General features: G+C 38.3%; 2 protein-coding genes across 3 annotated transcripts; one reads left to right on the forward strand and one right to left on the reverse strand.

Moving 5' to 3' along the window:
* The first annotated feature begins 1,724 nt into the window (after positions 1-1,724).
* LOC109179037 lies at positions 1,725-4,487 on the forward strand. The gene has a single exon (XM_019328608.1). It carries the CDS (start codon positions 1,725-1,727, stop codon positions 4,485-4,487), a length of 2,763 nt encoding a protein of 920 aa, XP_019184153.1.
* A 24,656-nt stretch (positions 4,488-29,143) lies between these two features.
* Positions 29,144-36,311, reverse strand: LOC109179028 (E3 ubiquitin-protein ligase CHFR). Of its 2 annotated transcripts, XM_019328597.1 has the most exons (15): positions 36,113-36,311; positions 35,109-35,253; positions 34,230-34,327; positions 33,123-33,181; positions 32,902-32,993; positions 32,693-32,816; positions 32,207-32,293; positions 31,880-31,970; positions 31,470-31,577; positions 30,841-30,941; positions 30,653-30,718; positions 30,471-30,558; positions 30,205-30,265; positions 30,045-30,108; positions 29,144-29,479 (listed from the first exon to the last, which is right to left on the reverse strand). In XM_019328597.1, exons 1-15 carry the CDS (start codon positions 36,174-36,176, stop codon positions 29,348-29,350), a joined length of 1,380 nt encoding a protein of 459 aa, XP_019184142.1. In that variant the 5' UTR covers positions 36,177-36,311; the 3' UTR covers positions 29,144-29,347. The 2 variants fall into 2 exon arrangements, with proteins under 2 accessions (XP_019184142.1, XP_019184143.1); XM_019328598.1 differs by lacking the exons at positions 32,902-32,993; positions 33,123-33,181; positions 34,230-34,327.
* Between the last annotated feature and the right edge of the window lie 35,778 nt (positions 36,312-72,089).

Consider the following 72,089-nt stretch of genomic DNA (forward strand, 5'->3'; position numbering starts at 1 on the left):
GGGACAAAACGAGTTGTTGGGTGTACTTTAAGTATGAGCGGTTGCACACGTATTATTACTTCTGCGGAATGCTTGGCCACTCTTACAAATTTTGTCGGGGTGCAAGGGATTCAGTGATGCCGGTGGAGGAGTACTTGTATGGCCCGGACTTGCGGGCGGGAGGAAGTCGGGGACCGAGACCGGTCGGGGGCAGCTGGTTGCTACCGCTGCCGACGGCAGTGAAGGGGAGTGGCTCGGGTGAGGGGAAAAATGGGCCGGCGCAACGTGGGGTTGGGTCGGGCAGGGAGGTTGAGGGTGAGACCGGTGTGGTTGCTGTGACTAAGCGCCGGCGAGAGGGGTTGGAGTGTGAGGATGTGGGGTGTGAGGTGGAGGGGAGTGATGTTGTGATGGCAGATCGTTCAAAAAACTTGCAACAGGCGGGTACTGGTTCCCAGGCCCGCCCAACCCAATGAGTACTCTTAGTTGGAACTGCCGTGGCTTAGGCAATCCACGGACGGTTCGAGAGATAGTGGACATGGTGTCCAGTAAGAAGCCGGATTTTGTATTTTTGATGGAAACGATGGTAGGACAGGATCATGCGGAACGACTTAGAATTAAAATTGGTTTTGAAGGGTTGTTCTATGTGGACAACGAGGGGAATGGGGGAGGCTTAGCGTTGCTGTGGAGGAAAAACAATACTGCTACCCTCCTAAGCTATTCTAAGAATCATGTGGATGTGGAGGTTCGATTGGCTGGGGATAGAGTTTGGAGAATGACTGGATTTTACGGCTTCCCAAAGCGGGAAGACAGGAGGGAATCGTGGGAGCTATTGGGGACGCTGAGTGGGAGATCCTCGCTTCCTTGGGTTGTAATAGGGGATTTCAATGATCTCCTATATCAGCACGAGAAAAGGAGGGGGGGGGGGGTACCCGCACCCAAATAGTCTCCTTCGCGGTTTCAGGGAGGTGATTGATGGTTGTGGTTTAGCGCAGATGGCTATGAGAGGCTATCAATTTACCTAGGAGAAAAGCAAAGGCACGAACAATTGGATTGAGGAGAGGTTAGATAAGGTGTTGGCAACGGCATCTTGGGGGGATATTAATCCCCATGCAGAGGTACATAATATCCTAACACGCAAATCAGATCACTCGGCCCTTTTTCTAAGGATTGCAGAATCATCCGGGCAGAGGAGAAGGGGTCACAGAGGGTTCAGGTTTGAGATGGCCTGGTTGCTGGATGAGGGATGCAGGGAGGTGGTTGAGACAGCCTGGCATGACCGGAGGACTGAGGGTTTGTTGAATTGTCAGCAATATTGTGGAAGCAGTCTGATGAGATGGGGAGGGGACCACTTCCATAAATTTGGGGACCGGATTAAGCGGATACGTACGAAACAGGAGGCCATTAGACATAGGCGTGATCCGGATGCCTTAGCTGAATTTCAGAACCTTGAAACTCAACTGACCCAGCTGGAGGCGCAGGAGGATACTTTCTGGAGACAGAGGGCGAAACAGCATTGATTGCGTGGTGCTGATGCTAACACAAAATTTTACCATAGGTATGCCTCTGCCCGGAAAAAGAAGAATTTAATTGCTAAATTAATGAATGATGATGGGGAGTGGGTGGAGGGAGAAAATATGAATTTACTTGTTATGAGATATTTTGAGGGGATTTTTGCAACGAATAATGTTACATGCAGTGATCTTTTATTTAACGATTTTACCCCACGTGTCACCCCGGCACAGAATATGGCCCTTTTGCACCCCTTTGATATTAATGAGGTTAGAACTGCAGTATTTTCTATGTTCTCGGATAAAGCCCCGGGGCCAGATGGTATGAACCCGGGTTTTTATCAACATTTTTGGGATGTGGTGGGAGTGGATGTATCTGAATTTATTCTTAATGCCCTCAATTCGTGGATCCTCCCAAATGGTTTGAATGATACGAATATAATTCTGATCCCTAAGAAAAATGTGCCTGAAACGGTTGGTGATATGCGGCCAATTGCTCTCAGTAATGTACTGTACAGGATTATGGCTAAAATGATGACCAATAGGATGAAACCGCTTATGGAAAATCTAATATCAGATTCCCAGAGTGCTTTCATTTCAGGGAGGTTGATCACAGATAATATCCTAGTGGCTTCAGAGGTGGGTCACTTTTTAAATGGGAAGCAATGTGGTAATGTGGGATGGGGTGCTTTAAAGTTAGATATGGCAAAGGCGTATGATAGGATGGAGTGGCCGTTTCTGAAGAAGATGTTGCAGGTGATGGGGTTTGAAAAGGGGTGGATTGATTTGGTTATGACATGTGTGACGACTGTGACATATCAGGTTGTGGTAAATGGTGTGCCTGGAGGAAAAATAATCCCAACACGAGGTCTCAGGCAAGGTGACCCTCTCTCACCGTATTTGTTTATTATATGTGCTGAAGGATTATCTTTGTTATTACAAAAAGCTGAGCTGGCAGGTTCAATTCATGGATGTAGAGTGGCTAGAGGGGCACCCCCAGTGTCACATCTTTTCTTTGCAGATGACAGCTTGTTGTTTTTCAAGGCAAATTTACAGGAGGCAAGTGTAATAAAACAATGTCTATTGAGGTATGAGAATTTATCTGGCCAGATGGTAAATTATCATAAATCAAATATTTGCTTCAGCAGAAATACCTCAAGGGAGGATAGGGATCTCGTGGCTATTTGTTTAGGAGTGGATCAGGCACCAAACTTTGGTAAATATTTAGGCCTTCCGTCATTCATTGGGAGAAATAAGAGAGCAGTCTTTTCTTATGTGGAGGATAAAATCAGACAGAGGATTGGATCATGGAACAAGAAGCTGTTGTCACAAGCAGGAAAAGAGGTACTTTTGAAAAGTGTGGCCCAATCTATGCCTACCTTTTCAATGAGTATTTTCTTACTGCCTGATACAGTCTGTTTATCTATTGAGAGGTTGATGAATAGGTACTGGTGGGGAAAAGAGGTGGACAGAGGGATTCACTGGAAGGCCTGGGATAAACTATGTGTTCCAAAGAAATATGGAGGTTTGGGATTTAAAGATCTCCGTTCTTTCAACCTGGCTATGTTAGGGAAGCAGGCATGGAGGTTTCTTACAAATCCAACCTCCCTTGCGGCGAGAATATATAAAGCCCGTTATTACCCGACGACTTCTTTTATCGATGCCAAGATAGGGAAATGTCCCAGTTATTGTTGGCGGAGTATAATGGCTGCCCATGGAATAGTTTGCGCTGGGGTAAGGAGAAGGATTGGAAATGGGGAAAAAACTCTAATCTGGGGACATCCCTGGTTACCTGATGATCCAAGTCCTTTAATACAGACAGAAATGCCTGAAGAACTGCGTGAGGCAAGGGTTGTAGGTTTGATTGACCATCAGACGAAAACATGGGATCCTCATATTTTAAGTGATTTATTTGAACCTGACGATGTGGCCCGGATATATAGGATCCCTATAAGCCCGGAGTATGAAGACTCGTGGTATTGGTATAAGGACCCAAGGGGTGAATATTCTGTTAAAAATGCATACAGACAGATTGTTGGAAATTATGAAAATAATTCCGGTACCTTTGATAAGTGGATCACATTGTGGAAGTTGAAAATCCCACCCAAGTGGAAAACCTTTTTGTGGAGAGCCTTATGTGATATCCTCCCAACCACAAACAACCTGATTATAAAGAGAGTGGAAGTTGTTCCTGCATGTCCAATGTGTGATACATCTCATGAGAATGTTATGCATGCACTAACTTCTTGTGATTATTCTAGAATTGTTTGGAATATTTCGGGTTTACCTATTACAAATATTATTGCTGCTACTTTTCCAGAATGGATAATGGGTGCCATGACCAACTTAACGGAGGAGCAATTTGCCACATTGGTAGGAGTTCTTTATCATTTATGGAATGCCCGAAACGAAGCTGTGTGGAAGAGAGCTTTACCGCCACCTTCCGCTACATGGAGACGTGCGGCCGCGGCAACAACGGCGTATACCCAGGCACACTGCCCGGGCAGTGTTCCATCGGCGCAGCAGCCTCCACTGGTGCTTCACGGACGGCCGCGGTGTTTCTTCGACGGTGGATATCGGCCGCAGACGGGAGACGCGGTATATGGCGTAGTATTACTTCATCTGGATGGTTCATTCAAGGCCGCAACGAATGGCAAACTCATGACTTGTTTGTCACCCCTTATGGCGGAGGCCCTGGCATGCAGAGAAGCGTTATCTTGGCTTAAGGAGCGGAACGAACTTGATGTGGATATGCTGACTGATTGCACACAACTACGACATCACTTACTATCTAGTCCTACGACCATCCTATCTTATGAAGGAGTGGTGGAGGATCAATTTCGGGCAATTATGGCCCAATTTACGTATTGCTCTATTAATATTGTCTCTAGACTAGTTAATGTTAGTGCTCATACTTTAGCTACACTAGCTTTTGATCAGGAACATTCTATGTATTGGGACTATGTCCCTCCTGACTGCTTGATTCCTTTCATTAATTAAAATATGCCAACGTCCTTGGCTTTCAAAAAAAAATAAAAAAAATAAGAGAAATAATTTTATTAGTTATATTGTCTTTATTTTTCTTCAATATAAAAATTCTTTATATTCAAATTTATTAATTGATTATATTCGCTACATTATCCTTACAATGTCTTTATTCACTGAAAAAAAATTATTAATTATCAATAAATTAATTAAAAGAAATATTTTCATTAGTTATATTGTCTTTATTTTTCTCAAATGTAAAAATTTTTACATTCAAATTCATCAATTGATTATATTCACTACATTATCTATTATCTTTTTTGTGCACTATTTTTCTAATTAAATATCAAAGTTATAATACAAAATAATGCTATATATTTATTTACCAAGTATTTTATTAATACCATGAAAAATTAAAAAAAAATAATTAATAAAGCCAACCATATTAACTACTTGAGAGATTTTGTGACAAAGAGAGTATTCAAATCACACAACAAATTGAAGTGAGAACTACCTCGCAATGTCCTTGTTTGACAATCAGCAGTTAGCGGTTAGCGTTAGCGGATTATACTAGCGGATTTGACCAGCGAATTTATTTAATTATTAACATTGGGTAGAAAAAATGACCGCCAAATTATTAAATCAAATGAATGGTTCATATTGTTCAGGTTTTAATTTTTTTCTTTTAAGATTTTATAATTTATCCTTAATTATATGATTATCCATTTAACTTTTCCGTTAATTTACCGTTAGTCTAATTCTAATATTAAAGTCTAATATAGAATTATAACTACACCATTAATCTAATTCTAATATTAAAGCTAAGTCTTAATAGAACTTAACCACAAATCCTAATGTCGGAATCTCCTCAAACAATATTAGTATATATTTAATATTTTATGCCCTAATTTTTATTTGTTTTCCCTTATGTCCCGTATTTGGTTTCAATCATACCTATACAATTATTTTATTGACAATTATAATCAATCTTGACTATATTATCTTGCATTTGTAAACTTAGAATTACCTATTTAACCTGCACGGGCTTAGCTCAATGGTTTAGTGGGTAGTATTTGGGAGAAGAGACCAAGATTTGAACCTCGGCAGCGGCAGTGCGGGAATTATGTCCAAAGTGGACAGATTCCTTGTGCGTATCAGCATTTGGCCCTGTCTGTTGAACCATTGAGTCACTGTGATTTACAACTTCCTACAATGCTCTGTCGGGTCAGAGTGTGGGAGGCCCTTGGGGTTGGGGACTCAACCTTTGGGAGAAGAATTACCTATTTAAATACGCAAATTCAACCTTCAATTATCTATGCATGAACAATTTCAATATAATCCTGCCTTAATATACTTTAAAGTACTTATTTAAAAAAAAATGCATTGGGCATTATCCCAATCGCGCAATGCGCGTAAAAAACTAGTTATAATATAAGATATGAAAAAGAGTATTTGGTGGGTACCCCATTTGGTGTTGTTCCTAACAACCATTTTCAATGGATATCGTACACCGGATATGATGTAGTGGGTGAAGAGAAGAGATGAACAAGTTTAGGGCGCCAATAAATATATGATAATTATTAGTGAAATTAATATTAGAGTTGGGTGTGAGGAATTGAAGTAATGAAAGGGATTATGCATGGTAGCAATTTGGTAGTGATGTCAGCAGTTGAGTACGTTGGAAGTTGGAAGGCTGTATAGATAATTAGTTTACCGGTTACCTACCTGCGTATGTACTGCCGCAGTCTCGTCATGAATGGGAAGTAGGTGAAGTTATTTGGTAATTAATCAAGTTAATTAATTAGAATCAACTTTGAGGGTTATTCTTCATAACTTTTACCACCTACAAATTGGCTCCATGCATCATTCGAGCAATGGAGTTAAAAAAATTTAATTTGGGGTCAAATTATATATTATCGGAAATGACCATACTAAAAACCTTATAATTATCACCCTCTATTAGTCACTTTTCATGTTCTATTTTTATTATATACGAACTTTCTTTATTAATTAAATGTAAGGTGACCAATTTACAAATAATCTATGAAAACAAATAATTTTAAAAAAAATTAGAGAGTGAAATATAAGAAGTGATAATTGTTTGAGATCATGTTCTATTTTTATTATATACGAACTTTCTTTATTAATTAAATGTAAGGTGACCAATTTACAAATAATCTATGAAAACAAATAATTTTAAAAAATTAGAGAGTGAAATATAAGAAGTGATAATTGTTTGAGATGGAAGCATTTTTTCTAGAGTAAATACCCAAAATGATCCTTCGACTATAGCTAAATTCACAAATTGGTCCTCGACTTTTAATTTCAACCAATTAAGTCTTTAACTTTGCAATGTTAACACAATTTGGTCCTTTGTCTATTTGAACGTTTGTTGACTGCGTTTTTTTTAGGATATATATGTAATATCATGGTCCATCGTCGGTTTTTTAAGGTTCCGCTTGCATTTCTAGACCGCACTATTACATTTGAATCCACTGCCGGCGCTGCACCCCATGCCGGAGAGATATAGCTTTTGATAGATAGATCGCCGAAGTCCCTGGAGTGGCTCTTCGAGAAAGTCGTGACTCCAAGCGATGGCAAGCTGAACCGGCTCGGGATCACCAAGCAGCAAGCGGAGAAGCACTTCCCCCATCCGAAACGGCGCTGTCACCTCCAAGAGCGTTCTCTAAGCTGAACCGGCTCGTGATCCCCAAGCAGCAAGGGGAGAAGCACTTCCCCCTTCGAAACAACGATGTCACCTCCAAGAGCGTTCTCTTGAGCTTTGCACGTGAAACTACATATATATCCTCAAAGATCGCGGTCAACAAACGGTCAAATAGATGGAGGACCAAATTGTGTCAAAATTGCAAAGTTAAGGACTTAATAGGTTGAAATTGAAAGTCGAGGACCATTTTGTGAATTTAGCTATAGTCGAGGGACCATTTTGGGCATTTACTCTTTTTTCTATTGAAAGTGTGAGATAAGTCTTGATGAGCATATCTACTATACTAATAAAAGCCCAAGAGAGTTAGGCTTACTATAAAGCTATCGTTATCCCTGCAAATTTCTCCCACTTCTAAAATGGGTCTCACTTCTACATCATCCCATTTGCAAATTATACTATTCACACTACATTCCTACAAAGTTAATCAACTTAAAAAAGTGAGTCCAACATATTAAAATAACATTATTAATTATATTAAAGTAGTAAAAAGTAAAGAAAACAAAAACAAAAAAATAAAAAGTACAAAAAGTTGCCGCGACAGCTTTTATCAAGGGTTTGCAAATTTGCAACTTCTGCAAATTTTCAAACCCTTTTAATAAAAAAAAATTAAAATGTTGATGTGGCATAAGCCACATCAGATTGCAAAGCCCATATTGGCTGAGATAATCCCAGCCTAATGGGTAAAAAAAATGACGGTCAAATTTTTTAATCAAATGAATGACTCAGATTGATCAAATTTTAATTTTCTTTGAGATTTCTTAATTTATCCTTCTGTTAATTTTTTCGTTAAATATTATCTTTTTCAAGAATTTCTGTTAGTTCATTATTAACTTACTCATTGATATTAATAAGAAAGGTCGTAGGTTCGAATCTCATCCAAATCAAAGTTGGCATAATTAATACTCTATTTTAATCTTATTAAATTATAAGTTCGAGCCTCAGTGGAGGCGTTATTGGTTCTTTGTTTCAGTAGGTTGAGAAAGTATATGAACAGATACTACAATGTAATAGAGCCAGTAACTTTCAAAAAAATAATAATAATAATAATAAAAATTTAGTAGCTACAATAAAAAAAATACATATGTATTTCTTTAATTTAGAATTATATGTCTACAATGCCTTTATTCAAAAAAAAATATATTCATTATCAATAAATTAAATAAGAGAAATAATTTCATTAGTTATATTATCTTTATTTTTTTTTCAATATAAAAATTCTTTACATTCAAATCATCAATTGATTATATTGCCTACAATGTCTTTATTCAAAAAAAATTATTCATTATCAATAAATTAATTAAGAGAAATAATTTCATTAGTTATATTGTCTTTATTTTTCTCCAATGTAAAAATTCTTTACATTCAAATTCATCAATTGATTATATTCAATTCACTACATTGTCTATTATCTTTTTTTGTGCACTATTTTTTAATTAAATATAAAAATTATAATATAAAATAATGCTATATATTTATTTACCAAGTATTTTATTAATACCATGAAAAAATTAAAAAAAAAAAAAAATATATATATATATATATATATATATATATATATATATATAAAAAACCCAATCATATTAACTACTTGAAGAATTTGTAGACAAAGAGAGTATTCAAAACACACAACAAATTGAAGTGGGAAACTACCATGCAATGTCCTTGTTTGACAATCAACAGCTAGTGGTTAGCGTTAGCGGATTTGACTAGCGAATTATATCAACGGTTGGTAAAACGATATTTGAAAAAAATCAGTTGTTTAGATTAACATATAAAATGACCTCAGGATATAACAACAACAACAACAACAACAACAACAATAATAATAATAATAATAATAATAATTAAAAAAAACAAAATAATAATAATAATAATAATAATAATAATAATAATAATAATTTTAATAAAGAAAATAAAATTAAAAATAATAATAATAATAATAATAATAATAATAATAATAATAATAATAATAATAATAATAATAATAATAATAATAATAATAATAATAAAATAACACATATGGGGAGCCGAATGCTTGGCTCCCCTTAGTTTTGCCAATTTTCCCACCTCGGTGGGACACTACTAGAAATTATGATATTTTCGACCACCTGAAAATGATCTTAAAAACCTGAGGACCTTAGACCGATTTCACTTTGCAACGTCGTCTACAAGGTGATTACAAAAGTGTTAGCCAATAGGCTCAAGCCTCTTCTAAACAACATCATCGCAGAGAACCAGAGTGCCTTCGTGCCCGGCAAGATGATCACAGATAATGTCATGCTTGCGTTCAAAGCACAACATTTTCTAAGGAAGAAGAGACAAGGAAAAGAAAGCTATGCGGCACTCAAGCTAGATATGAGCAAGGCGTAGGATCGAGTTGAATGGGCCACAATTAAAGCTATCCTAGGTAGATTTGGTTTCTGTAAAAAAAAATGGATCAATCTTGTTATGCATTGTGTCACCACAGTACAATACTCCATTTTTTCAGACGGGGAAGAAATTGGCCCTATCAATCCTCATCGAGAGCTCCGGTAAGATGATCCTTTGTCACCATACCTATTTATCATTCTTGCTGAAGGGCTCACTAGTCTAATTCGTAAGAAAGAAGATGATGTTTCTCTCCATGGAATAGCAATTGCTAAAAACGCCCGTAGAATCTCTCACCTACTGTTTGTGGATGATAGTTATTTGTTCTTCAAAGCTACTTCAAAGGAAATCCAGGTTTTCAAGGACATCCTAAACATCTGCGCCAATGCTACGGGACAAACTATAAATTATGACAAATCTGGGATAGTCTTTAGTAGCAATGTAGATGAAGGAGATCGGGAGCATCTTGGGAGTTAGGAGAGAGGGGAGCCAAGGGAAATACTTGGGTCTTCCTTCTATTATAGGTAGGAACAAGAGGGAGATCTTGGGTTTCATTAAGAATAGAGTGGTAAATAGGATCCGAAGTTGGAGTGCAAAAATTCTTATCCAAAGCCGGTCGGGAGGTCCTACTGAAAATTGTTCTGCAAACACTACCCTCTTACGCTATGAATGTATTTCTACTGCCTATTACCATTGTGGAGGAGATTGAGAGGGAAATGAATGGCTTCTGGTGAGGTTGGGAGAGTGGAGGGAGAAAAGGAATCCGGTGGAAAGCTTGAGACAGTTTATGCGTGCCAAAGAAATGGGGTGGGATGGGTTTCAGGAAGCTGAGAGCCTTTAATATCGCCATGTTATCCAAGCAGGCGTGGAGACTGATCAAACACACAGAGTTGCTGGTCTCAAAAATCTACAATGCAAAATACTATCCAAATGGCAATTTTCTGGAAGCTAAAAAGGGAAGCAATCCCTCCTTTATTTGGACCAGTTTGTTAGAGACGCAAGAAATTATAAGGAAAAACACAAGGTGGAGGATTGGAGATGGGGAATCAATTTTTATTTGGAGGGACGAATGGCTACCAGACAAAGCAAAGCCGACAATCTCAACTCCATTGTACCCTTTCCTCCACGATGCCAAGGTGTCCTCTATCATGAATGATCTAGGTACGAGGTGGGATGAGGAAATTCTCTACGACATTTTCAACCAAAGGGATGCCCAACTTATCATGTCAATACTTCTATCAACCCACAAGAGGAAAGACGAGCTGATATGGGCTACTAAAAAAACAGGATGTTACACGATTAAAAGTTGTTATCGTGCCATTATGTAGGAGCTGCCAATTACTGGGATCCCAAGTTGGTCATTGCTTTGGATTATTCATATCCCACTGAGAATGAAAGTTCTGTTATGGCAAGCATGTACCTCTTGTCTACCTACATCTTATCAACTAAGGCAGAGGAGAGTGGATTGTCCTGCAGAGTGCCAACTTTGCCACAAAGAGGTGGAAACAATTTTTCATGCATTGGTGAAATGTGAAGTGGTGAGTGAATGTCAGAGATACTCTTTGAATGTCAATCAGCAATATGGCCAAGATGACTTCGCAAACTGGATTGCCCAAAATCTAAACAAGTTGGATGAGGAGGGGAAAACTCTTATGGCAGCAATCTGTTGGTCCATTTGGATGGCAAGGAATGATAAAATATGGAATAACAAGTCAAACCCTCCCCCCCCCCCCCCCAAGAGTTATCGTGGAGAGGGCAAAAGTCAACCTCAGAAGCTGGAAAGATGAAAATATACCTGCCACTTCTTACCCAAATGATCATCCCAGGTTCATTGTTAAATGGGAGAGACCTCTATCAGGCTGGTGTAAATTAAATATAGATGCTGCTGTTGACAAAGTAGGAAGGAGAATGGGCTTGGGATGGAACCTGCGAGACGAGTTCAGAAGTTTTATAGGAGAAGTATCCATGCCATGGAAGGGTGTCTTCTCGCAATCGGAAGCTGAATCCATTGCCATTAGGGAAGCACTAAGTTGGCTAAAGGAGAAGCAGTTGGACAAAGTGAAAGTTGAATCGGATGCCAGGGTCCTAGTTAAAGGCTTAGATTCAAAGTTTGGAGTTTCTTCTCTTGATCTGTTATTGTTGGATATTAAAGATATGATGAGCATGTTTGCTAATATTGATATCTTGTTTGTTAAACGTTCAGCGAATCAGGCTGCCCATTTGTTAGTTAGGGAGTCTGTTTCTATGCCTGAACGTAAGGAGTGGAGTTTTCATCCTCCTCCCTTCCTCTGTAATGTTCTTGTTGGTGACCTGAGTTAATATATTCTGTTGTTTGGTTTTTAAAAAAAATAAAAAAAAAAAATAACCCAATTCCTCATTTCAAACTTTGTACCCCATTTGTCCAACCTTTACACCTCATCCCTTGAGCTTTAATTTACTCTTTCCCTATCTAGGTCTCCAAACCTTTTTTTCTTTTGCATTCTAGAAAGCCAAACTTTTTGCCTCTTACCACCTTGCACCCTGGAAAATTATACCATAGACTATGGTCTACCTTGCATTGTAGACCCTGATCTAATAATAATCTTTAGATTATATATCTATAGTTGACACATTTTGTACCTATCGTTGATATTTTTGTACTTGTAGCTATCATATTATGTGTTAGCAATTATCAAGTCATATTTTGTATCTATAGTTGACACATTATGTACCTGCAATTGATAGTTTCTGTACTTGTAGCTATCATATTATGTGTCAGCAATTATCAAGTTATTTGTTTACATATACAGAAACTGTTAACTGTAGATACAAAATGTGTTAATTGAAGGTACAGAAATTATCAAGTTATCTCGTAAAACAAAATCGATACAATATGATGATTTGTTGGGTGCTGAGTATAAAAAAGTTACATACTTTGTTTCTGCAATTAGGTATTAATCATAGACACTCTTGTGCATATACTCATTAACAGAATGGTCATGTAGAATGGAGACACAAAGACATTGTTGAGACTAGGCTAACCCTTATGGCTCATGCCTCTATTCCATCTCATTTTTGGGATTTTGCTTTTGAGTCAGCTATTTACCTCATTAATAAAATGTCTTCTAGTGTCTTGGGAAAATCTAGTCCTCACTATATGTTACACAAGTCTTAGCTATCTTATTCTTTTCTACGTGTCTTTGGTTATCTATGTTATCCTCACTTGAGACCATATAATCATCATAAAATGAGTTACAGGTCTTCCCCATGTGTTTTTTAGGTTATCTAGAGTCTTTTCAAGGGTATAGATGCATGGACTTACTTACAAATAAGATCTATGTTTGCAGGTATGTACGGTTTGATGAGACAGTTTTTTCTTTTTCTGCTAAGACTGTTTTGCAGGCACCTTCAATTCCACAGTCTCGTCCCTTCGATGTGTCTACTTTGCAGTCTTATTCTGTTCCTCCCACCACGGTGATGCCTGTATTTTCTTCTACTATGCAATCTGCTCCATAAGCTCCTACATTTCCACCATCACGGATTCGTACCTCAAAACCCACAATACGAACACGTGCCATGGTCACTAGGAGTATGACTCGTGCTGCTCGTGCAGTTCTGACTGCTCAGGTTTGTCCTTCTGAGCCCACTTGCTATACACAGGCTGTCAATTATCCCGAATAGCGTGTGACTATGGACCAGAAATTCAGTGCTCCTCTGCAAGTGGGTCTTTCGCACAAAAAGGAAAGCCGATGGTTAAATTGAGCGTCATAAGGCTCGTTTAGTGGCAAAGGGGTTCAATAAGGTTCCTGGTCAGGACTTCTTCGATACATTCAGTCCAATGGTTAAACCCACAACTTTCAGGTTACTTCTTTTCTTAGCTTTATCTTCTGGCTGTCAATTAGATGTGCACAATGCTTTTCTAAATGGTAACATGGCTGAGACTGTTTATATGCGTCAACCCCCAAGATATACTGATGAGCAGTTTCCTAATCATGTTTTCTTGTTAAAACGTTCTTTGTATGGTCTCAAACAGGCCCATAGAGCCTGGTTTCAATGTTTACATGCCTTTTTGTTGTTAGTGGGTTTCAAGGCGTCAAAGACAGATGTTTCTCTATTTTATTACTCACATGATTCAGCTTATGTTTATCTACTGGTGTATGTTGATGATATTCTTGTTATGGGTAGTGATCAGAATCTGGTGAATATGTTGTTATCTAAATTGTCTGCAGCCTTTAAGATTAGGGATCTTGGTGAACCTGGTTTTTTTTTTTTTTTTTTTTTTTTTTTTTTTTTTGGTATTGAAACGGTTAAGCATGATGGTGGATTGTTGCTTTCTCAACAAAGGTAATAGACTGATATACTAAAACGTGTTGCTATGTCAGACTGTAAACCTCTTGCCACTTATATCCCTGTTTCGAAATCTATACCTCCTTGCACAGATTTATATGAAGATCCTACTCAGTACAAAAGCTTAGCTGGGGCACTACAATATCTAACTATTACGCGTCCTGACTTATCCTTTGCTGTGAATAAGCTTTGTCAACACATGCATGCTCCCACGGTGTCACATTAGTCGCAACTGAAGCGTGTACTGAGGTATGTCAAGGGTACTATTACTTGGTCTGCATATAAGGAAGTCTGTGACAAATAATTTGCATGCCTTCTCTAATTCTGACTGGGCTGGATTCCCTGATGATCGTAAGTCAACTAGTGGTTATGTTGTTTTTCTTGGATCCAATCTTGTGTCTTGGATTTGTAAGAAACAAAGAACTGCGGCTAGATATTCTACTAAGGCTGAATATAAAGCTCTAGCGGATGCCTGTGCTGAGGTAATCTAGATTCTCTCTTTGTTATGTGAGATTGGTGTTGCTAATATTCATATGCCTAAGCTGTGGTGTGACGATAATCTTGGTGCTACGAATATGTGTGCAAATCCCATATTTCATGCTCGCACTAAACATGTGGAGATTGATTAGCTTTTTGTTAGAGACAGAGTTGTTGTTGGTGATATACAAGTTAACTTTATTTCGATCAAAGATCAACTTGTAGATATATTTACTAAAGCGCTTCATTGACCCAGATTTTTCTTTCTTAGAGATCAGACAAGCTACATGTTACTAGTCTACACTGTGTTTGAGGGGGAGTATTATGACTCTATGTATTCTAGTTAGATTAGGTCTATACATCATAGTCTTGTTGAGATTCCTATATTATATTTATTCTGCTATATTCTGTGACTCTTAGATTAATCATTAAGAATATTTAGTTCTTATCGTAAATTAACTTAGGGTGTTCAACGCTTTCCAACTAAAACCAACCCTAATCGACAAGAGACCATAAGGAGAAATTAACATATATTGTCATAACTAACCAATTCAAACCAACTGTATATGGAGAATATTCTTTAACCCTCAAAAGGAAGTAAATGCATAGCCAAGAACTAAATTTTGTCTAATGGAAAGTTAAAGATCAATGTTGATATTTAAAATTAGTTAAAGGACTATTGTTGGTATTAAATTATCAATTATATATATATATATATATATATATATATATATATATATATATATATATATATATATATATATATATATATATATATATATATATATATATATATATATAGATTTTGGATCCGGTGAGGTTATCTTTGGCAGGCGAGGTGGTGAGGCTTGATCTGGTACGTCTATTTGTTTTTTTTGGACGGATGAGATGTATTATATAAAATGGGCACGTGCGCTGTTATTAGTGTGCATGTGGGGGCTTTGAGGTCTTTTTGGTGGTGTCTTTATTAGGTTGTAATAATTTTTAGCAGATTTTATGGGCTTTTGCAGTGCTAATTATGGTTTTAATCGGAGTTTATGCTTTAAAGACTTCCTTTGCGGTCTCTTCGCATTCAACGTCTATCCGTTTTTCTTTTCTTCTCCGATAAGGTTGTATTGTCTCCACGGTCATCTGTTGCGCGATCCGTCTCCTTTTCCTAGCGTTCGACGGCGGTCCTCTTTCCAAGTCAGTCACCGTGTTCGTCATGGCGGGGTCAAAATTTAGACGGTGGATGGAATTAAACTGTTCGGCGTCGGCGAAACTCCACGACAGCAGCAAACAGCTAATGGCAATCCTTTCCTTTAGTCTTTAATTATTGTTAGTTTAATTTACTTTAATTTGAAGGATAGTGCTTTGTAATTTGGCCAGTTCTATTTACATAATGCATTGCTAATTCCTTTATTTAGGTACATGATGATATTGCCATGAAATAATTCCTTTCGTTTAATATTTAATTTTGTTCAATTTATCATATGTGTTTGAAATTGATATTGTGTGAACTGGAGAATGTTAATCCATGATGCACCGCTGGTTTTATATTAGTTAGGAAGGTGAAAATTTTATTATAAAAACTTTGCAGTAGTTTATGATTCAACTTTGCCAACTTAATTAAGTTTTATCTTATGTGTTGTGTTGAATGTGGACAATTCTAACATTAATTAGTCTTTTATGGGAATTATTATGTATACACCATGTTTGATAGTTCCAAGCTCTATAGTTCCTAGACTTTATTCCCTACTATATTTCGTTTCGTCAATTGTCTTTCCTACGTAGTTTTCTACTTGCTTTTTCATTCGGTTTAATTATTTTAGCAATTGAATTAGCCTTCGTTTTTATTCTGAGCATTTTCGTTAAGTTATTTTAACTTCAAGAATTCAAGTTATTAAATTGCTTAGTATCAATTCCTTGTGGGTTCGACCCTTGCTTTTGCACCTTGTTACTACACTGACTCGCGCACTTGCGAGGACTATATATTTAAAATTGTCCATCAGTTTACATTCTTTGCCAATCCTAATTATGCTTATCGTTACGGCTGGTTTTGATTGTTAACTATTTTGTGTTGTTATGTCATTTTTTTTGTCCTATTGTAAGCGTTTTTGAACTATATTGTTTTTTTATTTTTTTGGTTTCCTGTTGTTATCGTTTTTAGCTGTGTGCATATCAATTGTATGGTGTGTGCATATCAATTTTATGGTGTGCATATCAATTTTATGGTGTGTGCATATGCATTAATTCGGGCAGTCCCTGACGCTTTGCTGCTGAGTTTGGTTCATATTTTATTTTTTATGCCTTTTGAGTTTCCTTTTCGTTTCGTTGTTTTCCTTGTAGAGAATGTTTCTGAGGTCTTGGGTTCCCCTCTTGGTGTTGGTTTGTGTACTGTGCAAGTAGGTCCACAAGTTCACCCCGTCGCGGTTTCCACCCCTGTTCAAGTTCAGCCACCTGTTGGTGGTGTGCAAGTTGGGTTTCCACCCCGCTTACAACTTCTGCTTACATTTTAGATTTTAATGTCTGTTAACCTTGGATGTTTTACCACGGGTTTGGATTTTTGGTATTGTTGCAATAAACTTTTCAGTTTCAATTTTTTAAGATATTCCATTGTTTAAGGTGATGGTACATTTTACTATTCATGCACAAGCTAAATAAAGCAAATTGCACGCGTGCATTCAACCATGTGCGTGCATTGTAATTATATATGTTCTCTCACATTTATCTCGCTCTTTCGCACCAACTTTAGCATTCCCTCGCACGCAGCAGCAAACACATACAGATCTCATAAACTCTGTGTTTAAAAAGTCGGACTTTATTGTATATTCAAAATTTAACATCTTCGTCCTACTATATAAATGTCAAGAACAATTCTTCGGAGTGGCGCTATAAAAAACCAACTTCCTCGTTTCGCACACCCTCCATTTTTAAAATGCAACGTATTTGGCCTTAGCAATGGTCCCGAACCAGTGACGTAATTAGCTACTTTCAATAAGTTTTTCCATCATATTTCAGTGCAGTTTTGTCGCACAAACATAAAATTAACATGCACATACTATTACAAACCACCACCACTCTATTTTTTCCCAATGTCAAATGCCTTTTCACATTTCATATCAATACACAATGACTCGTTGCCTATTCAACATTTTCTGACCTGGTCGGTACATACTAAACGCAATGATTTTTAAACTAAACGCCATCCACATGCACTAAGTAAACACACGCCTACAAAATGCACACACCATGTCCTACAAATGCACAGACGCAAAATAATATATGCACAGACATAAGAACATCATAAAAGCAGGACTAGTACGGTTGCACATACCTCTTCCTGTATTCGCCATCTCTGTGGCCTTGAGAAACGACCGCTACCCTTGGTTTCTTATTTGCGAAAGCTTTAGTACAGGTCTCACCACAATATCAAAAATATTTATTACCGTTAATATATACTCTAATCACATAATCAGTTGATCCTTTACATGGTATATATTCCAATTTATTTGTAACCATAAATAGCTCCTATATTATAATTACTTATTCACCCTTATGCATTGACTATTACCTTAAATGCATATCAAATCTCTTTCAATCTCACCCATCTATATGTAATGATTTAATGGATGATATGAGATCTCTTGATCTCATCCATCTAAGTGACCTCATGGGATCCGGAGCCTATATATATATATATATATATATATATATATATATAGAATAAGATTCATATAAGAACCCATCTTTAGGTAGGAACATAGGAACTAATCTTAGCCATTTATCTTAATCAATCAATGGTTCATATTTTTAATAGCTTAATTAGTTTATTTTATGCTATAGGGATTTATTTTAAGCCAATTAGGGGTAGTTTAGTATTTTCAATTGCAGATCGGTGGGTGTGTTGGAGTAATAGTCAGATTCTCTTCTCACAATCAGACGATAATTTCGAATTTTCTTGGATTCCTTCACAAACTCGACTGCCGCACGCTATTTTTCATCATCCTCTCTCCCATTTTGCTGTTTCTGTTCTCATGTAGATGGCCGGCATGCATGGTAAGAATCCAAAGTGTCCTCGTCCGGCGACTGCCTGAGAGCGTCCGTTCAAGCTCGGGTTATTTATTTTTTATTTTTTATTTTTTATTTTTTTTTGTACTTTTTTTTTATCGTTCTATTTTTGGTGTTCGTCTATTATTGGGTGTGGGTGTGTAGTTGTGTGGAGTTTGCATTGTGTTTGTTCGGCGGCTGTGTTCGTTGTTTATCAACTTAAAATTATAATTATGTTAAATAAATATTTGTTGCAACCATCGAAAAAGACATACCCAATGGTCTGTTTTAGCTCTTGAATACTACCCCAAGTGAAGAAAAATGTTTAGATTGGATTGCAGGAAAAATATGAAATTCAAATGGCAAGGTTTCTTATTGTGTCCACTTCTAGCATGTAGTTTACTATTGCGCCCGACTCAACCAGCACCGTATGCAACTTTCTGGTTTCCGTAGCAATGCATTCCTTGTTAAATAAAGCATATATAACATCAATGCCTTTCAAATTTAAGATTCTTAATGCCATTACAGCCTCCATGTTTGAGATGCCAGTTCCGCCAATTGCCACCACTGGTAATCTTGAAGATAGACATACAGATTTCAATCCATCCAAACCGATTGTCCGGTTGTTTCCTAATGCATGGGATTGTGGCTTGCAAAAGGGTGATACTAGGGGCCTTGATTTGTTGAGGATGTCTTATATGCGTCAGATTTTGTCGGCAGATATTAACGTCCACCATTCCAACAACATTCGTAGCGCAGTTTAATATCATGCCGCCCTATAACAAATCTAGCTACGTGTGCTCATTCTAGCTAGTTGATCAGTAGTTTAATTTATTACTCTTGGGTACATTCATGAATTCTGATTATGGTATTTGATAACGAATCCTTGGTTGGTTTATACCCTTTTTTTGGCCCAATTTTTTTCTTAATAACGCTTTGTTGTAATGTTGCACACAACGTTAACACAATTCCAGTGCACAACTTAGGCTGTCATATTATCATGGATTATGATGTTGCAATTTTTCGGTATTCTAGCTCATGGTGACACACATAATGCGATCTCGCACACAGATCAATATAAGTGGGCATCATCTTCTGTATTCTCTATTTATCTGCGTACACGTTGTGGCATACACATTTTAAGCCGTGTCTATACCATACTCCTTAAAATAAAATAAAAAAGTATTCATGAATTCTTTTTTTGCAGTGTTATTGCACGAGATGACACACACTACGTAGTACAAGTGCTTACAAAAACGGATATTATTGCACAAATTGGCACACACAATGCAGTTTGGCACACACAGTATAACCACTCTACATAACAACTCGTGTTCCCTCTCTATTCATCCAAATACTCTTTCTGTACGTTATGGCACACACAGTTTTACCGATGTGCACAATGATATCTTTAATATGACCCTACGACACGCGGATTCAAAGTATCGATTTTATAGAACATTATGGCACTCACAATTCAACCTAAGAGCTACATTCTATTAATACTGTAAATCTGGATTCCACGGTTACATTCTATTAATACATTTCCACATTTTGGCTCACACAATGCATTTTGGCACACACCTTGCAATTACGCGCACACACAAACTCTACGTTATGGCACAAACATTTTAAGGATAGTGCACATAGAAGTGTATAACCTGAACCTGATTTTCGGTGATTCAACGTACTAGAATTTTAGCACACATTGGCACGCACAGATCAACCTAAGTGCACATCAATTCATGGACACAATAACGCTTCACAATATGACACAGATGGTGTAACTCAGGTGGACACCACCTTCTTGTACGCTTTATTGTCCATAAATTAATTATGGACATTATGGCACACACGTGAGCCCCCAGTGCACACCAACGACTACTATATATTGCTCGAATTGGCACACACAATGCAGTATGGCACACACGGTATAACCAATATACACAACACCTCTTTCACTATCTATTCATCCAAATTCTCTTTTTGTACGTTATGGCACACGCAGTTTTACCTATGTGCACAACGATATCTTTAACATCACCATAAGTTATGCGGAAATCACAACTTCAGAGAATGGATGTGTGCATCTACATACGGTTCGTATGGCCGTTGTGACACATTCATTACCCCGTGTGTGCACTTACTTGAAGTCATGGGTGCACACAACCCAGGTGGGTATAGTGTGTGCACTTGGGTAAGGTAGTATGTGTCATTGTATGATGAATTAGTGTGTGTATGACAAGACGGAAAACATTTGAGTGTGCACTTGAGTAACACAGTGTGCGCCCAAATATGTAGGATTAACTTGTGATGAATTAGTGATGTTTTTGTCGTACTGCCCACCAACCATATTGTCACAATGTATTTAGGAAACTCACAGGAAAATCAGATTCTAATAAGACAATGTTGTGCACTTGCGTGATTCGGTGTGTGCCGTAACGTTGCGTTTTCAAAAAATGACGGAACCATTATATGTACCCACCCAAATGTACAGAACACTCTTGTTCAACATTCCCAACCAACTAACAATGTCTACAGTAGGCTTCCATGGAGCAACACGAATGGATGTATTCAAATAAATCCAAATTGGACATACGCCCAGGTATATAAGGAAAATTTTTAATGTTGCCTGGGTTTTCGCCGCTTGCCATCGTTCTGTAGCAGCCACCGATGAACGGTGGCATGCGTTTCTCTCCGAGGTCGTACGGACGCCGAAAGTATGTGCTTCTTCCCCTGTCGTAAACAAATGGAATGCAGATCCAACCATGAGTCCTTCCTTATCTTGTCATCCTAAAATCAAGGAAATAATCCAAATATAATATTTTATTTTAATTGGTAGTTGAATTAAATTACACTAATATCCTTTTTATTTAATTATGTGTAAGAAGTAAATAAAATTGTTAAATTATCTAGACCATTGATTAAGCAAATTTATATGGCTAGGATTAGTTCCTAGGTTCCTATCTAACAAAGGGTTCCTACTTGAAGCTTCCCCTAGGGTGAGCTTCAGGTGAGAACCATCTTAAGGTAGGAACGTAAGAACTAATCCAGGCCTTTGAATCCCATCTAATCAATGGGTTAGATTGATTAAACATTAATAAGGAGACCATTAATAGAAATAATTAAAAAGGATATTAGGGTAATTTTCAACACCAAACAATTGATAATTAATATTAAATTCATATCATCCCAATAATGTAGGAGATGCAACGCTCAAGGACTCTAATTTGTCTACAAATCACGCCACAACAACACTGCTCCTGAAAACTCTCCGATAACTCTTTGCGAATTCCGGCCGGCCAAGTGCAGCGGGAAGCATCTAAAGCAGCGGACCAAGTGATATTCGACGGTAGGAAAGATGGCAACAGAATACAACAACAGTAAGTGCAATCTATGAATATGTACACATGATTTTGTATGCAACTTAAATTGGGGGGTGTGGAATGGTAATGGATTGTTTACGCATACACTCAGGCATCACATTAAATGCAATGGCACTGTGTGCGGTTGCAAGCGGAAACAGTGATGTGCATGTCTTGCCCTACTGGGTTTGAACACCTAATGGGCATCACCCGAACCGCTGTGGGGCACACACTGCCCTAGGCATACGCAGCTATGTGCACCCACAATTAAGAGGTAGTGCACAGACGAACCCACATGTAGCATTATGTGCACACCAATCCGCCCATAAGGGCACAGACTTAGCCACAATGTCAGAGTAGTGATAGTAACTTCTGCTCATGGCATAATCCCCGTAGTCGGGCCGCACGTGAGGCGGACGGTGCACCTACGGTCCCATTACTGTGCCAACAGGGTGGTCAAACCCAGTGACCGTGCACTTTGGTTATAACCTGAGTGCCACACAAGTCCAATACATATTGAACTAACAAATTTGCACCCCTTGACAGGTGAAGACGGCTTAACAGGGAAACCAACTGTGTGTTTGATGAACATCTCCCCCGGATCAACAAAGTACTGGACCCCACAGTGAGAAGCGGCCAAAACGCCTTTTGAGGGACAAGTGTTCACTACTTTGGAGGGAGGAATTGAGTTCTACAAAGCTTATGCCACTACTACTGGGTTTGATGTGCGGCGCGCTTCCGAAAAAAGGGATTGGCAAGGGCAAATCACGTGGAAGTATGTGTTGTGTTCACGTTCTGGCTTCAAACTCCCTACCGGCCAAGGGGACGGGGTAGGGGTGCTATCAGCCGAAGACAATGCCCCAACTAAAAGGCGCCGTGTCACGAATAGGGTGGGGTGCAACGCTAAAATAATATTTAAGAGAGTAAAGGACGGAAATGGTTATGAGGTATCGGCAATTGAGGAGCGCCACACCCACTTGTTGTGCACTGCAGTTTCTAGGCCCTTCATGAAGGCAAACCGGAAGCTAGACCTTGGGCACCAAAACTTCATCATCAATTGTGCCAAGGCAAATATCGGGTACACCAAATCATTTACACTATATGAAGAGATGGTTGGAGGGTTTGAGAATGTTGGAGCTACAGTAACAGACTTCGGGAATTACAGAAGAGATATAATGGCTTACATAGAAGGCGCAGATGCCCAATTAGTGATTGACAAGTACATGGCAAAGAAAGATGTGTCCACCGACTTCTATTTTGCCCACGATGTTAATGAGCTTGACCAACTGTGTCGAATATTTTGGGCAGACCCACAAGCTCGCCACAGTTTCAAACTATTCGGCGATTTCCTTCGACGCCACATACAGTACAAACAGGTACATACCACACCCTACACCTACATTTATGCTCTCATAGACCAATGTTCACGGATGATGTTACAAAGTGAGTGCACAGAATTAGTGCGAATGGTTGCCCCGGCACCACAAATGGTCTCCAATGTGGCAGGACTACTTGGGGTGCACTCCCATTTAGGGTGATTGCTGTCTGCACTACAATAGAACATGGAGACTGGGCATGACCCTGCTGAGTGGGGCACTCAGTCTGACCCCATCGGGCACAGAGTCGGGGCCAGATGTGCACACCCCCAGAGGCTAGAAGTGCACACAGCGACCCAGTAAGCTAACCAGCTAGTTTTGCTACGCCTTTCTGTTTAACACTGTGCGGAAACCTAAAAACCAAAGCAATGCACGTTCGTGCCATACTGTGACATACAACATGGTGGCTTAGTGAACCACTCAACTTACTATGCTTCTATATTTACATTTAACCCCAAAGGGTAACTAGTGCGACAGAATCCGTTTGCTGTTACAACCATTTGAGTGTGTACTGTGTGCACATATGCCCATAAACGTTCGTGCACCTGACCATTAAAGGCAGGTGCACACAGCTAATGCCCATAACGCACTACGTCTCACAGTACACGAATAAGAATGTTCTGTTGTGCCTATCAATTTCCTACGGGTCAGCATGAACACACTTTTTTTGCATAGTGGTTGTCCCCACCCCCACTTAGTAACTAACCATTAAATTTTTATACACCATGTGATGACTACAGGTACAAGCTGGTGTTTGTGCCATTCACCGGGGTGGATCACCACAAGAAGAGTGTGACATTCGCAGCGGGCTTAATTGCCAAAGAAGATATGGACTCCTACACCTGGCTGCTCGAACACTTCAAAAAGGCAATGGGTAAAGTACCCGCGTGCACAGTTACCGACCAAGATCCTGCAATGAGAGTGGCAATATCGCGTGTTTTTGATACAACACGCCACAGATACTGCATGTGGCACATCATGACAAAGGTTTGCGAAAAGGTAGGGCCTACATTAGCAAGGAACGAAGATTTCTTAAGAAGCCTAAATAGTGTGGTCTGGAATGAGACGCAAACAATTAGTGAGTTTGAAGCAGCATGGCAAACAGTAATGGAAAAACATGAACTGGTTGACCACAGATGGTTTACCCACTTGTTTGAGATACGTGAATATTGTATACCAGCATTCTTTAACGACATGTTCATGGGTGGCTTAATGAAAACAACCTCAAGGTCGGAGTCAGAGAACAACGTCTTCAACAGCTGCACTTCCGCACATCTAAGTTTAACGGACTTCTTCATAAAGTTTGAGAAAGCAATAGACAAACAACGCCACACCCAAACAAGGCTAAACGCAGATTGTGAGGACAAATTCCCAGAGTTGAAGACAACTTTATTGCTAGAGCGTCAAGCTGCTACAACATATACAATTGATGTGTTCTATGATGTCCAAAAAGAGATACTCGAAGCATGCTTCTCATCCCAAATCATTAACAAAACAGTTGAAGGAAGCCCAAGCATCGCCTCTACATCCTCCTCACGAATAGGCACCGACACACCATTCCCCAAACGCAAGGACATCGTACCAGGGTCGAAATTCTCCAGCAGCCAACGACCCATCCGTCCAGGAGTCTCCATAACCTCCAACTCTAACAACTTCCCAAACCCCAAATCACACACTGCGCTACGCTGCCGGCGTGAGAACTTTCTACGAGCCTTAACAAGTATGCGTGCAGAGCACCTAGTTTTCAAACTCGGGAACCGAGCAGCCTCCGCTGGAGTCAGCTCATACTCCGACACATCAACATCATCATCCTCCAGCACAGGTGCCTCAACCTCAGGCTGTTCCTCTGGGAAAAACAAAATACACCATATCAAACACTAAAAGGCACACATGTAAGAACACACCGGCACACTTACAAAATCCATTACCATTACACCAACCACTGCACACCAAGGACAAATAATCTAATAGACTAAATTCCATACAGTATAACTCAAAATGCACACAACAGAGACCACAAAGGCACAGAGCGGGAGCAGCCACCCTCCAAGACAACACAAGGGCACCCACAATAGTACTAAAATACACACACCCAAATCAAACACTGAAAGGCACACACGTAAGAACACACCGGCACACTTACAAAATCCATTAACAATACACCCACCACTACATGCCAAGGACAAATAATCTAATCGACTACATTCCATACAGTATTACTATAAATTCACACAACAGAGACCAAAAAAACACACAGCGGGAGCAGCCACCCTCCAAGACAACATAAAGGCACCCACGGTAGTACTAAAATACACACACCCAAATCAACCATTGAAATGCACACACGTAAGAACACACCGGCACACTTACAAAACCCATTAACAATACACCCACCACTGCACACCAAGGACAAATAATGTAATCGACTAAATTCCATACAATATTACTATAAATGCACACAACAGAGACCACAAGCCACACAGTAGGAGCAGCCAACCTCCAAGACAACATAAGGGCACCCACGATAGTACTAAAATACACACACCCAAATCAACCACTTAAATGCACACACGTAAGAACACACCGGCACACTTACAAAATCCATTAACAATACACACACCACTGCACACCAAGGACAAATAATGGAATCGACTTAATTCCATACAGTATTACTATAAATTCACACAATAGAGACAACAAAGGCACACAGCAGGAGCAGCCAACCTCCAACATAACATAAGGGCACCCACAGTAGTACTAAAATACACACACCCAAAAAACACATAAACAAAACCTGCCAGCACACAACCACAGAGATATATGATGTAAGAACCTCCCTGTGATATGTTATTTAACATTGTTTTATCTACTTGGACTCAAAACCGTTTAATTTTCTTCTACTTTCTATGTGTCTTGCAGGCATGACTTTCAGTTCTTTAAAACACAAACTACAGGGGGCTGTTTGAAAAGGAAGTTTACTACCTCATGGTGGGTCATGGCTCTCCTCTACATTTCAATTAACAACAAAAAAAAAAAAAAAAAAAAAAAAATCAAGGAGCAGACCATTCATCAATGGCATCCCCGCCCCACCAAAACACACCACAGTCTAACCAAAACCCTCAACCAACACACCACAGTATAGCCAAAACCCCCAACCAAGACCCCCCCCCCCCCACTGCCACCCCACCCATCGGCACAACCACCCAACCAACCCCCGAAACCCAAAAAAAAAAAAAAAAAAAAAAAAAAAAAAAAAAAACTACACCGGTAAAGCAACAACCCCAAAATCAAATAACAAAGAAGCCAAAACTCATATATATCAAAACAATGCAAACAAAGACCCAAATCATATATCCGAAATTTATATATAAAAAAAATGAAAAAAAGGGGCAAAAACCGACCTGGAACAGCGGCCGACTTGGCCGCCGGCCGTGGACGCTTGGGGTTCCGACCCACGGTGCCGGCAGTCTCAGCCGGGACTCCAACCGCCGCAGGCGACGTAGCAGCGGCCGACCTCGCCGCCGGCCGTGGGCGCATAGGGTTTCGAGTCACGGTGCGAGCCATCACAAACGGACTTCAATCGGAGCAGCGACGCTGTGGAGGAATACGGAGACCTTCGACCTTCTCTGGAGAGCTTCGAACGTCTCTGTAGAGCTGTCCAACTTCTGCGCTGTACGGACTCTCCAATGCGAAATAAAAGGGAAAAAATAATAAAACCCTTCACGCGCCTATGACATGACCATACTACCCTTACCCGCCCAAATTAAACCCAATCCACCGTAAAACACAATTTTAAAAATAATAAAACATACACCGTGGATTAATTTAAATAAACGGCTTAGATTAGTTCTTACGTTCCTATCTAACAATGGGTTCCTATATGATTGTTATTCTAAGAAGTAAATAAAATTGTTAAATTATCTAGACCATTGATTAAGCAAATTTATATGGCTAGGATTAGTTCCTAGGTTCCTATCTAACAAAGGGTTCCTACTTGAAGCTTCCCCTATATATATATATATATATATATATATATATATATATATATATATATATATATAATAAAAAAATTAAAAAAAAAAAAAAAAACCCCTAAAGATGAATTGATTATATGTACTACAGCAATTCATGGGCAGCTATGGGTAGGTAACCCAATTGCAAAAGGGTTGTTTTCACCATTATTAAAACCTTAAACCCAGACCTTCTAGAAGGCAGTATAACTTAGCAATGGTGACATGGGATGGGAGGCAAAGGTTGGGTTGGATTAATTAGGTTCAGTGTAAGTGTTAAGATGGGATTACATAGAGCGGCAGCATTATGGGATTCTAAGACTTTTGTGGATGTTAATAATATTAATAATTGAAATGGACATTTGAAAATGACTAGAGTTGACCACATCTTATTGTGGCAATTTAGGGTTCGATGCTTGCTTGATGACATGTACTTTGCCATGTGTTGTTAAGTTAACATAGAAATAATTTTAAAACATTTTTTTCATCAATTAGAGCATTGCATGTCATGTTAATATAGGAATAAGGTTCAAATTGGCCACTGAACGTAACCTGAAAATGCAATTAGGCCACTAGACGAAAAAAAAAGTGCAATTAGGCCATTGAACACTCAAAAAATGTGTAATTAGGCCACTGAACTCTCCAAACGTATGCAATTTTTACCGGATAACAGGTTACCATCAATTTTAGCCGGTTACCTGCTTACGTGGCAGCTTAGTTAGCATTTTTAATAATTTTTAAATAATTTTTAATAATTAATTTTAATAATAAATTTTATAAAAAATTGGAAAAAATTAAATAAAAAATAAAATAAAGTCGTTTTTATTTTTTTTTAATAAAAAGTTATTATTAAAATTTATTAAAAATTAATTAAAATTTATTAAAAATGCCAACTCAGCTGCCACGTAAGCAGATAACCTGCTAAAATTGAGGGTAACCTGCTATCATGTGAAATTGCACATTTTTGGAGTGTTCAGTGGCCTAATTGCACTTTTTTTTTTTCGTTCAGTGGCCTAATGGTATTTTCAGGTTACGTTCAGTGGCCAATTTGAACCTTATTCCGTTAATATAATGTAAAAGTAAGAATATATATAACGAGTAATCCACTCAAATTGGTTAAATAGTTGATTTGATAACTTTTTGGGTTTTAAGAAAATGGAGCAACGTACTCCAATTATCTATAAGCCTTTTTAATTTTTTTAAAAAAAGAGCAACTCTAAATGAGTACACTTGCTTAAGTAAAAAATAGTGTTTAATTTCATCCGTTGATTTATTCTAGATCAAGGGTAAAAAATTGAGATATTTTTTTTTTAAAAAAAAAAGTGGTGGCACTATGGTGTTTTGTGTAGATAAGTTATATTTTTTATTTTCTTTTTTTTTTTCTTTTTTTTGTCTTCCTTTTGCATTTTTTTCTTTCTTGCGGGGCACAATATTGAGTCTTCCATAGCACACTGATGCTATCCAGTGCACATAGATTTGCCTTAAAGAGCACAATTTTAAGCCTTCCATAGCACATTGTTGTTGTGTCTTCCTAAACACATTATTGTGTCTTCCCAAACACATTGTTGTGCCTTCAAAGTGCATATTGTTGAGCCTTCCAGAGCACATTGATAATTTTTGCATCTAGGTCAATTTTAAGTTACATGATTTTCCTTCTTAAAGTGCATAATTTTTGTACTTAAGGTACGTGATTTGTGTGCTTAATGTGAATAATTGTTGAAACTTAAGACGCGTAATTTTTTTGCTTAAAGTGCGTGATTTGCGTGCTTAATGTGAATAGTTATTAAAACTTAAGGTGTCAAATTTTTTTAAGGTGTTAATCTATGACTGAGATTCAACCGCATGTTTCACCTACAGCCCTCACCGCACTAGAGCCTAAGCGGCTAAGCCTAATTTATATATATATATATATATATATATATATATATATATATATATATATATATATATATATAACTTAACCACATCAAATAGTAAAGCTCAATGAAAAAAAAAATGGTACAAGTAACATTTTCACATATAAACCGAGCTGAACTAAAAAGGTTCCAAATCTAATTTCTAGTTGTTCTATCCGATGAGATCAGAAAGAGATGATAGCATTCCAAAACCCAAAAGATAATAAGGCGCATGACAAGATTATGTACAAATCAATTCCCTTTTCAATTCGGTAAAATCTTGAAACTAAAGGGAATCATCCATCCTACATCTGGCTGCCCCTTGTTGGACGACAGACATGGTTTCTCTTGCGAGCATGTTCTTCATTATGGTGCTGCGTCCTACACGCATAACCGTACCAGCAGTCTTCCCTCTGAGATCCTTCTGCCGGTAGACACTGAAAGTACATATATAGTTAGTGCAAACCAATGTTTGTTAAGTCCTAAACAAATGTACATTACCATAGGAAATTATGGCAACAATAACAGTTGATAGGTGAAAACTGTTGAATTTGGAAGATGGAATAGCCTGGCGGGGGGAGAATAACACCTAGTTAGGCAGAAGCAATGATGAAGAATCAAAGAATAGAAAATGTATTATAAGACTAAAATACATTAGTATTATCTGTGTTTCAAACAAAGAAACATAGTACATATATATATTCAAACACATAACTGTAAGTAACTACCCATAACTAACATCTATTCATAAACAAACACAACCCTAACCCTATAGATATACCTAACACTTTATTTTTCAACAAAAACACCAGGGTACAAGAATGGACGGACGCCATGACGAGAAGATATGGTCGAGGAGGAATTGAGTTGTTGACAAATACATGTTATACGCATCGGAAGAGATTAAATTTTGTCTATTTACCCTTCCGAATATATATGTAAGCAATGCTGGGATCAAATCAACAAGTATACAAGTCGGTCAACAATGAAAGAGAAACTTACGTGCTTTGGCATCGTGACCCTAAACCAGTACAAGAGAAACGAGACTATCTTGTCATAGCACTCACTGCAGTACAGAAAACCAACCAACCAGCAGAAGATCATTTTTATAATGAACAGCTTAGAATATAACGTTACAAGGTAAAGGGGTTAGTAAACTAACCTACAACAACGTGTACGAGCAGTTATCATCTCAGCATGATTCAGTGGCATCCTTGTTCGGTCTGTACAAAACAAAACAAAACAAAACAATATTTTACTAGGAACACATCATTTCAGTTCGCATAGCAAGTAATGAACGCTAGGTATACAGATCTGAATGGCACAGCTAGAAAAGGCATAGCAAAAATAGCAAATAAACGAATAAGATGAACACGAATATTAGACTAGTATAATAATATAATCAAGTTTTCAACAATAATGTATCACCTATTTCCCGATTATCCAACTTCAAAATCCAGTCAGAGACAACATCTTGCAATGACCTACCCATCTTTGTGATACATATTTCTGTGATCTATTATAGGAAGAAATGCACAAAGAGAGTGAGAAACCATTGAGTAGTCAGTCATAGGAATCCATCAATCAGACAATCAAAAAGAAGTCCTTGCCTCCTGTTCATGCCTATTCCTCTCATGTGCCAATAATGGGATTCTAGTGATTGTACGTTCTGTGATCTGCAAGAAGATAAATATATAAAGAAGCAAACATAAAATTTGATGCTAAAACAGAAACTGGGAGTATTTAGAAGCCAGAAAAGATCATTTAGAAGAAAATCAAATTAGTTCGGAAGTCTTACGGGTTTGAAAGTTTCAGGACTGCATATTGGGTGCAAGTCATTTCCATTAACTCCCTGAGCATGCCAATAAGCAGCACAGAATGCCCGATCACATCCTATACCTAAAAAAGAGGACAGTTTCAAAGAGTATAAATAAATAAATCATTCTAAAAATGCAAAGGAACAGTTCAAAACAATCGTGTCCAATATGATAAATTTAACTATCTTTGAATACATGACATGGTCCTGCACTAAAACTGCTTAATCTCTTCATAAATTAGGCCTTTCACAAGTTAAAAAAAAAAAAAAAAAAAAAAAAGAAGCATGACAACCACAATCGGTTCTAGTTATAAAATAAAAATGTACTACTACACCTATATTTTTCAAGAAAGTAGTTTTCTCAGTACTAACATGGAAAAGAGCTCAGATGTTAAATGAGAGAATTAAAGATTTCTAATAATCAATTAATCTTTAGGCGGGGCATGGTACATGAGGTCAGAAACTTATAATTTCAATTCTCTAAAACTAATTGTAAAGCCAAGAAGAACATTTATCCATCAAACAGTTATAGAGACCTAACATGTTGAAAAGAATGGAAAAGAAACTTGGCAGACAAAAATATAGCACAAATGAGGTCAAAATGGAATTACATTGTTGTGGAATGTTAATATTTGTTCTCAAAGGCATCATCCCTCCACATGCATGGCACTGTAAATGAACTGTGCTTTGGTTACATTGGAACCCTCCAAATTCAGTGCCTGAGAGTTGCAAACATACCACCGCATATTAAAATGAAAATGTAAAATATGCATTCTTAGTCATGGGGATATAGTTATTTAAATCCCTCACTAAGTTCCCCCAACGGCTCAGCCTTTAACTTGTCTCAGTCAAGGGATCGACATATTTATAAATCATTTTAGTTAAAACAAGTTTATACATGTCATGTTGTGTAAACATGTTCATGTATGAATTTTTAAGGGTTTTGATTCATTTCTTAAATGTGTCGTGTTTGTATCAAGGAATACTCCATTAGACTAGTGACACATGAAAACCCAATTACCACATTGACGGCATGGAAGCTCCCATCTACTGGCCTCATCTGATGGAGAGTGCGCCCTCTTCCTTTTAGACCGTTTTCCACTGTTAAGAACCTGCAAAATGAGGTTAGTAACTAATGATGAATGAACTTTATTAGTTACTAACATTTTGTTCTTGAATATGCCAAGTACTTTTGTTGTTAATGTATTATTTATTTATTTTTATTTATTTATTTTGATAACTAAACCTTATATAATTTTACTTCTTATATATTAATGATGGATATCAGATGGTCATAAAACATAAAAGTAGGATATTCAAGACATAAACAATAGTGAGTACTACTTACAAGTGGTGATTTTATTGAGGCATAAGAATCTATAAGTTTGATATCTTCACTAGGACGCTTCAGAGAGGGATCAGCTTCCAGTATATTCTGAAAAAGTATGGCATATTCTTTTTATTAAAAAAAAAAAAAAAAAAAAAAAAAAAACAAACAAACAAACAAAAAAAAAAAAAAAGGAAAGTCTAAATGAAGAGAAATCGTGCTAGAACAGGTAAAGTATTGAATGGTGCATGAAATGGATCGGAAAAATAAGAAGGCATCATTGGTTGGAAGAACTTTGTGAAGCATATAGATTGAAACATATACCACTCCCTAAAATATTACCGTTACAAAACAAACAATTAATATAACATGAACTTCAACTTGAGTCCACAATCTATGATGAACTACTAAATAGATATTACAGGAATCAAATGAGCACCAGACTACAAAACATAAAGGGGAAAGAAGAATTATGTCTAACCAGCATAATAACAGAAGAAAAATTACCTCCTCAATGTTATGCAAAAAGGGGTTCTTTCCCACAAATTGAACAACTGCTCTACATTCAGGACATTTTACACTTGAGTTTTTCTCTTGAGATCTCCTTAGCCACTCTGAAAAGCATCCATTGCTGAAGAACAGACAATTTTTTATCAAAATAATCATGCATAAAATTTGGATGGCATTATAAAGACTACAAAGATTGAAAAACCAACCAAAAATTATGAAGACAAGGCGCAACAGTGACAACATCATGCCAAATGTTTAAACAAATGCTGCATTTGGCATGCTCTACGTCAACAGAGACCTATAAAAACCAGCCACAAATTGGCATTCAACATTGATAGTGCACCAAAAATAAATAAATAAATAAACAAATAAAAGAAAATGTGTGGGGGCAAGTTTCTGATTTGTCTATATCACTGATGGTATTTACCTTTAGATGTTTGTAAGATTCCTCAACAGGCATTACCTCAAATTTGTACTTTAAAGAACCTAATGAGTAATGATAACAAAAAGAAGGGCAAGGTCAGCCATTTTGGCATTGATACAATCATAACAAAGTCAACATATCTGTGTCACAAGAAAGTTCATTCTTAGGGTTCAGGGTGTAGCTTAGGGGTAAGTTGCACCCTCTTCCAGGCTATAGATGTGGGTTCAAATCCCACTACCCCCATCCCCTATGACTTGTACCCAAAAAAATGTTCATTCTTAACTGCAAGTGAGGGGAGTGGGGGGTGGGGGGTTGACAAACCAGGAGATGCTTCAATTCACAAATAACTTTTTCTACTAAATGTTTTTTCCTTGTCTTCCTTTTCTACTCTTTCCATTTATAATTAAAGCCTGCTTAATGATTAATCCACTAAATATCTATACAACTTGTGAAGAAAAGTAATGTGAATTTAGGCTTTATGCTATTCATGTCTTTTGGTACCAAAACATAATGGAGTATCATAACCTTCAGCTAAGAGCCACAACAAAAAACAACAATAAGAGGCATAAAGATGGAACAAAAAATCTTTCTAGGATGCTCTTCACCAACACTGCTTAACACTAGTTGGCAGGCTAAATAGGCCAGATCATGGAGGTTGAGTGGCCAAGTGACACTTATCATCCACCCCAGAAGTCTAGTAAGTGTTATTTCTGCAATAACAGATTGATATATGCAAATATACAATGTAGAGCTCATTCCACTTTTGGTCCCTTGACTATAGTGGGTTTTTCACTTTTGGTCATGGACTTTGATTTGTTCCACTTTTAGTTCAAAATGACCAAAATACCCTCACTATATGAAAATTTCACCAAACTCCACCTTATTGTATGGAAGGGTGTTTGGGTTATTTTGGTTTAAAAGCGAAATGTTTTTAAAAGTTGACAACTAAAAATGGAACAAATGAAAGTTGAGGATCAAAACTGAAAATGCTAAATATGCCATTATAGTTGAGGGACCAAAAGTGGAAGAAACTCTACATTGTATGTCCAACTGCCTGTGAAGAGATTAGAATTTATAAAACAAAAAAAGATGACTTTGATAAATCGTTACCCTCAGTTTGAAGACAAGGCGAAATTTCACTGCCACACTTGACTATAGCAGTTTGATCATCCAGAACAACCTTCTCATCAACAAGAATTGTGTTTGAACTACATTAGAAGACATCATAAGTACATAGAAATCTTATAAAAAACTACATACATAAATCATGTGTGTGTGTGTGTGTGTGTGTGTGACTGTATGTCTGTTCATAAATGGATATATCTGGCAAACATTAAGTCAACTAACATACTGCTATGAGCCTATGAAATGAAGTTGCATTATTGAATTTGTTGAGCACTTAGCCTTTGTCAAATGGGAAAATTGAAGTTGCTTTATAGACACACCATACAAACCATAGAAAGAACTATTCATATTTTAAGATCTCTCATTATGTCAATTTTAAGGCAGGAGATATGTTTGAATTTAATTATAAATGCATGATCCTCGAAATCAAACATCAGTTCTTACATGCAAACCTGTAGGTTTACCTGAACTAATCATTTAAATGCATATTCAAAAGATCAATCTTAGCAGATGCAATATCAATCACTTGACCATTACTTCTAATGAGCTGCAATGCCCCCAAGGAAAGTACTCATTTTAATTGCTTTCAGAATCCACATTCAAGGGAAAGGAAAATACATATACTGCATGCTTCTTAAGTTTGCCACTGAATTTTAGGCAGTGAAATAACAAAAATCTTGAATAAAATAATTTTCAGTAGAATCCAACAGTGTTTAACAATTAGCAGACACTTATATTGATGAAATATGGCTTCTTCAGTCATCAGTTACATTAATTCAACAAAGCTGAATAGGACTTCATTCTCATCACCAATGTCAAGTTAGATAATGAATAGGACCAAAGAACTCAAAAACATAATGCTACCTCGTATTTTGTATTGTGGCAGAAACCAGATCCACCCCTCTTGTTATTTTGCACCATGCCTGTTTCTCCAAAGAGGTCACCTCTGAGCATATCACAGTCTCATTCAACTTCAGCTCAATCTCTGAATAACTTGAATCCATTGGTACTATAGAAAAGCCAACCGGGGCATTTACATCAGATAATTTCTTCCTTTTTTTCAATATATGCATAGACAGATTAACAACAAAAGATTGAATTTCATGACTACAATTCACTTGTCAGTATATGCATAGACAGATAAAGGACTAAGGATTGAATTTCACAACCAAAATTTACTTTTTGATTGCAACCAAAAACATATACAGAGTAATAGAAACACCAAGGATTTCACTTGTAAAGTTGTTACTTTTTATTTTCAAAATAATTGCAAGATGTGATTGTACACTTAAGTACATCCCTTTTCCTTTCCACCCAAGGATTTTTGTTTAGGTTTGCTTGATTGATTCAATGCTTACTCCAATTCCTCACAACCACACGCACACAAAGAATTTGTTAGAAATGGAGTACATGAAAATTTTGATGGAATAGTAATAACAATTTCGAAAATTATTTCTTGACGTATGAAGTTGAGATTCAAGCACGAAACTCCAATTGAGTAACCTATATTCATCCGATTACAACAATTGAATTACTTACCAATCATAATTTTGAGCATCATTCATGCTAGAATTCAATGTGGGTCAGTAAAAGATGATAACTTTTCATCAAACCCAGTAACACAGCAAGAAAATTACACCACAATTAATAAAAGCACTATCTAATCAAGAATCCTTGGCTCAATGGAATAACATTGGAATTCATTTTTCTCTTCCATCTCTTTACAAAGAAGGGCTCACTGCAACTGGATGAACCGAATAATGCTAGGCAGTAAGAGTTAAAGAAAACCCAGTTCTAGAAATCATAAAAGATACAAACGTTTTTATCTGTTTAGGTTCATGATACACAGAAAGACATAACGCGCTTACTGAGTTTGGCCCAGACTACGCCGTCGCCGGAGGGCTTAGAGCCAGAGCTTTGCCCCATTTCCATGGTTTCCTCTTGCGTTCGTGCGTAGCAACTGCAGGGGTTAATAACGTACTAGAGACAATCTACGTAAATTCCACGTATATACATATAAAAATAAGGAAATGGAACAATGAAAGATTGTCTTGGAAGGAAAAAAGAACGGCAACGTAAGGAATCGTCGGGGGATTCAGCGGGGCCCGTACTGTCGAAATGGGCCGAGAAGCGGATCTAAAAGAGTTTTATTATATGGATTTTTTTTTTTTTTTGAAAGAGTTTTAAAAGTCCATATAATAAAACCAGGCAAATTAAGGCAAATTATTGCATGGACACAATTGTGTGGACTATGAATATAGGTACATTTTTAATATATTAAGATTACATTATTTGTGTACTGAAGGTACATTATTTTTGTATTGAAGGTACATTATATAAAATAGTGTACCCCTAATATATTAGAAATGTACTTTAAAAAAATGTACTTTATGTACATAAATAATGTACCCTTAATATACTAAAAATGTACTTTTTATTTATGGTCCACACAATTGTATGACCATGATCCATGCAATAATGATTGACAAATTATTGTGTGGACCATAACAAAAAGTACAATTTTAATATACTAAATGTACATTATTTGTGTACTGAATATACATTATATAATATAATGTACACTCAGTACACAAATAATGTACATACCTTGAATATAATGTACATTTTTAATATACTAAAAGTACATTATTTTTGTACTGAATGTACATTATTTTACAGTATACAAAATATGGTCCAAACAACTTGTGTGGACCAATAATGATTGAACCAGGCAAATTATTGTGTGGACCATAGATAAGATATTGACTATCTTATATGGACTTTAAAATTTTATTTCTTCAATTTTATTCTTTGATGTAAATATCATGGATAAGATATTTTCATTCTGTATGTCCATAGAAAGTTGTTTATATTAAAGACTAGTTTTACACCCGCATTGTGCGAATGACTTAATGCCGAATGTTTATAATTAAATAAATATTTGAAAGTATATGAATGCAAGATTATATATGAGAAGTTCATATATAAGTAATTTAAATGTTGAATTTGTTTATTTAAATATGTAACTCGTATATGAATACAATGTAATACATGAGATTCATTATAATTGTTATTAAACTTTTTTTTTTAAATAGTAACCAAGTATTTTTGTTGCAAAGGGTTCTAATATATTTAATGAATGCACATATATACAAGATCAATGAATGAATCAACGGTACTAGTCCTTTAGGTGTTTTGCTCAGTGTTCATTTAGTTCAACCATTATTGTTGAATAAATTATTATGGATAAAGAAATTCCTAATTTAAGGAATTTAGATGAAGTAGTAAAAATTTAAAAATTTTAATTATAATGTAACCCAAAGATATTGGACGATTGGTAAATATTATGTAACTCAAAGATCAAAATGCTAAAGAAAGTGTTTGGTTATTCAACAGTTTGAAGTAACAATTTGTTCCAAGCCACTGAAAATACAAACATTGCAATTTACAATATTCTCACTTAGCGTTTTTTAGAATGATTTCCACGAAACACCTCTATATTTAAAATAAAATAAAAAAAATGTACTGTAGAGCCATTTCGACTCCTTGAATAACAAGAGCTAGTTTCGCTGGCTCACTGCTTGCCCATTAACAGATGGGCAAGCTTAATTTTTAAATTGGAGCCTTAAGGCTCCTTTTATAGGAGTCTCAAGGCTCCCATGTCACTTTTCTCACCGATATGAAAAAAGTGGCAAAACTAAGGAGAGTCGAACATATGTTTTATTCTTTTATTTTTTAATTTCATTTTTTTATTTTTTAAACAATAATAATAATAATAATAATAATAATAATAATAATTATTATTATTATTATTATTATTATTATTATTATTATTATTATTATTATTATTATTATTATTATTATTATTATTATTATTATTATTATTATTATTATTATTATTATGTATACCCTTGGGTCATTTTACATGTTAATCTAAACAGCTAATATTTTGAAATATCTTTTTACTAACCTTTGATTTAATTCGCTGGTCAAATCCGCTAACGCTAACCGCTAACTGCTGATTGCCAAACAAGGACATTGCGAGATAGTTTCTCACTTCAATTTGTTGTGTGATTTAAATACTCTCTTTGTCAACAAATCCCTCAAATAGTTAATATGATTGACTTAATTATATTTTTTAATTTTTTATGGTATTAATAAAATACTTGGTAAATAAATATATAGCATTATTTTGTATTATAACTTTGATATTTAATTAAAAAATAGTGCACAAAAAAAAAAATAGACAATGTAGTGAATATAATCAATAATTGATCAATTTGTATGTAAAGAATTTTTACATTGGAAAAAAATAAAGACAATATAACTAATGAAAATATTTCTCTTAATTAATTTATTGATAATGAATAATTTTTTTTGAATAAAGACATTGTAGGGACAATGTAGCGAATATAATCAATTGATGAATTTGAATGTAAAGAATTTTTATATTGGAGAAAAATAAAGACAATATAACTAATGAAATTATTTCTCTTATTTAATTTATTGATAATGAGTAACTTTTTTTTAATAAAGGCATTGTAGACACATAATTCTGAATTAAAGAAATGCATATTTATTATTTTTTGTTGTAGCTAATAAATTATTACTTAATTTAATAAGAGTAAAATAGAGTACTAAATATGTCAACTTTGATTGGGATGAGGTTCGAACCTAAAACCTTTCTTATTGAAATCAATGAGTAAATTAACGGTGAACTAACAGAAATTAACGAAAAAGATAATATTTAACGGAAAAGTTAACAGATAATTATATAATTAAGGATAAATTAGGAAATCTCAAGGAAAAATTAAAATCTGATCAATCTGAGCCATTCATTTGATTAAAAAATTTGACCGTCATTTTTTCTACCCATTATAGGCCTAACTCTCTTGGGCTCTTATTAGTATAGTAGAGTAGATAGTAGATTTGAGAGTAATTGTAGTATTTTGGCAAATTATGCTCTGGACCCGTGTCCACATTGAATTGTGGACACGGGCCCAAAACGACGTCGTTTTTAAAAAAAAACGCGTCATTTAGTTAAAAAAAAAAAATTTCGCGCGTGTTTTGCCGTTAACGGCGTTATTTTTTTTTTTGATTATGAATGTACAGTTATGCCGTTATAAATGTACAGTTATGCCGTTATGAATGTACAGTTATGCAATTATGAAATTATGAACACAGAGCTCTAACATTATGAACTTACAATTATGAACATATATAGTGATAAAATTATGACCATGGAGCTTTAAAATTGTGAATATAGAGCTTCGAAGATTATGAATGTACAGTTATAGAGTTATGAATCTACAGTTATGGAGTTATGAATCTACAGTTATGAGATTATGAATCTACAGTTATGGAATTATGAATGTACAGTTATTGATCGAATTATGAACAAAGAGCTCTAACATTATGAACTTACAATTATGAACATATAGTGATAAAATTATGAACATAGAGCTCTAAAATTGTGAACATAGAGCTTCGAAAATTATGAATGTACAATTATGGAGTTATGAATGTACAGTTATGAAGTTATGAATGTACAGTTATAGAGTTATGAATGTACAATTATAGAGTTATGAACGTACAGTTATGGAGTTATGAATGTATAGTTATTAACATATAGTAATAAAATTATGAACATATACTTCTATAACAAAGTGATCTGAAATTAAAAAAAAAAAAAAAAAAGGAGATAACAGTGCCTAACGGCACTGTTACCCGTATCCAGCAAGCATGCTGGACACGGGTCCAAGGCATAACGATTGTAGTATTTTTTGAACTAAAAATGCAAGCCCATATCGCCATGTCAGAGCTTGCCCACAAAAACCTTCACTCATACCAGAAACTAATAACATACACTTTACCATCCATTTTTTTTAGTACTATGTTTTTCCTTTCTGCCACAACATTTTGCTGTGGTGTATAAGGAGTTGTGGTTTCATGAATTATACCAACAAATTGGAAAAACGTTGTGTCATAATATTCACCACCTTTGTCAGTACGTAATATTTTAATTAACTCACTAGTTTACAGATGTACATCCAATTTAAATATTTTAAATTTCTCTAAGACTTCATCCTTAGAATGTAAGAGGTACACATAGTAGTATCTTGAGAAGTCATCAATAAAGTTGAAAACATACTTTTTATTTCCCAATGATAAAGTGTTATGAAAATTACACAAGTTACTATGAACTAATTTAAGCAACATGAAATTCCTTATAACACTATGAAAATGATTCCTAGTAATTTTATTTGACATGCATGTCTTGCATTTTTCCACGTTTAAATCAAAAGACGAAATTAAACCATCTTTGGTCATATATTACAATAGTTTATAATTCACGTGACATAAACGATAATGTCATAAAGAAGATGAACACACCATATAAACGGAACAAAAAACTTTATTAATATTCAATTTGAACATACTGTTACACAGGAAACCTTGCCTAACAAATACACCAGCTTTGAATTAAATAAATCTATCTGTTTCAAATACTAATTTGAAACCACATTTTTTAAGAACAATGCCAAAAATCAAAATTTTCTAACATTCGGGGCATGAAAGACATTTGTGAGTGCTAACTTCTTTTCAGAAGTAAGCAAAAGTTCAACTTGTCCAGTGCCTTTGACTTTCACCGTGGAATCATTTCCCATGTACAAGCTTGGACCATATTTCAATTCTTTATAAACTTTATAAAGATGCACATCCCTACAAATATGTCTTAGTGCCCCGGTGTTGTCGACCCACCACAAATTTCATTTATTGCATGACACAATCTAGAGATCATAGCAATGAAATTTTTAGTGTACTAGAAAACGAGATTAATAATCTCACCTTGTTTCTCTTGGCCACTTCCCTAGCCATGATCACCATGCATTGCCTTATAACCTATGACTTAATCCCAAAAAAATGCACCATAGGGGTCCAAGGGGGAAAGTTCTTAGGGTTCATAGTCTTGAGGAGGGGTATAGAGCCGAACTCGGACAAGGTGAAGGCCATCCTTGACATGGAATCCTCGAGGTCCGTGAGGGAGGTCTAGCGTCTAAATGGGCGGCTAGCAGCCTTAGGCCGCTTCCTCTCTAAGTTAGCCGAAAGGTCCCTACCCTTCTTCTAGGTGCTAAAGCGGAGTAAAGGGTTTGAATGGACCTTGGACTGCCAATGGGCATTTGAAGAGCTAAAGAGATATTTGATGTCATTACCCCCGCTAGAAAAACCAGTGAGAGGGGAAGTATTATATTTGTACCTGGGTATTTTGCAAGAAGCGATTAGCTTCGTTCTAGTTCAGGACGACGTCAGGGCCCAGCTCCCCTTCTACTACGTCAACTGAGCACTACAAGGGCCCAAGCTCAAGTACACCCATGTGTAAAAAACTATATTGGCTATACATGTGACGACCAAGAAGCTCAACCACTATTTCGAAGCCCACCTTGTTCACGTTTTGACAAATAAGCCTTTAGAGTCCGTCTTAAGGGCCTCGGGCATGTCCTTCCGGCTGGTGAGATAGGCCATGAAGATGAGCCAATATGACATCAACTTCAAGCCCCACCCAGCTATATTGTAGAGTGCACGACTAAGGAAGTCATGAAATAAGCCCAGACGAAAGGGGAGGAGTGGTGGACACTCTCGACCGACAGGTCTTTCAACGCCAAGGGTTATGGGGACGGAGTTATTCCATTCACCCTAGAAGGCTTCCAAGAATACTAGGTCGTCTGTTTCCATTTCAAGCTATCCAACAATGAAGCTGAGTACAAGGCCTTACATAGTGGGCTCCAATTGGTAAAATTTGTAATAGCGGAGAAAGTCCAGATCAAATGTGACTCCAAGCTCATAGTAAGCCAAATCACTAGAGAATTCGAGGCGGCCAACGAACAGATGAGGTAGTACAGGGACGCAGTACTCCAAGTGCTCAACGTTTCATCCATTATGAGATCTAACACATCCCTAGAGACCAAAACACGGACGCTGACATGTTGTCTAATCTTAGTTTCGGGACCCCGAAGCGTATTTCCAAAATATCACGAGTAGAGGACTTGAGTAGCTCGAGCTTGGAGTGGTACTCGGCCTACTCGGTCCAGACCTAGGACCCATGTTAGTTGGACTTTCTAAAAAAATACAAGCAATCCGGGTCCCTATCCTCAGATGAAGTTGAAGCCAAGCTAGTCAAATGGAGGGCCCCAACCTATGAGCTCTGAGGGGAAATTTTGTATAAGAGGTCCTACAACGAAGCCCTACTCCAGTGCTTGTACCTAGACGAAGACATGGTGGTTATCGAGGAAATCCACGAAGGGGTATGCTCGTCCCACCAAGGAGCCTACACCATAGCTCGGTGAGCAATCTTGCAATGCTACTTCTGGCCTGGGATGGCCAAGCAATGTGCCGACTACGCCTAGAGTTGCCTAACATGCCAAGAATTCCAAACGGTACTGAGCCACCCCACAACAAACTACACGCTAATAAGCTCCGTGATCCCATTCTCACGGTGGGGGATCAACCTAGTCGGAGTCTGCCTATGGGATTTGGGAGGTGAAAATACATTATCATTGCAGTGGATTATTTCACCAAGTGGGTAGAGGCCGAACCCCTCTCAAGTATAACCAGAGCTAAATGCAAGTAATTTGTGCATAAAAATATTCTATGTCGATTCGGGGTGCTCATGCAAATCATAATAGACAATTATCGCCAATTTGAAAGCTAGATAGCAGTTCGAGCGCTTCTATGTTGAATAGAATATCACTCATATTAGAGTTGCAGTGTCCTGCTCACAGGCTAACGACTAGGTGGTGAATGCAAATTGTACCATTGTAGACGGCCTCCGAAGGAAGTTAGAGGAGGCTGGGGCAGGTTGGGTGTAGGATTTAGACTCCATCCTATGGGCATACAACACCCCTCTGAGGCAAGCGACTGACGAGACCTCATTCTCCATCGCTTACAGTTTTGAGGCTCGAACCCTCACCAAGGCAGCGCTGTCCATGATCTGAGTAGAGTTGTATGACCCAGAGACCAACGAAGACATGCACCGGACCGACTTGCACCTAATCGACGAGAAACGGAAGTTTACCATAATTCGAGCAGAGAACTACCAGCGCCAAACAAAGTCTTACCATGATAAGAGAACCCGTCCCTGATATTTTTATATAGGAGACTATGTACTCCGGAAGAGAGAGGCGAGCCAACCGCTAGCCAGGGATAGATTTGCTAAAAAATGAGAGGGTCCGTATATAGTGACTACAGTGGTTTTACCGGAAGCTATAAACTCAAATACCCAAAGGGGGAGTCCATGCCCCATTTATGGAACTTCGAACATATGTTGAAGTATTTCTAATAGAACCCGCCCAAGTCCCCTTTTTATTATTTGTCTTAATAAATCATTGTCAAGACTTTGTTTTCCAATCCGGTGGCAAAATTGGCCTATACAATTGTACCTTCCACGAGGGAGGGGAGTTGGGTACCCGGAATGGGACCTGGAAGAAATGAATTTATAAAATACAAAGAGTCGTACACACATTAAACATTACACACTCACGCACATAAGTATAAAACTCGTGCACATTAATCACCCGCACAACCGCACGGGAAACACTTAAATGCACATGAACCTGAACATATATATATATATATATATATATATATATATATATATATATATATATATATATATATATATATAGACCACTTCTTCCTGTGAGACCCTTCGTAAATGCACACAAGCTACTAGACAAATACACACAGACTAGATTGTGTTTAATTTGCCCAGCATGAATGCACACAATCTACCATGTGTGCATTCGTGTAGTAGCTTATGTGTATTTACGAAGGGTTTAATAAGACTCACGGGAACAGGTAGATGCACTTGAACATTAGCCTATATATCATCCCCATATATGCCGAGTTGAGGATTCTTCTTTTATGCACGTGATACATCACAAAATAGCGAAGAAGTGGAGAAGAAATGAAAAGGGCCTTATTGACCTTTCCACATTTTATTAGTTTCAACCGTCTTTCCCCTGTATATAAACAAAATATATTTTCCGTTCACGCATATTCTTGAATAATGAAATGAAACCAGTTCACTATTCTCTCTTTCCTTTCGTTCATCGTGTTCTCCGTCATGGTATTAGAGCCGCGGCGACACTTTAGCTACACCGCCGCCGTAACCAGTGAGACAGAGCAAAAGAAGCAAACAGCAGCGCCGATCACTCACTCGCCGTTGCATGCAGCGTCGACTACGATTCCACAGGGGAATCAGAATCAAAATCCGCAGCAGATGAGCTTCAATCAGAATCTGCAGCAGAGGAGCTTCACCATGAAGATTTGGCGAATCCTTACTTCTTCAGCCCAAACGAGAGTCCAAACACCGTCATCGTCAGTCTACCCCTACTAGGTAGCGCCAATTACACCTCCTAGTGCATTTCGATGAGGATCGCGTTAGAGGTGAAAAACAAGTGGGGATTCGTCGACGGTAGCGTCACAGTGCCGATCAGAGAGCTTCTTCAATACGCTACTTGGAGACGTATCAATCTTTTGGTATGTTCCTGATTATTTAAATCTGTTCATCCTACTATTGCGCACAGTATCATGCATCTGGACAGAGCCAAAGACGTTTGGGAAGATCTAAAGATGAGGTTCTCGCAGTGTGATGCTCAAAAGATTTCCTCACTACAAAGTGAGATCTATGGATTGAAGCAAGGTAATCTGCCAGTGAATGACTATTATACGAGGTGTAAAACCTTATGGGAAGAAATGAATGCTTTAAGACCCCTCCCTATTTGTAAGTGTGATCCGAAGTGCTCGTGTGATCTTGTGGATGGAATCAGATGAGAATGAGACATAGATCAAGTGATTCGTTTTTTGTAGGGACTTAATGATGACTACAGTAGCCTCAAATCCAATGTGTTGGTCCTTGATCCGTTGCCTGAAGTCTATAAGGTTTTCGTTATGGCTGAGAAGTTGGAAATAGGCAATGTTGAGATTAGCCAGGCTAATTCTGTGCAGCATGATCAAGGACTCACGAATGAGTGTATAGCAGCATTCACTGGAAAGAAGTTTGGTAATGCAAATAAAGGGGCAAAGTGCACATTCTGCGGGATGAGTGGCCATACTGTAGATAAGTGTTTCAAGAAATACGGTTATCCACCGGGGTGGATTCCGGGATATAAATCAAAGGGAAAACAGGCAGCAACTGTGAGTTCCATATCTGGTAATGAACCACCTCCAGTCTCTGAACTAGAACTACTTCTGAGCAGATGATGAAGTTAATCACCCTCCTCCAAGCTCAAATGGCTCCATCATCAAACACCAAAATCACTGTTGCTGTATCGCTCATCCCTCAATTCAGTGAAGACACTTCTGCACATGCAGGAAAGTTTCTTACATCTCATGTGAATTCGATTTGGTTATCCTCTTCTACTTGAATTCTAGACTCTGAAGCCACGGATCATATAGTTTGTTCCACTGATTTCTTCAATGACTATCATGAAACTTGTGGGGCCAAGGTGAGTCTACTCAATTAATGTTGAGAACATAGGTGACATTACATTGAATGAGCATATCATACTAAAGGATGTTCTCCATATCCCATCCTTCAAATTTAATTTGATTTCTGTGAGTAAACTCTTAAAAGACACTTGTTGCAAATTGATATTCACATCCGGACAATGTTTGATTTAGGATTCTCTTGGGACGACAATTGGTTTGGCTAAGCTAGTAAGTGGCTTGTATCTGCTCCTACATTCACCAAACACATAGGATTATAATAGCATTGCAGCACAATGTATTAGTGGTGAAACTTGGCACCAAAGATTAGGACATTTTCCTACGAATAAAATTCAGTTTTTGAATAACATCGAAACCTCAATTACTAAGAATTTTGTGTGTGATGCTTGCCATCTTGCAAAACATAAACGCTCACCCTTTCCTCTAAGTGTCACAACTTCAAAATCAACATTTGATTTGATACATGCAGATATTTGGGGCCCTTACCCGGTGAGTTCTCTGCAAGGGGAGTGATATTTTTTAACTTTGGATGATGACTATTCCCGATTTACTTGGCTACGGTTGATGAGAAACAAGACTGAGGTGTAACACCCCGTGTTACGACCCCTAAAACCAATTAATTATTTAATCATTTACCTAAAAGAAAGAATTAAATTCCATTAATTAATTAGGAAGAGGTCCACCATGATTCATGGGCCCACATCCCTATAACCAACTCCTTAGTCCTATAAGGAATAGAATTAGCAGGCCCATAGTATTTGGACCCTAATTGGGACTCTTAGGTATATAAATAGGGGGCATAGGAGGCACCTAGAACCTACACCACAATAATCTCTCACCACACAAGAAGTTCCAAGAATTCCCCTAGGAGAAATCAAGAAAGAAGGAATCTTAAAGAAAGACCCTTCATAGCCAAGGAAATTAATTAAGGCTAAGAGGTAACCCGTGTCTTAACAAAACCTATTTTCTTTGCTATAATTATCTTCTTTGGCTTCTTCTCAACGCTTGTGTCGTGATGAATCGTTTATAATATTGATGATATGACCTTGATAATTGATGAGATAATTTTATGTGGAATCTTGATGATCTTGATGATGATAAGAGGTTCTTGATGATTATGTGATGTTCTTGATAAATCTTGATGTTTCTTGATGATAAAAGATGAACTATGATCTTGTTAATTTAAATACGATTAGAGCCCTAGGATGAATCGTGAAACTCATATTGTGATATTCTTGATGTATTTGGGTGGGAATTCGCATGTTCGGGTATTGATTATGTTTAGAAAATCATGATAGGATGTGGGCTATGTGATTCTTGCTTTTAATCCGTTAATTGTCTACGTGGTGTCATCAATTGCGTTCAAAAGTGTCTAAGCATGGTTTCGGGTTCCACCAAGGATCCCGGGACGTTTATTTTGATAAAGAGTCAGTAGGGGGTAGGTGGGGGTAGGGGAACCCGCCACCTACCCTCTACTTGGGATTTAATGAGAATTTACCTTTATTATATAAGTTTTAAAAGTCTTGAAAATCTGGGGTGTTACAGTTGGTATCAGAGCCTAAGTTTGACCCTAGAATAAGACCTTCAAGACCGGACTTTAAGACATTAAGCTTGGACTCTAGGTATTTAAGTACATAGGACTCAGGAGACTTAAGACGCGTGGTGAGATTGTGAGTATACCCACCATCACATAACCCCCTCACTCTTGTTTAAATTAAAAGAACTCCCCCTCCGCTTATCGCACCAAGGTAAGGGTACAAAACTCTAACTCGACATTACTATAAATATTGGCCCAGTAAAACAGCAACATGGCACCAAGCAGAAGACAATCAAGGACTACGGAACCCACCACACACGATCCCCTGACTCAAACCCTACAGCAACTAACACAAGTCACCCAGGCACTAAGCGACATAGCTCTCCGCAACAACAGACCCCCACCATCTCCATCAAACACGAACTCAGAAGTTGCCCGACAAGTTTCAAATCATCGACCACCCACGTTCTCAGGAGAAGAAGATCCCGTAATCCTTGAGGAATGGATCCGGACCTTCGACAAGATTCTGGGGTTGGTAGAATGCCCAAAGGAACGTCGTGTAGAGATAGCCTCATTCTACTTCGGACACGAGGCAGACCTTTGGTGGATCCACGAGGGGCCCACTTATAGACAGGAACCAGGGTTCAGCTGGGAAAACCTCAAAACACGACTACGAGAACGATTCTATCCAATACACGTAAAAACATCCATGCACGAAGAATTCCTCCACTCAAAACAAGGAACGACTACCGTCATGGAATACCATAAACGGTTCCTCGAGCTAGCACGCTTCGCACCAGAACTAGTCCCCACAGAGGCAACCAAAATAGAAAGGTTTGTATCGGGTCTCAACTTCGAAGCCCGAAAAACACTAGTAGTAATGTAACACCCCGTGTTACGGCCTTCAATCCCGGATTAATTATTTAATTAATCCCGTTAATAATAATTAAATATGATTTAATTCGGTTAGGTTTCCTTTAATTAATTAATAAGGTCCACTATGAACCGTGGACCCTTGCCTAAATTAGAGTCTTAAGCCTATTAGGAATAAAGAAAGTAAGCCCTTTACTATTCAAATTCTAATTAGGAATCCTAGACCTAGTTATCCATTAGGAATAAAGGAAGTAGGCATTTTACTATTCAGACTACGATTAGGATTCCCTTAAATTAATTAATATGGTCCACTATGGACCATGGACCCTTATCCCTAAAATAAGCCCTTAGTCCTATAAGGAATAGAATTAGTAAACCCATACCATTCAGACCCTAATTAGGAGTCTTAAATATATAAATAGGGATATAGGAGGCACCTAGATCTTTCACCACCATAATCTCTCACCACACAAGAAGTTCCAAGAATCCCCTTAGGAGAAATCAAGAAAGAAGAAAGCTTAAAGAAAGACCCTTCATAGCCAAGGAATTAATTAAGGCTAAGAGGTAACCCATGTCTCAACAAAACCTATTTCCATAGCTATGTTTCCCCTCTTAGGATTTCCCCCATGTTCTTGTGAGATTGATGATTCGTTATAATGATCTTGATAATTGGTATTATGATTCCATGGGTGATCTTGATGTTCTTGAGAAGTTCTTGACGATTAAAAGGTGTCATTGATGTTCTTGATGATTATGTGATGTTCTTAATGATTATATGATGTTCTTGATATTTATATGATATTCCTACCAAATCTTGATTTTAGAAGATGAATTGTGTTCTTGTTGATTTAAAAATAGTTAGAACCCTAGGTTATATCGTGGAATTCGTATGGTATTATTCTTGGTATATTGGGTGGGAATTCGCATGATTGGGTGTTGATTATGTTTAGAAAAGCATGATAGGTTATGTGCCGTTTGTTTCTTGATTTTGATCCGTTAATTGTCTACGTGTGTTATCAATTGCGTTTGAAAGTGTCTAAGCATGGTTTCGGGTTCCACAAAGGTTCCCGGGGCGTTTTTGGTGAAAAAGAGTCAGTGGGGGGTAGGTAGGGGTAGGGGACCCGCCACCTACCCGCAGCCTAGTCGGGCAACACCGGCAGCGGGCAGCCGGCAGCTGCCCGGAATAGTAAAACGCCGGCGGGCAGCCGGCGGGTGACCCCTCACCCACCGACTACCCGCTGGTTTGTACCCCACTTCGGGATCCCGGCTTCCCCGTTTGATGTTCCCTCGACCCCCGTGGTGTCCCAACGGACTCCGTCTATCGTGCCTATGTCTAGTTTGATTTTCGGGTACCGTTCGTAGGTCGTATGAGTCTTATATATTGCATGCTAGTTGAATTGGTATCCCGTTGACCTAGGTGAAAGAAGTATGAACCCCTTAGGACTATTCTTAGTATGTGAAGGATCACGCATAGGTTTTGTTATACGTTTTCTCCCCCTTCCCAATGTGTTAATGTGGGTTGCATGTGCTTGCTATGTGTTATGTGTGCATGTTACCCCGAATTGGTTGAGATCAATCGGGCTATACGGGCAGTCGGATGGGCTGAGAACCATACCGGCTGTTAACCAGGCTGGTAAAGACCGGTCAGGTATATAAATATTATATATGACTGAGGTCCACTATACGGGCAGTTGAATGGGTTGAGAACCATCCCAACTGTTAACCAGGCTGGTAGAGACCGGTCAGGTATATAAATATTATATAGGACAGAGGTCCACTATACGGGCAGTTGAATGGGTTGAGAACCATCCCAACTGTTAACCAGGCTGGTAAAGACCGGTCAAGTATATAAATATTATATAGAGCTGCGGTTCATCGGTCGGTTGCGATCGACCCCTCCGTGCTGTGAGACGGGGCAGGGTGCTACGGGGCCGTGTCAGAGCTATATGCGCTGACCCTCATGTATGGGCATGCGATTGGTCCTGTGGCGCCAACAAAGTGTGCTATGTGATGAAGTATGGATGAGATGTTGTTATGAGTATCTTGGAGATGAGACTATGGGATTTATACTGGGGATCGTATATGTTGGGTTATGATTATTAATTGTGCTTATCTTATCTATCTTGCCTGTTGTAAACTGTATATGCTTGGTATAACTGCTGTTTGTGCTTAGCCCTACCTGTTGAGTCTATCCCTGTTTTAAAAGCTAGAGTTCGTAGGATATATCTTCATGTTCAAAATGGTTTTCGTATATATATATATATATATATATATATATATATATATATATATATATATATATATATATATATATATCTATATGTATTGTATTTCAACGCGTTGGAGTGGGTTACCAGCATCTCTCGCTGAACAGATATATTTGGCTTTCAGGCACAGACGAGTAGATCACTAGAGCGCGCTAGAAGCTTGGGGCATAGCTTAGATAGTTTTCCCTTTCGGCCTACGTGCCATGATTTAGTATTGATACTGATTGAGGTTTTAGAATTTAGCATGTGCACCCGAGTTCTCTAGCTCGGGTGTGGCATAGCACCCCGTACTCTTTGTATCGTATTTTGGGATTTAATGAGATTCTATCTTTATTATATAAGTTTTAAAAGTCTTGAAAATCTGGGGTGTTACAGTTGGTATCAGAGCCTAAGTTTGACCCTAGGATAATACTCTTAAGACCGGACTTTAGGACATTAGGCTTGAACTCTAGGTACTTAGGAACATAGGATTCAGGAATCTTAGGACGCGCGGTGAGATTGTGAAACCTACTCGTAACCTCCCCTCACCTTATCCCTCTCTAACTTAAAATAACTTCCCACTACGCTTACCACACCAAGGTAAGGGTGCAGCACACTGACTCATCGATACAATAAATATTGACCCTGAAAACCAGCAGCATGGCGCCAACAAGAAGACAGTCAAGGATCCCACAGTCCTCGAAGAATGAACCCGAACCTTCAACAAAGTCCTCGGGTTAGTGGAATAACCAGAGGAACGCCGCGTAGGGATAGCCTCATTCCACTTCAAGACATGAGGCTGATCTTTGATAAATCCACGAAGAACCCACTTATGGGCAACAACCAGGGGTTCAACTAGGAGTGCCTAGGGGCACGGCTACGGGGACGATTCCACCCCGCACCTGTAAGGGCAACCATGTACGAGGAAAATCCTCCACCTAAAACAAGGGATGGCCACCATCAGGGAATACCACAAACGATCCCTCCAGCTGGCTCGTTTCGCGCCTGAATTAGATCCTACAGAGACAACCAAGATAAAGAAGTCTGTGACAGACCACAACTACGAAACCCAGAAGGCCCTAATTGTAAGCAAACCCCGCACACCCAACGAAGCCTACACCAGTAATGCCAACTTCTACCAAACGGGGAATTTAGGGACAAACCTGAAAGAAGGAGTAACGGAAGTGGGAGACCGCTCCCTCCAGCATGAGCGAACCATTCCGGAACTGGTTAAGAATGGGCGCAACTATCGCAGCCCGGAGACCGGGAACGCCAATTAAATACAAGAAAGAAAAGTAGTACATAAACAACGTCTTTTCTCAATCGTTAGCACGAATTGTCGAAAAGGACTCGATATGACAAGAAGAGGTAACAGACGCATGGAAAGTATCATACAACTAGAGCCTCCCGGCGATAAGGGTCTTAACTGGGAACAAGGACCTTGATGGTTTTAAGACACCGTAAGAAGTACATGTAACACACAAAATCGCCAAAACACCATGCGACGTCAAAGGCAGTCAATCAATGCATTCCAAGGAAGAGAAATGCATCACCAAGCACTTGGTCACCAAATGACTGAACAAAGAACGAGCGACAAGCCGAACTCCAAGAAAAACCAAGAAGGCTTATCATTAATCAAGCAAGGCAAAGACAAAGTTGGCTTATAACCAACCACCCGGTGAAGGTGACGAGGTTGCCAATTGGAAACCGGACCCGACCTACTGAGCAAAAAGAACATGCGAGAGTCTTGACTCATCTATAACTCGTACCTAAGGATCAATGAAACTATACGATGGGCCACCGTAGGTATTCAAGTCCCTTCTATTGTACACATGGACATGGGGCTTGTCGGGACTAGAATCTGTGCATTCTTGGGATTTTCCCCGAAGGAATTCACTCTTCCTAGTCACCTTCCCGCGGGTCCCCAACGGGACCTTGATGGGTCCCCAGCAGGAGCTTGGCAGGCGGACGACCGCCCACCTCGCGCCCACTGGTACAATGTGCTGATTTCTTAACTCCTCACTTTATTGATTCATGGCGCACTTGTGTGCCTCGATTGATGAACGCGAGTCTTGGGTAAAGAACCATGGGTCGCCCAAACATGGTGTCATCGGTAAAAAACCTGGACACGCAAGACACCATCGGAAAAGCACAACCAATTTCATTACACGTGGAGTTGAAGTTGGACTCTACGATGCAACCGACTAGGGATGATTGGCATAAAGGATTGTGCAAACCAAGGAGGCGAGTTGGGAACTCGTGCTAAGGACTCACAAAGACCTTAAAAGTCAAAATGCTAAGAATGGACCGGGACTCCTTCAAACCATTGATATCGTTCAAGCAAATCAGAGGACTCCTTACAAGTTGTATGGAATCAAGAACTACGTAGTCCGGGGTGCTAGGCAAAAAAAAGGTAAAAAGCACATTTGTGTCAAGATCTCAAGGGTCATTAAGGACCCACCAGGAAATGAGGTGACTCGTAAAGTCACCAAGTCATTCCACAACGAGGTTAGGTAACCAACTACGCTTCAAAAAGAAAAAGAGCATGCAAGGACACCTCACCATTAAAAGTAACACAAAAAGGCACAACTAGTCGAACCTCGGGGAAGACATGAAGTCTTACTAAGAATTTCATTCACTAAAGAGGAGATGAAATTCAATAAGAAGGGAAAATCAACCCAAAGTTTACCGACTCCCAAGAAACTTTGGGAAGAATTTGGGAAGTGCGCCCTAAGAGATTGGCTTGGTTGACCAAACTTGGTCAAGACCTTGGACGCATTAAAGAAGTAAGTGTTAAATCATCACGGGAGATTCCCTCAAGATAGGGGAGAAGGATGAAACCTTAGCCTGGGAAGCAAGGTCTAACAAGGATCTTAAAGTCAAGCAAGTGCCAACACCAAGGAAGAAGGATCATCAGTTCGTCAATACGTCGTGATCAAAGCATCAAACCAGAATAGTCACTTGAAGATCGAGAACCCTTAACCCATCCTAGCCGAATTCCCTTCCCTCCCTCGGAAAATCGGCTCCCCTCCTTATTTCAAAACCCTTTCTACCCTTCAACCACACTCTTGATCCCCTGTTTTAACGATTCCATACAAGGTGGCAACCTCACACCCTAAGTTGCAACCTTGAAAACTTTGATCCTAATTCCTAAATTCACTTTGTCCTCAGGTTTGAAACCCACTCTCTTAGCCCTTTAAACCTAATAGTTCCCAAAGACCCAGCACACATAAACATACAATTATACAGTTTCCCCGTAGAATGCTTTCGCTATAGGACCACCGTACTACTTTGGACTCGTTACCCCCGCAATGATTTCCAAGCTTCGGGGACGAAACTTCTCGTAAGGGGGGAGAGTGTAACACCCCGTGTTACGGCCTTCAATCCCGGATTAATTATTTAATTAATCCCGTTAATAATAATTAAATATGATTTAATTCGGTTAGGTTTCCTTTAATTAATTAATAAGGTCCACTATGAACCGTGGACCCTTGCCTAAATTAGAGTCTTAAGCCTATTAGGAATAAAGAAAGTAAGCCCTTTACTATTCAAATTCTAATTAGGAATCCTAGACCTAGTTATCCATTAGGAATAAAGGAAGTAGGCATTTTACTATTCAGACTACGATTAGGATTCCCTTAAATTAATTAATATGGTCCACTATGGACCATGGACCCTTATCCCTAAAATAAGCCCTTAGTCCTATAAGGAATAGAATTAGTAAACCCATACCATTAAGACCCTAATTAGGAGTCTTAAATATATAAATAGGGATATAGGAGGCACCTAGATCTTTCACCACCATAATCTCTCACCACACAAGAAGTTCCAAGAATCCCCTTAGGAGAAATCAAGAAAGAAGAAAGCTTAAAGAAAGACCCTTCATAGCCAAGGAATTAATTAAGGCTAAGAGGTAACCCATGTCTCAACAAAACCTATTTTCATAGCTATGTTTCCCCTCTTAGGATTTCTCCCATGTTCTTGTGAGATTGATGATTCGTTATAATGATCTTGATAATTGGTATTATGATTCCATGGGTGATCTTGATGTTCTTGAGAAGTTCTTGACGATTAAAAGGTGTCATTGATGTTCTTGATGATTATGTGACGTTTATTTTGATAAAGAGTTAGTGGGGGGTAGGTGGGGGTAGGTGGACCCGCCACCTACCCGCTGCCCGAAAGTGACGCCGTCGGCAGCGGGCAGCGACTGCCCGCCGGGCACCCGTTGCCCGGAGGTTTGTCTCCGGCGGGTGGTCCCCCACCCACCGACTACCCACTGGAATTTGCCCACCTCAGGACTTTGGCTTCCCCATTTGATATTTCCCCGACCCTCGTGGTGTCCCAACGGACCCCGTTTATCGTGCCTATAGTCTAGTTTGATGTTTCGGGTACCATTCGTAGGATAAATGAGTCTTATATATCGCATGCTAGTTGAATTGGTATCCCGTTGGCCTAGGTGAAAGAAGTATGAACCCCTTAGGATTATTCCTAGTATGTGGACGACCACGCATAGGTTTCGTTATACGTTTTCTCCCCTTTCCCAATGTGTTAATGTGGGTTGCATGTGCTTGCTATGTGTTATGTGTACATGATACCCCAATTTGGTTGCGATCAAATTAGTTATTCCTGAGCTGCGGTTCAGAAGCTGGCTGTGGTCAGAATTACATTCTCGGGCTGCGGTCCAACGTTTGGTTGCGATCAAACGTTTTACATGAGCTGCGGTTCATATTCCTGGTTGCGGTCAGATGATCACTCTTGGGCTGCGGTCCACTGTTTGGTTGCGATCAAACATTATGATGAGCTGCGGTTCATCGGTCGGTTGCGATCGACCCCTTCGTGTTGTGATACGAGGCAGGGTGCTGCGGGGCCGTGCCAGAGCTATATGCGCTGACCCTCATGTATGGGCATGCGATTGGTCCTGTGGCGCCATCAAAGTGTGCTTGTGTGATGAGATGAATGATGATATAAATAAGATGAAGTGAATCTGTGACCATAGGATATATGCTAGTATCTTTACATGCTTGGTTATAACTGTTGAATGTGCTTATCCCATAGGACATATGCTAGTATCTTTACATGCTTGGTTATAACTGTTGAATGTGCTTATCCCTATCTGTCGAGTCTATTCCGGTTTTGAAACTAGAGTTTCATAGGAAATATCTTCCTGCTTTAAAATGGCTTTTCTTATATCTATATATATACATATATATACTTATACAGTATTTCAACGCGTTAGAGTGGGTTACCAGCATTATTCGCTGAACAGATATATTTGGCTTTCAGGCACAGACGATTAGCTCCGGAGCGCGCTAGAGGACCCAAGGCTTAGATAGATAGTTTCCTATTCGGCCTGCGTGCCATAATGATGTAATGATGTTGTTTGAGGATGATTAGATAGTTTAGCCTGTGCATCTGAGTTCTCCAGCTCAGATGTGGCATAACACCCCGTATTCTTATGTTTAGTACTGCTCTGCTTGGGATTTAATGAGAATTTACCTTTATTATATAAGTCTTAAAAGTCTTGAAAATCTGGGGTGTTACATGAGGTCAGACAGTCCATAATACAGTTTCATGCTATGGCTCTTACCTAATTTGGAGCTCTAATCAAGACCATTCGAACTGACAATGGAGCAGAGTTCAATATGGTTGATTTTTTTTCTTTTTTTTTTTGCAAAAAAGGGGATTATTCATTAGAAATCATGTCCCTACACACCGCAGCAAAACGGAGTGGTCGAACAAAAACATCAATATATACTTAATGTGGCGAGAGCTATCCGATTTCAAGCTTTGTTACCCCTTCAATTCTCGGGACAATGCGTGATGCATGCTGTGTTTCTTGTCAACAGACAACCTTCTCCAGTCATTGAGCTGTCTAATCCTTATTACAGACTATATGAGAAGTATCCGGATTTGATGAATCTTAAGGTATTCGGATGTCTTTGTTATGCCTCCAATCTCTCAAGTTCTAGGCATAAAATGGAGCAGAGAAGCAAAAGGTGCATCTTCGTTGGCATGCCTGCTCACACCAAAGATTATTTGATATGTAACACCCCCGATTTTCATGCCATTTTAAAACTTAAATACGCAAGGTAAACTAACCAACATATAACATAAAACGTAAGCACAACGGAAGTCTAATATAAAACCGGGAAAACCAAGGAGTGTCATGCCACATTCACCTCAACGTGAATGCACAGGCAAATCTAAAACCATCAATCTAATTGTTTAACAACTGTGGCACACAGGCCAAAATGCTAAGTACATAGTCAAGGGATCTAGATTATCAACGACTAACGCTCTCACCATGTCTATTGAGGACCTGTAAAGCACATAAAGAAAGGGGACGACGCCCGGTCAACGAATATTGCTGGTAACCCATCAATACGCGTTCAATAGCATAAGTAGATAGTATAATACAAAATCAATTTTGAAACGGAATATAGTATATATCAGTTCAAAACCGTAAAGAGAGAAGTCAACTGCGAAGACTTTATTTCACTCTCAAAAGAACAAGGGAATCAAAATCCCAAACAACATCAAGACAAGAACAACAACAGAACAACTCAACACCGCTCAAGATATAATCTACTGATCACAAAGTAGAAAACATCACGGCAAAGACAATGACAACAAACAAGTACAACTCGAGGTGTATTCTACTGATCACAAAGCAGAATACCACTCGACATGCTCATCAGAAGAGAATAGACAATCACACATTGGCAACACATGCCACCGTGACACTACATATCACAAGTTCCAAATTCATGTTCCATCCTTATGCCCGGTTCCAACCTTATGGCTACCCCCAACCTTATAACAAGTTCCAACCTTTACCTCCGAGTGCCACCCTGTACTTCCAAGTCCAACCTTATACCTCCGGGAACCGTCGTTCCCCCTCCAATATCCACCAAGTCAAAACCACCGATCTTAAAGTACACGAGGGTACCGAACATTTCAATCCCACAACCACCAATCACATGAACCTGAAGCCCAGATCATGAGCCTAAAGCCCAGTTTACAACTTCATTATCATTTCATGGCCACCACGAGGACCACATTTGTACCTTGGTGATTAATGTCCCATACCATTAATCGTGCAATCCAAGTACAACCAACACACACATTCTCATCACAGGAATCAATCAATGGATCACAACAAAGATATGAAACCATACTCAATCAAGGAAGGATTACAATCCGACACCAACGATGATCAACACAAGTTATCATCCGCAATAAGAAAGAACAAACCACACATACTACTATTTCAACATCAAACTAGCATGCTTATCAAACGGGTAAACCAAACATAGTTCCGTAGAACATACAAGACTCATCATGGTTCAACGAATCACAAAGTTGAACACTTAGCACGATTCAAGACACCAAATCCTACATGGATTCCTACCATTACGTTCTAGACATACGAAACATCAAGAAGACACTCAAATAGCCCAACAAAAGAACATCGGGAAGTCAAAACATCAATTACCAAGTCAAAAGAATCACGGGGAGCAAATCCCCAACAACCAACATCATTGTACCCCGCGGGTGGGGCCACGGGTGGACCTCCACCCGTGGTTCCGCCCGCGGGTACCACTGTCCAACCCACTTGTACCTCGCGGGTGGGGCGGCGGGTGGTGCACTACCCGCCGTTCCGCCCGCCCGCGGGTACGCCTCTGTACCACAATTAATCCCTCGGGGATTTTCAACACCAAGTCCAAATTCAAGTCCAAAACACCCAAAATCTCACAAAATACAACAACATGACTTGAATCAAAGGAATAGCCAAGCAATGGCATACAAGAACCCTAATAACAAGCTCTAAATATGCATTCTCACAAGACAATGCATCAAAACTCACATTTCATAGCAAAAATCACATGTAGAAGTCAAGAAATCATCATATAGGTAAGAAAATAGATTTTGTAAAGCATGGGTTACCTCTTGTAGTCTAAACCTTCACTTTTCACACCCTTAAAGCTTCTTCTAAAGCTCTCCTTCAACTTCACCAAAAGACAACAAAGATTTCATATTTAGAAAAAGACACCTTAAAAGGTACTAAAAACACTAAAGGACCAAGGATCTTACCCTCTTATATGCTCAAGCTTAAGAAAGTTTGAATCTTGGAGACCAACTTGAAGAATCATGGAATGCCCAAACTTGGCTTGAAGAAGAAGCTAGCTATTTTCTAGAGAGAAGGATGAGCTTTTCTTTTTAGGGTGTTAGGGAAAAGAAATGAACGATGACTCTAGGTCAGCTTGAAACACAAACATAAGGTGAAAGGTCTTCTTTGCTAGGGGTGTGCAAATTTCGGAGAAATTTCGGTTAACCGACCGAACCGACATAATTCGGTTAACCTTTTTTAACCGAAATATTTCGGTTCGGAGAATGGTTAAAGGTTTTCCCAACATTCGGTTAACGATTAATTCGGTTCGAAAGTGTCGGTTAACCGAATTAACCGAACGATTAACCGAATTTTGGAATATATATATATATATATATATATATATATATATATATATATATATATATATATATATTAAATATAAATATATAATATGTACTAAAATCCAAAATAGTCAAATGGATTATGGACTTATGTTATTATTTTTGAATGTTTTGATATGAATTTATTATGATATGTATTTTATTTTAATTGAATTTATTATTTTAGGATTTATTTTTAGGATTTTCAATTTTAGGGTTAAAAATTTCGGTTAATCGGTTAACCGACCGATTAACCGAAAAAAAGTTCGATTCGGTTAATTCGGTAGAGCAAATTTCGGTTCGGTTAATGGTTAAGACAAAAAAAATTCGATTAATTCGGTTCGGTTAAAACGGTTCGGTTAACCGTTCGACCGAATGAACTCCCCTATTCTTTGCCCTTACTAAAGTGGGAAGTCTAAGGATACAAGGGAACAATTCATAAAGTATGGAGTACAACCCATTGACTTAGATTGACTAGTCAATTTCTAGTCCTCCGACTATTGAATTTTCAGGATTTTAGGAATAGATTATCAATTAAGCAAGGATTAATTATCTAATTAATCCTTATATAGAATTTGGATTTACGGTGTGTCACATCCTCTCCCCCTTAAAAGAAGCTTTGTCCCCGAAGCTTGGGTACAACGAATCCAAACAAAACGGCAACACGAAACGAGAATGTGACAAGAGAATCAAGAACATCGTTTTGACCCAAAACTTCAAGAATTCAAAGAGATGCAAAATGGTCAAAAAGTCATGGCATTGCAAGGTTGAAAGAAGTAACCAACGGAGATCTTTGAGCATAACAAGCACTAAAGCCAAATATAACAACCAAACTTTCTAACCAACACTAAAGTTCTAAACAACTAGCTCCTAGTAAAACAACCCACAAAACTAACTACTCCAACAACAACTAACAAGCAAGAAAGGTAACACGAAGCAAACAACAAAGCACAACCAACAGGCAACAACTACCAAACGGCAACAACAAACGAGAGAAGAAATGAGCTAACACAACAAAACGATCGGCTTGTGAAACGAGTGACAAAGCTTAAGAGATAGGTTGCAAACGAGGTTTTAAGCAATAAAGGTGTTCGCCACTAACCAAAGTTAGAGAGACCAAGGGTTCAAATTAAAGCAGTAAGAATGATAGGCTTGGACACAACGAAATTCAACACCAAAACCGTCGGTTAAGAAAACGAGTGACAAGGCTTAGAAAGAAGCTGAGGGTTCACAAAGGTAAGACAAGAAAGAAAGATGAGGTGATAGATAGAAGATTTACCGGGAAGGGAAACTAATTCTACCTTCACTTAACTCCTTGCTTAAAACTATCCAACGATCTACCCAAATCTAACGTCTAAGCTGAAGAACAAACTACAACAGAATCTGGCACCACAAGAACCCTAAGCTAGATCACTCGGGATCAAAGACCCAGGATGGCGTCTTCAACTGTTCTCCGTTGACTTCTTCAACCAAAGGAAGCAAGGTACTCACGCTACACAACTTGAGCTCGGCATCCGCTTGAACTTGATCCGTCACTTCCAGACAAGGCTGCAACTGTCAGATCCAAAACACGAGCAGGATGATCTTCTCCCTAGCTCTTGGCTATCTTGATGTAGGCTGCCAACTTAACACTTGCATTAACACACAACCACAACTCACAGCAAGGAAACGCTTGAAAACTTCAAAGCTTTGGTTCGGATCAAAGGTCCAAAGCAGGAACGGTAACTCAGGGGAGAGAAGGCTTACAAGAAGAGATTCAGTTCAACGGAAAGGATTAGAGTGAAGGATTTAAGATTTGAAAACTTGAAGATCACATTGGTTAAGAAGAGAAGAAAGGTAAACAGGCTACAACTTAGGAAGTAAGGAAGCAAATTGAGGTTTAAGGGAGTTGAAAAGGGTTTCCCCACAGAAGGTATCCGGTTTAAGCTCAAGGATAACGTTGATTAGGAAGGGAATCAAGACTTTCAAAGTCACAACTTAGGAAAGATGAGGTTGCAACCTTGAACAGAGTCAAATCAAGAAGGAAACAGAACGAGGTTTGAAAAGATAGAAAGGATTTCTCGAGAAGAGGCGAGGAATTGACAAGGGAAAGAGGGGACGATCGGCTTCAAGAGATGAAAGGGTTCTCGACTTCCGGCGAAGCTCCGGCTTGACGCTGATCACTACGCTTGTCAAACTGAAGGCTCTCTACCTTGACTCAGACGCGGTTTAACTCTTAGACCTTGCCAGATTCCTTCATAAGCTGATGACACTGCCGTCTTGCACAAGGTGATAGGAAAGAAAACAAGAACAAGGTTCAGAAGAAAATGTTCACTTGGCAAAAAAGGGCGATTGAGTTTGTCTAGAAGAAAGAAAAGATTAAGGAGGGTTAAGGGTGACTCTTGAACAAGCTAACGGCCGAAGCTAACACGCAAGGAAGGGCACAAAGACAAAGGAAGGTGCAACAAAAGGGTACAAGAACTTACTTCAACGGTTCCCACTTGCATCTGTCTCACAACTGTGGATCTTGCCTTGCCGAGATCCCGACTTCGTACACAGGCCCTGGATGCTACTTCCACTTAGTCCATTGTTGCTTCCACTTCGAGACTTACTTCCCGACCGGGGCCTCACACTACCAACCAGTTTTGTGTCCGCTGAAGTCTTCCTCTTAGTCCTTCACTCCAAGGACCGGTGACCCTTCCTGCCACAAGCAAACCACACTACCGGTTTCCCAAGAAAATCCACACCGGGGTGGTAACTTCCACACTTCTTGCAAACGGAGCACCTTCCCTTAGCCTTGTTGTTCCGGATTGACTGGGGAGCCTTACCTCTCTTAGAGTCGCCTCTTTGAAGGCTTCTCGTTGATCCAGCACCAGTAGGCATCAAACTCTTAACCACAGGTGTAACACTTCCATCAAGCTTCCTCTTCCGGTTCTCCCGGATTCCTTCCTGGACTTGCTGTACTCGGTAGGGGTCGGTTGCACATAGGTAGGCCTCCTTGACATGAGCAGGATATAACCGCTCATGTAACTTAACCATAAGGTTTTCCCAACTAAACTCCAGATCTTGTCTACAAGCTGGCCTTTCAAGAATTCACCACGAGTCCGCTTCTTGCCGAAGGTAAAACGTAGCCAACTCCAACTGGCGATCCTCCGGGCAAACCACAGCTTCGAAGATCTTGTCAAACATCCGGATCCACTCGTCCAGCATTGCGGGATCTTTTTCACCGGCGAAGATCGGGGGACGGAGACTTGAAACTTGGCGCACTACATCGCGATTCCCATTCTGAGGAGGGTGGTTGATGTTGAGGAGGGCGTCACTCAGCGTCTGGGTGATCTGCGTCAGTTGATGAAGGCTTTGAGCTAACTGTTCGTTGGTGGCTGTTTCTGAAGACCTTGCACGACGTCCTGATGGTGTCATCCTTGACTTTTACAGAAATAGCACGATAGCGGGAAAGGCTTAGGGCCCGCACCCTTACCTGGTGCCTTAACTAAAGAGAACCAAAGCTAAAAGGAAAACAAAGCACATACAACACAACAGGAAACGATAAAAGAACTCACAACCTCACCTTGCGTCCTAAGGATCCTAAGTCCTAATCACATAGATACTTAAGGTCACCTTAGGGTCTCAAACCAAACTTAACTTCTTAAAAGTCCAGAATCTAACATCCTAGGCTCAAACCTAGGCTCTGATACAAACTGTAACACCCCCGATTTTCATGCCATTTTAAAACTTAAATACGCAAGGTAAACTAACCAACATATAACATAAAACGTAAGCACAACGGAAGTCTAATATAAAACCGGGAAAACCATGGAGTTTCATGCCACATTCACCTCAACGTGAATGCACAGGCAAATCTAAAACCATCAATCTAATTGTTCAACAACTGTGGCGCAAAGGCCAAAACGCTAAGTACAAAGTCAAGGGATCTAGACTATAACCGGCTAACGCTCTCGCCATGTCTACTCAGGACCTGTAAAGCACATAAAGAAAGGGGACGATGCCCGGTCAGCGAATATTACCGGTAACCCATCAATACGCGTTCAATAGCATAAGTAGATAGTATAATACAAAATCATTTTTGAAACGGAATATAGTATATATCATTTCAAAACCGTAAAGAGAGAAGTCAACTGCAAAGACTCTATTTCAATCTCAAAAGAACAAGGGAATCAAAATCCCAAACAACATCAAGACAAGAACAACAACAGAACAACTCAACACCGCTCAAGATATAATCTACTGATCACAAAGAAGAAAACATCACGACAAAGACAACGACAACAAACAAGTACAACTCGAGGTGTATTCTACTGATCACAAAGTAGAATACCACTCGACATGATCATCAGAAGAGAATAGACAATCACACATTGGCAACACATGCCACCGTCACTACATGTCACAAGTTCCAAATTCCATGTTCCATCCTTATGCCCGGTTCCAACCTTATGGCTACCCCCAACCTTATAACTAGTTCCAACCTTTACCTCCGAGTGCCACCGTGTACTTCCAAGTCCAACCTTATACCTCCGGGAACCGTCGTTCCCCCTCCAACATCCACCAAGTCAAAACCACCGATCTTAAAGTACACGAGGGTACCGAACATTTCAATCCCACAACCACCAATCACATGAGCCTGAAGCCCAGATCATGAGCATGAAGCCCAGTTTACAACTCCATTATGATTTCATGGCCACCACGAGGACCACATCTGTACCTTGGTGATTAATGTCCCATACCATTAATTGTGCAATCCAAGTACAGCCAACACACACATTCTCATCATAGGAATCAATCAATGGATCACAACGAATATATGAAACCATACTCAATCAAGGAAGGATTACAATCCGACACCAACGATGATCAACACAAGTTATCATCCACAATAAGAAAGAACAAACCACACATACTAGCATTTCAACATCAAACTAGCATGCTTATCATAAACGGGTAAACCAAACATAGTTCCGTAGAACATACAAGACTCATCATGGTTCAACGAATCACAAAGTTGAACACTTAGCACGATTCAAGACACCAAATCCTACATTGATTCCTACCATTACGTTCTAGACATACGAAACATCAAGAAGACACTCAAATAGCCCAACAAAAGAACATCAGGAAGTCAAAACATCAATTACCGAGTCAAAAGAATCACGGGGAACAAATCCCGAACAACCAACATCATTGTACCCCGCGGGTGGGGCCACGGGTGGACCTCCACCCGTGGTTCCGCCCGCGGGTACCACTGTCCAACCCACTTGTACCCCGCGGGTGGGGCGGCGGGTGGTGCACTACTCGCCGTTCCGCCCGCGGGTACGCCTCTGTACCACAATTAATCCCTTCGGGGATTTTCAACACCAAGTCCAAATTCAAGTCCAAAACACCCAAAATCTCACAAAATACAACAACATGACTTGAATCAAAGGAATAGCCAAGCAATGGCATACAAGAACCCTAATAACAAGCTCTAAATATGCATTCTCACAAGACAATGCATCAAAACTCACATTTCATAGCAAAAATCACATGTAGAAGTCAAGAAATCATCATATAGGTAAGAAAATAGATTTTGTAAAGCACGGGTTACCTCTTGTAGTCTAAACCTTCACTTTTCACACCCTTAAAGCTTCTCCTAAAGCTCTCCTTCAAATTCAACTTCACAAACACACCAAAAGAAAACAAAGATTTCATCTTTAGAAAAATACACCTTAAAAGGTACTAAAAACACTAAAGGACCAAGGATCTTACCCTCCTATATGCTTAAGCTTAAGAAAGTTTGAATCTTGGAGACCAACTTGAAGAATATTGGAATGCCCAAACTTGGCTTGAAGAAGAAGCTAGCTATTTTCTAGAGAGAAGGATGAGCTTTTCTTTTTAGGGTGTTAGGGAAAAGAAATGAACGATGACTCTAGGTCAGCTTGGAACACAAACATAAGGTGAAAGGTCTTCTTTGCCCTTACTAAAGTGGGAAGTGTAAGGATACAAGGGAACAATTCATAAAGCATGGAGTACAACCCATTGACTAGTCAATTTCTAATCCTCCAACTATTGAATTTTCAGGATTTTAGGAATAGATTATCAATTAAGCTAGGATTAATTATCTAATTAATCCTTAAATAGAATTTGGATTTACGGGTGTCACATGATATATGATCTAGATGAGAAAAGAATATTTACATTCAGAGATGTGGTTTTTTATGAATCAAGCTTTCCTTTCTCTCAGGAAACTTCTTTGACAGATGAAGTTACAGAACTAATATAAGGACCCCCTCTTCCAGCCATTCCTATTAACATGCCAATGTCCTATGAGCCACCTCAAATACCCAATGATAGCTCCCCTCATGCAGTGAATCCAAGTCCTACTAATTCATCAGATTGTAGAGCTCCACACCAACTGGACCTTGATGAATTGTCAGACCCTAGTGGCGCATCTCAACATGGTTCAATTCTACATGAAAAACATAGTGTCAGTTTACCAATTGAACAACCCAGAAGATCTGATAGGCAGCGAAGGATCCTAGACAAGCTACGGGATTATTACTGTGATGCAGTAGTTCAAAAGGGCTCATCTCCTCATTCTTTGTCAAAAGTCATAACATTTGATGGGCTGTCTACATCACACAAGTCATTTACCATGGCAGTGACATCCATCAATGAGCTGCAAAGTCCTACAACCAAGCTATTAAACACAGTCACTGGAAGGAGGATATGAATCAAGAGATAAAAGCTCTACAGGATAATAACACATGGGAATTGACTGACCTACCTATTGGGAAGACACCTATAGGTTGTAAATGGGTGTACAAAGTCAAGATGAAAGCAGATGGGATTGTGGAAAGATACAAAGCCCATCTTGTAGCGAAAGGATACACTTAGCAACTGGGGATTGACTACATTGAAACTTTCTCCCCAGTTGCTAGGATCACGACTATTCGAACATTTATGGCAGTTGCATCATCTCAGGCCTGGCATATTCATCAACTAGATATTAATAACGATTTTTTTGCACGGTGATTTAACAGAAGAAGTATATATGTTGTTGCCCCTCGAATTCCAGAGTGAGAGACCGAATCGAGTCTGCAAGTTACTTCGGTTTCTCTACGGCCTTAAACAGGAAAGCCAGTAGTGGAATGCCAAATTGAGTGCTGCTCTTATCAGCATGGGGTTTGTTCAGTCCAAAGCAGATCCATCATTGCTCACAAAAGGGCAAGATAGCAAATTCGTGGCAGTCTTGGTGTACGTAGATGACATACTGGTTTCTAGTCCAGACCTTCAAATAATTGCAGACCTCAAGTCATTTCTTGATGCAACCTTCAAAATCAAAGACTTGGGAGAACTTGGATTTTTTCTGGGAATTGAGGTAAAAATAAATGAAGCAGGTCTGAATATATCCCAGAGAAAATGCGCTCTTGATATCCTATTCGAGGCCGGATTCCTTGAATGCAAGCCGGTTAATACTCCAATGGTGTCGGGCAAACGAAGCCATGGAAAGAGTCACAAAGCAGTACACTAATTGGTCATTCATATAATGTGTGTACTTGTGAGGTTGGGCTACAGCTCTTAATTAATTCATAACCCTGTGAGAAGGGTGGTTCTGTTGAGACGGACCTGATGAGTTCACCACCTAATACTTGAGTATAGAAGTGCTCATGATTTATACCCAATTGGGGTGGTCTAATTTGAGGTAGACCTAACAAAATCACTTATTTGAGTGAAAAAAATGGTTAACTGCCTTTTATGAAAGATAATGGGGGTATCCCCACAGTGGCGGATCCAGAAAATCATCTGAGTGGGGGCGAATATTAAATGACATTAGAAATGTTAATGACAAAATATCAAACAACCATAATAAGGTTAAAATACAAAATACATTATAAATTACAATATATTTATGAGAAAATATGAAACATAATCAGTTAGATAAAATAATTTGAGTAACAATATATTCATAAATACTTTTAAATTTTAATTTCTTTTAGTTAGATTGATTTTTCTAAATTGATTCGAATACAATAAAGTATATTATAAACTTGTATACTAAATTAATTAAATGATTTATAAGAACTAGACTAAAAGAGCATTTAATTTGTTAATTAAATGATTCATAAAAAATAGACTAAAAATATTTAATTTATCTTGTGAAGAAATGAAAGAGAGAAGATAATTAAAAGTGTTGCTAATAAGATTTGAACCCATGACATAAGTCTTTTATAACATAAAATTTGGAATTCAACCAACTAAGCTACTCAAACTATTGATATTTTTAACATAAATATAAATTTTATCTAATATTTCATGCTATATATGTATACATATACATCATATATATAAAGGGGTGGGGTGGTTCCCCCATTGCCCCCACACTGGGTCCGCTTATGCAAGTGGGGATCTACCATGAGTTCATCACCTTTTAGGTTATAGGTCATTCCATCAATTATTCAACGACTAATCCTCATAATTAGCCTTCACGTAAATTGATCTTCTTGATCAAACTTGCATACACTTAGACGAGTATTTTGTTTACTCGCAAATAATCCCTTGAGATTTTCATGCTTAACATGAAACCTTGAGATTTTCATGCAATTAACATAAAACATTCTCTTTTATTCTCAATATCACGGAGAAACTTTTGGTGAAAGTATAAGGAGCAAATTACTCCCACAATGCAGCAATTACAAAGACTATTCTCAACTAAGATTCAGATTATATGTAAAAGTGTTTATTTCTCGTAAGTCAAAGAGATAATGTTGTTTACATGCTACTTCTTAACAACATAAACACAAACTTCGCATAATATTCTTAAAAGAAATTAATCTCTACGCAAAGAATATGTTCAAACTGAAATTTATTAGGAAATATATTTCAACAAGGTTAATTCAACAAGTATAACTTTAACATTCAAAGTTATTCCACCTGCACAAATTTTCCTTCACTTGAGGAAATTAAAAACTCATATAAAGCATTCATATGATGCAGATCAACATTATTATTGCAGTACTTCAACAATTTCTATTACAAGGTTTTGATTGTTTAACAACATATGAAAATCAACTTCATTTCAGGTGAAGATCAAGTGGCAGTGCAACTAGCCTGCATGATCAACACCCTACTTCTTAAAAACTCCCAGGTCGAGTGGTGAAATCGAAGTTTACTTAAAAACCACCTTCCTAGACAGAATATTCAAGAATGATTTAAGATCATGTGACTGTAAATTATGTATGTCTGTCTCAAACAATACAAAGTTTGCAACATATCCACAATAATAACACATTAATGTTATAAATCTGACATGTGCATAAGTACACAATTTATGCGCTTTAAATGCTACTGGCTCTATTACAATGTAGTATCTGTTCATATACTTCCTCAACCTACTGAAACACAAAGAACCAATAACGCCTCCACTGAGGCTCAAACTCACAACCTTCCAAATGGAAGTCCAACCCGGGTACCATTAGACCACATAGTCTTGGTGATGAATTAATCACTTAGTAGTAGTATTAAATCAACACTTCTATTACAACAAAATCATGAAGCTCATACATATGTATAATAACAATTCACTTATCTTTGTGTACGCCACTATTAATTTTGTCTAGAATATCAAAGTCATTAACATTCAACAAAAATAGTAAGCATTAATAGGCATTCAAAATTTAGAAAACTCAACTAGTATCCAGTACTAAGAATATCACATTTAATGCGAGTTCTTAGAAACTAGAACAAATAAGAGTTATTCAAAATAACTACTTAAATATTTCTTTAAAGAAATGCAATACTCATCTTTCTTTGTCAGATTGACTTCTAGTAGTTTTGCCCTTGTGGTGATAGCACTGGTAAGCTCAATGTCCTTGCTTACCACATATGAAACATCATCCTTTGAGTTTCTTAACATTTTCACTCCTTTTGTTATTGTCATTTCTGACACTTTGATTTTCAGTATCATCGACACCATACTTTTTTTACCACGATTTCCAAATAACTTTTGTCCAGTCTCATTTGACATAGATGTCAAACAATTTGTAATTCATTTGTGATAGAAGGTATCCTCTGGCTGCCACATTGTCATCTTTAATAACTTTTGTCGAGTCGTGTTTGACATAGATGTCAAACAATTTGTAATTCATTTGTGATAGAATGTATCCTCTAACTGCCACATTGTCATCTTTAATAACTTTTATCGAGTCTTGTTTGACATGGATGTCAAACAATTTGTAATTCATTTGTGATAGAAGGTATCCTCTGGCTGCCACATTGTCATCTTTAAACTGCATCGGAGTTACACCCTGTTCTGGACCAGGAATGTAGTCTATGTCAGGGCCGATTTCTCTCGATTCTTCACCAGGATTGTAATCAGGTTCATGGCTAGCTTCTTTAGGACCAAGAAGAGGGAACACTACTTGAGTAGGTTCTGGTGCATCTTAAAACAGCACATAAACAAATTTTACATGTTCAAAAAAGGATAAGCATTTTTTGAGCCCACCTCATGTAGTTTTTCCCATCAAGGGCAGTGATTTTGGATAGATCGGGTATGACAGAAGGTGCCATAACGCTGAAAAGTTGACTATTGGGAAATAAAAGCAACATCAACGAAGGTTGTTACTCTTTCTATTAAAGAAGAACAAAAACAAACGGGAAACGAAGTCTGTGTCGTGTTATAATAACACTGTCTTAAATGCATTATTTGCCTGGTGATGGTGCAATCAAAATAAATCGGTACGCTTTCAACAGGCAATACAGAATAAACTACGCTGAGCCTACACCAGCTTGGACGCAGATGAACCTCCCTATTGCTCAAACTTTAAAGGTGTTGGTCCCGATAGGGTGGTAAAAAGTCTAGAGGGGGGGTGAATAGACTTTTTAAACTTTTTCACAATAAATAACACTTTGGTAATTTCAACTCGATGAAACAAGATATTTAACTTAGATGTGTAGCGGAATGATTTAACAACCAAGTGTTACGTAAAATCAAAGAGATATCACATGATATATGATGGATATGCTTGGTATGGCTCAAATAATAAGTATGCAAATTTATGCCCACATGCATACGTGAAAGCTACTAGACCCAGATGAATAAATTCGCACAGTATAAAATGAGTCAGTCAAATATTCAACATGCAAGACAACAAAATATTTAAAGAGATGGTTCACTCAATATGTATGCAATATCACGTGTGAATCAATGAATGAATCCAAAAAGAATAGTGTCTGCATGCACTTGTAAAGTCACATAACCCAAACAATGAGATAGATGAATAAGACGAATAGTAAATGGGTTAGTATGCATGCAATAATAAATAAAAGCAGTAAGTAAATGAGAGAGAGGCAATTTATAGTGGTTCAGAGGTGGTGTAATCCTCCTAGTCCACTCTTCTCTTTTCACTCCAAGGAGGAAATTCACTAACTTGTTCACCCAGATACAAATAGTGAATCAAGTGCTACACAAGCACTTCCCGGGTGTTTTGCACACAGCTACACTCAATCCCGAGTATCTCGCACAAAGCTATACTCCCGAGTATCTTGCACAAAGCTATACTCCTACACCAACTAAGTGTCTTGCACACAGCTACACTTAGCACCACTGAGCGTCTCGCACACAGCTACACTCAGCAACCACGAGTGTCTCGCACACAGCTACACTTACGAGTGTCTCGCACAAAGCTACACTCAACAGGGTAGTGTCTTGCACAAAGCTACACTCAACCCTCTTTCTACACACAGTAGAGATAAGATTTAGAGAAAACAAATTTCTCTTCTAAGGACTTGAAGAATCTCTCGTGAAAGCTCAAACTAGATATTTCGAATTTTTGCTTATGTTTGCTTCTTTGTATTGCCTTGCCTTCTCTTATCTACTTCATGTCTTCAAGTCTTCTGGTATATATAGCTGAAGAAGCTATATTACCGTTGTAACATCAGTTGATCTTGATCGTTCATCTTGATCAGCTACACATTATTGCCAACTTGCATTGCGGTGATTTAATGCAAGAGATGGGCTTTCCACAGTGAGTTTGAAAATCCTCACCTGACAAATCTTCAAATGTCATACATATCGGCTCATCAGCTTAATCTTCTCTGAAAAATAATTTCCTTATCTTGACGGATTCAAAATGATGAAACCTTCCAAAAGATTTGCTGTTGATTCTTCCTTGAGTAAAAAATATATCTTCGAACATTTATTCTTCTGAAATGATTTGAGATACGTAGCAAGAGATTTAAATGAGAAAGAAGATGTGTAGAAGAATTCACGTGCATCTTCCTTATCATGTCCACATGCTTCCAAACTTGTAGTCAACTTAGCATTACATGTGTCCACATTGCAGCATGCACTTTAACAAATGTCCTCTTTTCAAAAATATGGTTCTATTGAGATTTGAACATGAGCCAACAAAACATATCTCCCAAGCTTTTACCATTGCGCCATATTAACTCATTACTTAATATTTCTAGATTTAATCTTTATTTCCAGAATGGCTTTAGTAGTATTTTGGATCCGAGTCTGCTTCTTGGTCTTCCCCTATCCGCCCCTTCATCGTCCCCTTCACACCTTAGCTTTATCTCCTTTCCAAAAAGGTAGAGATTGAGTCCCAAACCCGTAACCTCTGACTTTAGCAACCTTATTCCTTATCCATTTCACCGCCAAATCCTTTGGTGTCTTTTAAGGTTAATAATTCTCAAATAGTAACATTATGGATAAGTATATTTTGCTAAGAAATTCGTAGGCTTTATGGCTTGACTTGGGTCTTAGACTAATAGACAACTAGACTCAAAATAAAATAGGGGAGTTCTAAAAATACAATTTTGGCTCATCAAAACTATTACATTTTATTCCTAACAAATTTCCCCTTTTTGATGATGCCAAAACCTATACCCGAACATTTTGGCTTAGTCCAGTCAAAAACAATAATCTTTTATTTCTCTTTCTTTTATTTCATTTTGACTAGCCAATTTGACGAATTTAACAATTTTTGGACCAAAAGACTTTTTACTTTTAGACACGTAAAAAAGTTGCAATTTTTTAGGATTAATTTTAATTTCTTTTGTCAACTTATTTTCTTCCATCAAATTGCATTTACAAAGCTAATAATGTGTCTAAAGCATAAAAAGAATAAAGATAAATATAATATGACTAGATAGATTAATTTTAGTACTGCATCAAAGTTAGCAAGCCATATTTACATACTTAGCAAAATG

This window comes from Ipomoea nil, unplaced genomic scaffold (genome assembly GCF_001879475.1).
Source record: "Ipomoea nil cultivar Tokyo-kokei standard unplaced genomic scaffold, Asagao_1.1 scaffold0876, whole genome shotgun sequence".
Taxonomy (NCBI): domain Eukaryota; kingdom Viridiplantae; phylum Streptophyta; class Magnoliopsida; order Solanales; family Convolvulaceae; genus Ipomoea; species Ipomoea nil.

Excerpts from the sequence above, each read along its gene's own strand:
- LOC109179028 (XM_019328597.1), bottom strand. The coding sequence starts at position 36,176 with ATGGAAATGGGGCAAAGCTCTGGCTCTAAGCCCTCCGGCGACGGCGTA. Across the intron at positions 32,994-33,122 it reads AATCTTACAAACATCTAAAG|GTCTCTGTTGACGTAGAGCA; the intron begins GTAAATACCATC and ends TGGTTTTTATAG. Across the intron at positions 30,719-30,840 it reads GTCCTGAAACTTTCAAACCC|ATCACAGAACGTACAATCAC; the intron begins GTAAGACTTCCG and ends ATCTTCTTGCAG.
- LOC109179037 (XM_019328608.1), top strand. The coding sequence starts at position 1,725 with ATGGCCCTTTTGCACCCCTTTGATATTAATGAGGTTAGAACTGCAGTA.